At 43.6% G+C, this 60,948-nt stretch overlaps 2 protein-coding genes across 2 annotated transcripts; both read left to right on the top strand.

Moving 5' to 3' along the window:
- Positions 1–1,584: 1,584 nt before the first annotated feature.
- Positions 1,585–5,998, top strand: LOC136472150 (protein ENHANCED DISEASE RESISTANCE 2-like). Its single transcript, XM_066469876.1, has 3 exons — positions 1,585–1,840; positions 4,071–4,996; positions 5,488–5,998. Coding segments are annotated over exons 2-3 (927 nt in total). The 5' UTR covers positions 1,585–1,840; the 3' UTR covers positions 5,489–5,998.
- A 1,171-nt stretch (positions 5,999–7,169) lies between these two features.
- On the top strand, positions 7,170–9,677 carry LOC136472149 (uncharacterized). The gene is made up of 4 exons (XM_066469875.1): positions 7,170–7,450; positions 7,585–7,697; positions 8,407–8,576; positions 8,919–9,677. The coding sequence occupies exons 1-4, from the start codon at positions 7,372–7,374 to the stop codon at positions 9,364–9,366; spliced, it is 810 nt and encodes a 269-aa protein (XP_066325972.1). The 5' UTR covers positions 7,170–7,371; the 3' UTR covers positions 9,367–9,677.
- Positions 9,678–60,948: the final 51,271 nt, after the last annotated feature.

Raw genomic sequence — 60,948 nt, 5'->3', positions numbered from 1 at the left:
AGTACTGCCCCCTTTATTACTCTTTGCCGATATGCAGCTAGCAGATGCATCCGGTTGAACCGATGCTGGAGTTGGCGAATCTACTTTTCTTGATCAATCTTTTAATCGTTGTAAGTTTGAAAACCCGAAACCAAATTGTCCAACTGATTTGACATTTGTATTATTTAGAATTTAATCGACCTTTCAAGCCCAATATTGACCATGTTTTATTCAGCGCGCCTGTGCGGTCACGTACAACGAAAGAGAGAGAGAGAGAGTGACTGACTCTATAAGGCTAGATGATTTGACGCTACAGCTCTCGACCTATAGGGGCAAAAGTAGCATGCATCGAGCGCATGGTGACAGCACTGGTAGGCACCTGCCGTATGTGTCAGAGGGGAGGAGAGGAGAGCGGTGGTGGTGTGTGGGCTTGCTACCGTTTGCACGTCTCATTGTCTCCGTCGCGCACATCATCTGACGGCTCTGAGGTTGGCGCCAAGATTTGTGACGTCGAGCTCGGAGTCATGTATTCTGGCGCTGAGGTACCGGCCACGTCAACGCCACCTAGGATGTCCTGTTGTGCACGGTCAGACACATCGGAGCCAAGATTTGTAGCGCCAAGACGTGTTATCTCGATGTCATAAGTCCTGATGCCGACTCCTAGGGTCCAAAGATGAATTTACGTGTCCTAGGGAGCCAAACATAATTAAAAAAAAACAAATTATAAAAAATTGGGCCGACAGGCTAGGACACTCGAATCAAAAGGACAAGCACGCGCGAAAAAGATGATGATGCACAAGCGTCCTCTGTCCCAAAAATAACTGCACATTCGTTTTTTAGTAATCAATTTTTTTAATTCTCACCAAATATACTGTGCGGCCTAAAATATTATCCAATAGCTAGAAATGAATTTAGTATAAAACATGTGTAATATATATGGAAATTATTTTTTACTGCCAGGGAGTAGTTACTTCCATGTCTATATCTCTAGATTTATGGTGTTTATGGCCCGACAAAGTGTATGTAGACAGAGTATATGATCATACTAAACCATCTAGGGTAGTATGTATATCAAGTATGCAAGTATACATATAGTATATGGTTATATTTTTTTTATACTACTGCAGTGGTATTTTAGTAATATATTAAAAAGTATGGGTTCTTTTGAAAAAAAAATCGCGTACTACGATTTGAAATATCTTAAATTGAGTATCTAAGCATACTCAAACTGATAAATTAGTATGTACAAATACACAATGTGAGTAGAAAAAATGGACCATATATATATACACACACACATAAATATACTTATACATAATCAGTATTATTGATTAAAATAGTGAAACATATATTCATAGTAATAATATTAGGAGATACAAGGTTGATAATATTTCATACAAAACTAGTTAAATTTGAAAAGTTTAAAATTAACTCCTTTTATATTAGCATTTTGAGAATTGAGACTGTATTACTATCACGCCAATCATTCTGGACCGGGATGGCCGGGTCGACGTCGTCACGTCATCAGCGCCTGCCTGCCTGGCTGCCTGCCATACCTTTGTTTATCCCTCGCAGTCGCAGCTTACGGCTACGCAACGGCAAACTGCCCTTCCTTCCTTCTTTGATTCTTTCCTTCCCCGGACGGCAACGAAAACCTTCTCCTTCTCCAATCTCCAGCCAGGACGCCACACAGAATCCGACGCAATCCGGAACCCAAGGCCTCTTCAGATCCTCGCCTCCCTCTGCGAGGTGCCCAGACCGAGTCATCCATCGCGGCGCTGCGGCTCGGGGATCTTGTCCGCTCCTACCACTTCATTCCCCGGCGCGTCGTCGTCACTCGTCAGGACTCGGGATCCCCAAGGTGAGCTTGCCGCTCCCCTGCGCGATTCCCTTTGCTCGCCTCCCAAGCAGCAGCTGCTTGTTCGTCGGAGCCCGGACGAGCACGACCTGTAGCGTGTGGTTGGTGTGGCTCAAGCGCCATTCGATTCAAGACCCAAGAGCTTGATGGGCCGGCAGTCGGGTCGGGTGGTGTTCGACGAATTCGTCGGGTTCGAGGGGCTGATTCGGCTCAGCGGGAGCTTTTGGGGTCTCTCCTAGCTCATTCTTCCTGCTTTGATGCTGCCCCCGCGCGAGTTCTTGTTGGTTTGGTGGAGTAGCTGGATAAGGGACTTGGATTTTCTAGCACAGTGCAGAGCCCGAAAAGAAGAAGAAGAAGATTTTGCCCCTTTGCTCTGCAGTTGTTGAGCTGATTCCATTTCGGCCAGCGACACGCCACCTCGCTGCGGCTGCAGAACCTTAGCCCACAGGGGGACGTGATCCCAGTTCTGTCAGTCAGTTAAGGAATTGGAGGCGTGTGGAAATGGAATGGAAGAGTTAAAACTAAAGGGTGTTTCTACCTCCATAGTTTTTTTGATCCTTTCTACCTCCATAGTTAAGAAGGGAACGTCACATTAGCAGTAGCAAAGTTATGCCCTGTGCCCCTGTTGCTGAACCGAACTAGTAATATGGATTCAGGCGTGGAAGTCTCACGGTTGCATCATAGTTATAATGCTCCTTCATCTTACCCTGTTCTGACTGTATAATGCTCCTTCATGGTTGGATTGCGTCCTATTTGATGGTGTGAAAAATTGCTGCTCTGTGCTGTATGCTATTAGTGCTATACTCCTGATTGCAGGCATGCTACCGAAGGCTGGCGCTGTGTAGGTCCTTTCTACCACAGTAAATAAATCTTGACCTTTTGACCCTTTTTTTGTCATAGTTGATGATTTTTATTTTTTTGGCAAAAGAGTAGGGCAAACCCTTACTGTGGTAAGTGTCACCCTGTTCATGGTCCGGGTTTGCGGTTTTGTAACCCAAGCCGCATTCTCATTTACTTGTCTGGGTTGGTTTTCGGGTCGGTCTCTCGGTTTTCGCTGGGTAGGGTGCTCTGTTTCACAAATAGCAATTCAGCTCCAGCAACGCACAATAGAAAAAAGAAGTGTTGTTCTAGCTTGCTTGCATCAATGGATACACCCTGGCTTCTCGTCTCGGCCGATGGCTTCTCTTGGCGCCGGCATAGAAGAACGAGCGGTCGGCCGTTTGGCTGAGCTGCTGCTCTCAGTCTCAAGGCCGGCGGCGACGAGCAGGAAGTGCGCTCCTTCCGGTGATACCCCCTGCGGCCCTGCCCTGCGGGTTGGCCACACGTCCACACCAACGTCAGCGCCCCCAAGTGACAATGAGCAACAAGCACGACGGCACGGCATCAGTCGCCGCTCGTTGGCCCACTAAATGCAAATCTAACGAGGGGCTAATTGGTTTGGGAAAGGCAATGGAGGAGAGGAGAAGATGCTGGAGGGCACGGACGCCCAGCCAAGCATGGCAAGAGGTGACGCCCTGGCCACCAGTGTTCCTCCCATCTAGCGCGACATGTTTCGTCTTTGCCGCCGTCGCCGCCGACCTCGCCGAGGAGTATTTTTTGCTTTCTCTTTTTTAGTTGCTCCTTTCTGTCAGCGGTTTTTTCGGGTAAACCCGCAGACCACTCCAACCTGCGTAAGTGTGGTACGACGGTTTCCTCTGGGTATGGTGCGGGCTGGTCTCCGGTTTTTACGAACCAATGAACAGGGTTAGGTAAGTGTATTGTATTACAAAATATGAACAGATAAGTAAAAACTGTACATGGCCTCAAAAGAGCCAAAAACAAAATACCCAATTCCCAAGGAACAAGCACTAAATATGCTCCTTGCTATGAATATGCTTGACGATATGTTAATCACTAACTACCCTACAAAATTTGATCACTCATCTTTTTAGTTGCCACATAGATGTAAAAGTCATTTGGAAGAAGGATTTTTCGTCAAATATAAACATTGCATTAAGGTGGTAAATGTCTTCATTAAATGTTGTAGACCAATATCCTTTATTTGGGAGAAAATTGTAAATTTACACAAGTCGGTGCAATCTAAATTGTAAAGTAGTAAACATTATCATTGCTCTGCTAGTCTTGTGTAACCTATATATATCATATATCATAGTCTGTTTCTATTTGTGTGAGAACTCTCAGTTTAAAAATATGCATGTAACTCACTATACCTGGGGATTTTTTTTTTCTGTAGATGGCTTCTTCGAATGGTGAGGCTGAGCAACAATGGATAGAGAATGTTAAGTCAGGAGGAGCAGTTCCCTGTCTAACACCTGAAAACTGTCCTAATGGCTGGACTACTCCTTCTGGTGATTCATTTATGGTCAGAGGCCCAGGATATCTTACAAACAAGGTAAAAATACCAGGTGGAGAATATCTTCTGAAGCCTCTTGGATTTGATTGGATCAAAGGACCAGCAAAAATCTGTGAGATCCTGAAAGACAATAATCATCGAGTTAGAAAAGCTATTGATGAGGAGGTTTCACGTGGTAACCAGCCTTTTGTCTGGGCATTCAACTTGCAACTGCCCAAGGACAACTACAGTGCAATATTCTACTTCGTATCGCTAGAGGCTATACCTGAAGGCTCACTTATGGACCAATTCTTGAAAGGAGATGATGCTTTCCGAAACTCAAGGCTTAAGTTAATAGCAAACATTGTTAAGGGGCCCTGGATTGTTCGGACTGCTGTTGGTGAACAAGCCATCTGTATATTGGGGAGAGCCCTTTCGTGCAAGTATACTCAAGGATCAAACTTCATTGAAGTTGATGTGGATATCGGGTCTTCTATAGTTGCAAATGCAATTGTTCATTTGGCATTTGGCTATATCACAACGCTAACTGTAGATTTGGCCTTTCTCATTGAGAGTCAAACTGAATCAGAGCTCCCTGAGAGACTTCTTGGAGCCGGAAGGTTTTCTGAGTTAAATCCTGGATCAGCTGGTTTGTTTGAAAAGCGATCTGAAGAGCATCAGGAAAGCACTCAGTCTCGGCCTGTAGGATTTTGGCAGGGTTTCTCTCAGCTGTTAAACAACCAAGGCAATCCGAGGGAGCCATCCCCTACTTTGCAGAATACTAATGGAAGTTTGCACAAAGAAGAAGCAAATGAGAATTCTAAATGGTAAGTACTTAGCTAGTGCCTTGTAAATTGTTTATCATTGGAATTAGACCTTGACAGATAAACAAAATATCTCTAGTGCACATTTTTTTTTAAAAAAAGAAACAAACAAAGACTGTCGTGTGGGTATGAAAATGTTATCTATGGATAAGTTATGATGTCCCTCTTGAGTCATGAACAGTGAAGCACTTTCCTTTTCCTTGCAATTTTCTTTGTTATCTTGAGGAGGCTACTCAATCAAATGGCTGCACCACTGTGTGAGCACCATTCTATTATATTATTGAAACCCCAGTGCACGTAGCTCCCGCTTGCGCAGGGTCCGGGGAAGGGTCCGACCACTTAGGTCTTTTGTACGCAGCCTTTCCCTGCATTTCTGCAAGAGGCTGTTTCCAAGACTTGAACCCGTGAACCTGTAAAAAAAAATGTTTTCTATTGTTTGATGAAGCTTTATCATGTGAAATAATGATATATTTCCATGCACCTCTCTCTTGCAGATATTCTTCAGACCCCTACTAGAAGAGATCAAAACCATATCTTCATTGTTTGGGGGTCAATTTATCAGTTAATCACTGCGTCACAATTCTTCAGTAGGATGATAAGTACCAGATAGTACCAGGGCTTGTTTCTTTGCCCTCACATCTGCTGTAAAAATTATATACATTTGCCACAGACAAACTGCATAACTTTGTACATAAACGGAATGCCTCCTAATGTTTATATAGTCAATTATGTATGGAGTGCATGAAGCTCAAGGAAAGAATGATTCATTCGACAGAATATGGCAGTTGAAAGCATCTGCATTTCAAAAAAAAAGAAAAAAAAAGGTTCAGAGTATCTGATTCTGGTAAAGATGGAGAGGAATGCATCCGGTGAATCGATGAAGTGCGATGAAAGCTACAAATCAAACTGATTGGCACCATGAAAGGAAAGCATAGAATCATATACAATAAAACTTAGTATTGATCTGACTTGTATGCTCTAGACTTCTCTTGTGTTCTTGTTGTCTTTCCTATCATGACCTTTGCTTGGAGGACACCTAATGCCTATCATGTCGACGCCTTAATTTTCATTAAAGGGTGTATGTTAAACGTATGAGCTTTGAGAACATAAAATTTGATGTCCCCGTTGGAAACTCTAGGGTGTGTTTGGTTGCGGACAGGATAGATATCACACTTTGTCCTGGTGTCTAGTTTCAGGGATAGGGATGAAACCGCCCCAAGAAAGACTATTCTTCTAGGGTTGTTGTCCCCAAGGGCGGATCCAACCGGGGGGGGGGGGGGGGGGGGGGGGGGGGCTCGAGCCCCCTACCCATACCGGAGCAGTGGAACCTCCTGTGGAGCCCCCATGAATTTTTAGGCAAAGTTCTATAGTGTAGTAAAATTATTCCTGGATCCGCTGCTGGTTGTCCCTAAGCGTCTCTCCAAATCTGAGGTACGAGTTTTGTCCCCTCTTGATGCCGTTCTCTTCTATTGTTGTCGTGTGCCCTCCTCTTGTTGGCCATGCGCCCACGCCTGCTCGTCCTCGGCCCCTATGCGAGCTCGACCTCGAACCCTGGCGAGGGCAACGACAACCCTACCCCAGCCCTAACGTGGGCAGGCATGGCCTTGGCGTGAGCTTGGCCCCGGGCATGACATGCCCTGGCGTGCTGAAGAAGGAAGGAGAAGAAGGTCAGAGAGGATGGCATATGGGTCCCATATAACAGATGTCTAACTAACCAAACATATAGCAAAGCCCATCCCATACAAAACTACAATGAAGCCTCTTGTCCCAAAAACAACCACACCCTAAGGTCTTGTTTAGATGCGCATGTATTTATCTCAATCCACATGTGTTGAAGTGGATTGGAGTAGAATTAAACCAAGTTCAATTTCCATTCCACTCCAACACACGTGGACTGAAATTGATACACATGCATCCAAACAAGCCCTAAGTGATGTTTAAACTTTAAAGTTTGTTAATTCTTGAGCTTTATATTATCTACTAAGCTACAAAAAAAAAATCCAATTTGCTCTATTGCTGATTTTGACGACCGAGATTGCTCTAGGAAATCAAGAATTTTTGTGAGAGTTTATATTCAAAAGAAGAATCACAGGAGTTTGTTATAAAAAAGGAATTGCACAAGTAGGAAATTATGCTTGAAAATCCTAATTTCCCAGGAACATAATGGTGCGCGGGTAGTTGCAGCTGTCAGGAGCACAATAATTTGTGTGTTCTTCAACCTCTTTCTCCGCAGGAGAGAGAGAGAGAGCTCTAGACGGGGAGGTTCCCAAATCGATCTTTTCCGCAACTGTTTCCTCTCCGAGCGGCGGCGAATCTGAGAACTCCTCGCCGAGCGGAGGCGGCGAGCCCGTGATGGTCGGCCGCCGGCGGGCGCGGACATGCACCACCGCCCCTCCTCCTCCTCCTCCGCCGCCGCGTCGTCGTTGCCGCTCTCCCCCGCCGACGGCTTCCTCCGAGGTAACCGTGGCGACCAATCTCCCTCCGCTCCGTTCTCATTCTCGCTCCTCCTCTGGGGATTCCCGTCGAGCACCTCGCTTACCCGCGTGATTTTTTTTGCCTGGTTTTTGGGGGGTTGTGTGGTGGCTGTGCAGTGAAGGACGGCGTGGACGGGATGATCAAGTACGTCGCCAACGAGCCCTCCGTCGGGCTCTACTTCGTCCAGCAGCACGCCCGGGCCTCCATGCCCCTCCTCCTCGACGTCAAGGTCCACCGCCTGGCCTGCCTTCCTCTCTCCCTCTTTGCTTTGCTTCCTTCCCTTTGTGCGTGTTGAGCTGTGCTTTGGGGATTAGCATTCGTATTGGTTTATTGGGGGCGATTCGTCTGTAAGGAATATCATATCGACCTAAGTGATGGATGAAATAAAAGATTTGAGCTTTATTGGGAGGCAAGTTGATGTGTCTTTGCTTCATTACTGGCAAACTTGCTAGTAATTGATTAGGGTGTGCATATTTAGCAGCTTGTTAGTTAGTTGCATCGCGGATTTGAGTTATGTACATCCTTGCCAGATTACCAAGATACCACTCAAGTTCCTGGTATAATACAATTTCTTGCCGTTGGGTATCTACTTGGTTTAGTTTGGATACAGGTAAGCTTTAGTGTTGTGCTTCATTAGCAACTGGGTTTCTAGTGATGTAGGATTGCAGGATATAGTTTCATGAAAAGTATTCACTGCTTTTAATGGCTTCATGGAATGGAAGAGCACAAATTTGATGCCACTTGTTATAGTGTAAGATGTACTATCATCTGAATTAGTCAAATACAAGTTTCTGGATCAAACAAAGTAATATTTTCCTGCTGCTGGTAATATGCTGAACCATCATATGATGTGGTTTGCTCTTGGTAGTTGGTACAACAAATCAAGATGCTGATATTTATCTGTATGGATCTAACAAGAGTTTTGTTTCTGTCATCAGGGTAAGCTTGCAGAAAAGACTCATGAGGTGACACTGCACACAGAAGACATGGAGGATTCTATCTGTGCTGTGAGATCCATGGCTGATTTTGGACTTCCACTTGTTGATGACATGATCAAGGACATAAATAGATCACTGCAAATAATGTCAAAGATCCAGCCAAAGAGAGGGTACAGATATACTAATTCTTGGGAACTTTTTTTTTGTACAATTATAAATATGTTAAACTTTTTTGTTCACATTTTTATGGCTATAAAGTCTTCGCCTTTTGCCTTATTCATTTAAGAACTGTCCAGTTGACGTGTTATACATATACCCTGAAGTTAATTAAGATCACATGTCTTTCACTTGAGCTCTCCAGTTAGTTTCCAAACTAAGATCTTGCTTCTTGGCCAATAAAAAACTATAAAACTTTGCTTGTCAAACCCATAATCCCTTGTTGTACATATCTTGTCTGTGCTGAACATCATCTTGTAGTGTTGGTTTTAAGACAAAACTTTCATTGCTATCAGGTTGATCCAGAACCCCAGTTGGGGGTTCCAGTCAAGGAAAAGCTCAGGAACTTGGGATGAATTGGGCTCTACCAATGGAAGTAGCAGCAGGAACTACTTCTCTTCAATGTTCAACACTGCGAAGCAAAAGGCATCCAGTCTCAGGTGGCCACAGCCTGATTTTACAACGAAAGATGATGGTAGCGAGAATTCAGCATCTTCTGCTGCCCCAGAATCGTCACAAGCTGGTGGACAAGGTGCATCTACACCAGATACAGAAAAGGATGACCTCCCCATTTCAAGTCGGTTGTCAGATGGTACGACTGCAACGAACCATAGCTTGCCTGCTACCGGCGTCTCCGAAACAGTGGAGGCTTACAATAAGTTCAAAGAAGAACAGGAACTAAAACTTCAGGAGTGGCTTAGAGACTCTGAAGAAGCTGTCGGCGATAAAGACCGAGTGTGCTAAAGCTGCTTCAGCTCTGTGGCTCAGTTAGAGCATAACAGAACGTCACCTTTGTTAGACATTCTGCTAGTGAAACAGAGCTTGATTGGTATAGATGCGCCGGATGCTGAAAGACTGTAATTTGTGAGATCGTTTTTATCACTCTTTTTATCGAATTGACAAATCCGAGTCATCACTGTACTCTGAACAGCCTGAACAATTGGCGTTTTCACTTGCACGATTACACATGTCATATATAGCTGTGAAAGTGCCTGAATGTACTGCCTCAAGTAATTAAAATGGATGCCTAGCATATTATAGAGTAAAGTTCGTGGCCGGTCATTAAATTTGTAGGGGTATGTCATCCCGGTCCTGTCATTTCGGGTCTTAAACTCTATTTGGGTCTCATATTCATGAAAATGTGTCATTTCGGTCTTTAAACTCTATTTTGGTCTTATATTCATCCAAACAGGTTTGACCCCACGTGTCAGCTCTATCTCTCACCTCTCTCATGACCATGTTCAGCTCGCCGGCGCGCACCGTTCACCCCGTGCAGCTGCTGCACCGGCTGTTCGCCTGCGCGGCGCGCTGCTTTTCGTTGCCCTCCTTCCATTGCTGCGATACTGGCTAGGTTCTCATGACCATGGTCAGCTCGCGCGGGCGCCACTGTTCACCCCGTGCAGCTGCGGCACCGGCTGCTCGCCTGCGTGGCGCGCTGCTTTTCGTTGCCCTCCTTCCATTGCTGCGATACTGGCTAGGTTCTCGGCACGATCCACGTATGCACGGCACAGGCCGGTGACCGGTGTCGTCGTCGGCCTCGCTGTCGCGTCGAGCCTTGGCTGGCCGCCGGCCGAACGCCGTGCGTGGCGTCGCGGGCACTCGGCGCCATCGCATCGCTGCATTGAAGCCGAAAAGGGTTCCGTCAGCTGCAGTTGCCCGCGCACGCCAGCTCGCACCTGTCCACGGTCTGCCGTCGTGTTCGTCTGGAATGACAGCTCCTCCTTGTACGCCACGGACACCCGGTCCGCCACACCACGTCGAACTCAGCTGCCGCGACCCGTTGCTGCCGGCGCTGCAGAGGTCGGCGGTCTCCTCGGCGTGGCACGGCGGGGCGGTGCTCGTGCTGTTGTCCAGGCACTGGCAGTGGGCGTTCCCGGGGATGCACAGGCCGTACGCGCCGCACGACGTTGGCAGCTCGCACCGCTCCGCGATGGCCTTGTAGTCCGACGTCCACGCCTTGGCGTCGCCGGTCCAGTAGTACGCGCGGAGGTTGCCGAGCAGGCGAGCGCGCGGGCCGCTGCCGTCGCGTCGGGGGCAGGCGATCGCGCAGGCCGCGGGCCACGTCGCCGAGCCGAGGGCAGGCGAGCGCGTGCTGCCGGTCATACCGCCGCTGCCACGCCGGGCCGCGGGCCTCGCCACTGCCTGCTGCTGCTGCGTCGCGCCGCCAGCCGACCACGGGAGAGCGGCGGAGGCTCGGCCATGCGCCTGCGTGGCCACGTTGTCCAGCAGCGGCCGTGGCAGCGACGCGCTCTCGCGGCCAGGTAGCGGCGGCGGTATCACGACGTGATAAGAGGAGGAAGACGACTTTTTTTAAAAAACAACCCCTCATGAAGTTTATAAATATTTATGTTTTTTTCGTGTCTATGCGATTTTATTTATAACCCCCACTAATATTCCATTTCAAGCAAATAAATCTTATCTCGCGGGTACCATACCTGGACGAATATGAGACCAATTTAAGGACCGAAACAGCACACTTTCCAAGTTTTTAGATACTGGGATGACACACCCCTATAAGTTCGAGGACCGATCATGAATATATTTCTCATGAGGTCTCATTGCAAGCTGAAATAATGAACGAAGTGTGTGTGTCCACCCTGCACATTGTCTGTTTGTGTTCTTGTGATCTGCGTATACAGCTCCCAGCATTAAGCATTCGAAAGTTCAGCAGTCGTGACAGAGACAATAGAGTTTCTCCAACCTGACTCCTATCAGCACTTCCCAACTATACTTTCTCTGTTCCAAATTGTGTTAGTAGGTTTTGCTATTTATCTAAATATATACTATATCTAGATACATAGGAGTAGTAAAAAACATGAATCTCAAAAAAACCAAAATGATTTATAATTTGAAATGGAGCTAGTACATCTCAATTTCAGCACAGATACAGCATAGAACAAACAAGATCACGAGCTACTCCGCCTGTGCGGTCAGTTCATCCTGTGCTTGCCAGAGGCTCAGAGCACCGAATGCCATTGTCAGCCGGCACCATTTCCAGGAGATCTGATCTGCTTGGGCTGCCATTGTCTCCAGAGTCCAGTCCCTCCAGTATAGGTTTCTTTTCTCTTTCTCTTGAACATGCCTACCAAGGATTTCCAGAGCTGCTTCAAGCCTAGCGACTATCCATTCTGAAAAGGAAAGTTTCCAATGGCTCCAGAGTGGGAACCGTAAGGGTCAGCATGTTAAACGCTGCATGTTTCTTTTCACACAAACGATACTTAGCAAGAGATTCAAGTTAATTACTTCTGGTATGCAAGTCAATTGCTATACATGACCAGAGACGCCTAGCAACGATCAACAGCACAGTAAAAAGTAGGCGAGTAATAGTTTTGTTTTCAGCACGCATCAATCTCTTTCCTCTTTGCTGAGTTACCACGCGTTAAATGCTTGATTTTAGCGACAAAACCACATGCACTATATGTGGTATTTAAAGTTTCCAGACTGCAGAAGACAGCAGGAGTGTACACTAGTACTGCTTCTCTAAAGTTCAAAATTTTGTGAAGAGATTGAGATGAGAAATACGGAGTATATCCCAAAGGAGTTATATTGCCAAATAAATAATCCTGCCTTCCTCCCTAGTGAACACTATGGTAGAGGCTAGCTGAACCACCCCCTCCCATTTTCTCATGAGCTTCTCATTTACACGTCTCCTAAAGGTGCGTTTCAGGCTAGCTTGTTCCATCTATAGCTCTGCTATTGAAGAATTTTGCTGATTCACTAAAGCATAAACTTCCCAATTACAAGAAAATTTAGCTAATAGGAGACCAAATAGTATCTTCCCAGAATCTAATAGGTTGTCCAGTACCACATATTTGCTATTTGTGCTACGTACCCACAAGGACCAGAATCTAATAGTATCTTCCGAATGCAAGCTGAAATATTGAACAAAGAGTCGTCAGAGATATATATACTAAATTTGCAAGTAAGGATGTTGGAGTTTCTGGTATTGTACATTTGTACTTAAAGTCAACTATGTGCTTCCACAATTGAGGATCTTTCTGTATGTATCTCTGAATCCAACCCTAGGAGGGCGTGATGTTTAGAATCCTAAGATTAGGGATTCTTAATTCCTCATTCTTCTACCTGCTAGGACAGGCTTTAGACCAATTAATTAGCTAGATTGAAGGTTCTATAACTATCAAAGCTGTCCCAGAGAAAGTGAGCCATATGAGAGTTCAAAGGGTTGATAGACCACTTAGGAAACTTTGTGAAGGACAATAAATAGATATGTATAGAAGCCAGACATGTTTTTATCAACACAATCTGACACTGCCATTCTGCTCCTCATAGGACAAAAGGCACCACATGAGCAAGGTCAGCGATGATATATAGGAGAGCAGTGGTGACCAAATTGTGGGCGGGCTAAGGAAAGTGAAACAAAGGGCCAACAAATCATCTGCGGAATATACCTTCAGCACATCACACCGTCTTTATTTCGTTCATTTCACTATTACCGTGCTTGATTGTTTGATGAATCATTTTCTCATAAAGCATTGTTTGAGGCAGGAACCGGGGAACCACTTCTCTTGATACTACGTTTGCGAGCACCTCATGAATTACTCAATAAAAAAATCTATAAAACTACTCGAAGTACGTAAACAATATACATAATTTATTTATTACCATTGTGTTGATATATATACACACCAATCATATATTCATATATTTTTTCTTTCACTCGAAGCTTGAGTGGAAGAAAAGGTCGTACGACCGGAACCGCTCAAAGCAATTCAAAAGGTATTGACAATATTTATTTTTGAGCAGTTCTTAGATTCCTAAGGAGATTACTTCTTTGACAGAAAATTAAATCCCAAGCTACCAATGTAATCCCAAGGACAGTACAAGCTTTTGTTAGCTTATGTATAGTTCTATGTACAAGCTTTTGAAATATATGTATAGTTTCATTCATTTTGTGTGTATATATATGTATAATGATCGAGTGGAGACTTATACATATGGATATACATTAGTAGTGTAGAATATGTATACAAAAAAATAATTGAAACAAAAAAGAATTGAACTAAAAAGAAACCATAAAGAAAAGGAAATCCTAAAAGAAAAGGAAAGAAAAAGAAAAATAAAAAAAAGAAAAAAAGAGACATTTAGTCCGGATTGGTAACACCAACCGGAACTAAAGTGCCTGGCCCCGGGCGCGGGCTGGAAGCCCCGTTACCAACGAGATTAAAGCACTAGTAGAGAAACAACTTTCGGTTCACACCTTTAGTCTCGGTTGTGTTGAAATTCAGGATTTCTAATGTGAGCATTAGTATCGAGTCTAAATTTTACAGGTACCGAAGACCCTTTTATCCTGGTTGGTAACACCAACTAGGACTTAAAGCCACCCTTTACCGGGATTAAAGGTCATGTTACCAACCTGGACTAAAGGTCCTCCAACCTTTAGCCCCGGTTGGTAATACCAACTGGGACTAAAGGGTGACATTTTAGTCCCGGTTGATGTCTCCCACTCGGGACTAAAGGTCCTGTGGGGGTACGACCCTGGATACCCATGACAGATCACATGGGTTGCGCCCCCAGGGGCGGCCTAGCCCACAAGATGAAGCCTTACGGGGGCATGACTCTGCTCGGCGTCTCCCGCAAGACAACGGGAAGATATCCTGAAGATACTACAAGACCTGTTAGGATACGTATGATCCCATGATTCCTGTAATCTGTTATTACTTTTTGGTTATCTCTCAGATCTAACCGACTTGTAACCCTGCCCCCGGACTATATAAGGCGGGCAGGGAACCCCCTCCAAACTCACGCAATATCATACGATAGCCAATACAAACCAACAGACCACAGGAGTAGGGTATTACATCATACTGACGGCCTGAACCTGTCTAACTCGTGTGTCTCTGTTGCCTTCTTGTTCTTGATTACACGCCTCTCTGCCGATCAATCTACCTTCGTGGGATACCCCTCGGAGGACTGCCGACGATATTCTATCGACAGTTGGCGCATCAGGTAGGGGTGTGCGTGCTGATCCATGGCGAACCAGATGGGATCTCAAGATCAATGTTGTTTGTGACAACGTCCTTCGACAACAGCGACTATGACCTACAGCGGGACTTGCCGTGCTTCCCGCACGGGCCTTCTTGCCAGATCGGATTGGCAAGCATCCGTCGAAGAAGCAAAGCCGGTGACCCAAAGCGTCTCCACGCAACAGACTTGTCAAATTCGGCACGTAACGTGTGACAATCCGTCTCTGGACTATGCAAACCAAAAAGGATCGGCTTGCATCAGCTATGGCAAGAGTTCTGGAGCTCCACTCGGATATGACAACCAAGACCATATGCAACTAGCATATATGTATACATCATACATGCGTACGGAACAGATCCATGCTTTTAGCCACCTACGAGATGATTTTTCCTGTGGCTCGTCTACTCGCCAAGCCACGTCAGATCGGCTACTGCTCATCTACGTTTCCAACACGAAGACCAAGGCCATGTCCAAATCTGCATCACCACGCAAGCTAGCAACAAAAAAGGGGGCGTACTTGATCTACACATGGCAGGCTAACTAGATTGAAGCAATGCATGCATATACATGTTTGTCATCCATGGAGCGATTCTCTAGCAGTTGATCGGTCACCGCCTCCGCTTGACCTCACACAAGCTAAGTCACACTTTAATATTCTTCAATCTTCGTATATCGCCATAATATTTCTCTGAGTTGTTTTCTCCATGTTTGCTCTCCAAACGATTTTCTGAACCCCCGAACAGTCATATTGATGCTCGGATGTCCCCAGAGACAGCCCTTTCTCCGGCTCCTCCCTACACGTGCACGAGAGTCTACCCTCTGCGTTATGGGTGGTCGACAGTGGCTCCTTAGCGACGCTTTGTTCTTCCTACACGCACACGGGCTCCACGCTCCGCGTTATGGTTAACGGGCTAGCTAGGGCTAGAGACTTAGCTACACACTAACTAGTCGGACGGTTTATATTAAATATAAATACATCTTCACACTAACTGATCACCGAGCTACATACGCTATTTCATCATCATTGCTAATTTTTCTTCGGAGTTCATATATTTTTACACCATGTACTATCCGTTCTACATATTTATATTGTAGGATCATCGTTCAGGTGATCGGACCACCTGGTGCTCGGACTTCTCCACCGATCAACTGGTCGGATTGCTTGGTTCATGGAATCCGTCGCCGACTAGTTGATTGGACTGTTCGCCGGTCGCTTCTACTCAATGCTCACTTCGCCGCTGACCAGTTGACCAGACTGTTCGTCGCTCGTGCTTCATCGCTAGCTACGTCGGTTACTCCTCGGCGCTCGGATTCTTCGTGCTCAGGGACTAAGTGGGCACACTTCACCCCACTTCACCTTGCGGACATCGCTAGCTACGCCGGGGACTCCTCGGTGCTCGGACATCGCTAGCTACACTGGGGACTCCTCGGTGCTCGGACATCGCTAGCTACGCAGGGGACTCCTCGGTGCTCGGACATCGCCAGCTATGTCAGGGGCTCCTTGGTCCTCGGACATCGCCAGCTACGCCGGGGGCTCCTCGGTGCTCGGACATCGCCAGCTACATCGGTTACTCCTCGACGCTCGGATTCTTCATGCTCGAGGACTAAGTGGGCACACTTCACCCCACTTCACCTTGCGGACATTGCCAGCTACGCCGATGACTCCTCGGTGCTCGGACATCGCCAGCTATGTCGAAGACTACTTCGGTGCTCGGACGTCACCAGCTACGCTGGGGACTCCTCGGTGCTTGGACATCACCAGCTATGCCGGAGACTCCTCAGTGCTCGGACATCACCAGCTACGCCGGTGACTCCTCGGCACTCGGACATCGCCAGCTACGCCGGAGACTCCTCGGTGCTCGGACATCGCCAGCTACACCGGGGACTCCTCGGTGCTCGGACATCGCCAGCTACGCCGGGGACTCCTCAGTGCTCGGACATCGCCAGCTGGGACTCCTCGGCGCTCGGACATCGCCAGCTACGCTAGGGACTCTTAGGTGCTCGGACATCGCCAGCTACGTCGGGAACTCCTTAGTGCTCGGACATCGCCAGCTACGCTAGGAACTCCTCGGTGCTCGGACGTCGCCAGCTACACCGAGGACTCCCTTGATGGTCGGATCTTGCCATGCCTCATCGGTGTGCTATCAAGCTGCTCCATGCTACTCGGATCAGGGTGCTGATCTTGGACAGCACGTCTGGGGTCTTGATACATGCATGTCAGACGACGTCGGCAAGCTTTCAGACTTTTTTCTTTGACCCTACTACAAGATTCATTCTTCATCTTCCAGCAGGCTCGGGGACTAAGTGGGCACACTTCACCTTACGATGAATGTGCGCTTTTCAATTTAGGTCTCCGCCCATGGACTGGTTGCCTGCTCGGCCGGTCTTCTACCTTTCTTCTACTTTCTGACCCTGGCACCATGTGACTACGTCACCTACTGTCAGGCTCAGGGACTAGCTATGGGGGTGTGGCCCCCAATATCCCCAAGACAAGACATGGGCCACACCCTCAGAGGTGGCCCAGCCCACAAGATCAAGGCGTGCACGGCACTGGTCGACGTGCACCGCAAAACATTATATAGTACCAAATAGAATATTTTCCTTGTAACCCTACCCCTCCAGAGTATATAAGGAGAGGCAGGGGTCCCCTAGTTGACATCTACATACATCTCATATTCAATACAATACACTAAAGACACAAGACATAGGGTATTACGTCGATCAGATGACCCGAACCTGTTTAAATCGCTATCTCTGCGCCTTGTGTCACCATCCGTTTCCTGATTACGCGCACCTCCACCGATAAATCTACCATCATGGGATACCTGGGCCTTCGCGCAAACCGTGGCCCGTATCGCCGATTTATCTCCGCAATTTGTTACGGCTCACCGAATATTCGTCGACTTCTCCGCCAACCATTACGGCTCAGTAATTACTATTGTACAGCCATAACTTTTGTATTTTCTCCACGATTTTGTTTTCTCCAAGATTCCCTCTTGTGGCACGGGGACTGCGTTAGCATTATGTCTCGGTTCCTCACCGCATTTGGGATTTTTCTTCAGTTGACTGCTATTTCTGACCTTGGCACCACGTGACTACGTCACCTACTGTCAGGCTCGGGGACTAAGTGGGCACACTTCACCTTGCGGTGAATGTGTTTTTTTCTCATTTCAGGGCTACGCCAGGGGACGGGCTGCCTGCTTGGCTGGTCTTCTACTATTCTTCTATTTTAGACCCTGACACCACAAGACTACATCATCTATTGTCAGGCTCCGGGACTAAGTGGGCTCACTTCACCTCGCGGTGAATGTGTTTGCTTTATTCTGGAAGACTCCGCGCCTCTTGAAGCTGAAGAAGACTATCTTTTTTTCTTGTGGTCGGACTCTAAGTGGGCACACTTGGTCCACTGCGAAGAAATTTTCGATTCTAAACTTGAGCTCCTTACGCCCTTGTAATCTATTAGGATACGTATGATCCCAAGATTTTTGTAATCTGTTATTACTTTTCGGTTATCTCTCAGATCTAACCGACTTGTAACCCTGTCCCCGTACTATATAAGGCGGGCAGGGACCCCCTCAAAACTCACGCAATATCATACGATAGCCAATACAAACCAACAGACCACATGAGTAGGGTATTACGTCATACTGGCGGCCTGAACTTGTCTAACTCGTGTGTCTCTGTTGCCTTCTTGTTCTTGATTACACGCCTCTCTGCCGATCAATCTACCTTCATGGGATAACCCTCGGAGGACTGCCGACGATATTCTGTCGGCAGGTCCCCAACGGGTGAATTCAAAAAGAGAGCGTCCATGACTTTGTTAGATGTGGTGTGCAGTTGAGTTGGTAAGGAAGCTACGCGCGAGGCAAGAGGTCTTGAGTTTGAATCTCACGCATTACAAGACCAGTCTTTCAGGATTTAAACTATTTTTTTAGTTTCGGGGGGGGGGGGGGGGGGGGGCTTTAGTCCCGGCTACGTGACCCGGGACTAAAGGTCACGGATCCGTAGTCCCAATTAAGAAACCGGAACTAAAGCCAGTTTTCAACCAGAATTGAAGCCCACCTGTGTACTAATGAAGATTCTCTTCAGTCCCGGTTCCCTGGTACGGGACTAAAGGTCCCTCTAGTCGTGGTTGAAAAACCCCAACCGGGACTGAATGGATTTACCAACTGGGACTGTAGCCTCTTTCTTACTGCACTAATGAGTACTAGACTCCGTTGGTTTTTTAAGGTGCGTGGATGTTTATGTGAGATGCAAACTATATGTCTAGACGAAGTGCCCTGTACATGTTTCATGTAAAACAAATCATGAGAAGACCCTTAACTTATCAGTGTAGCTACTACTTAGCTGTAGGTGATGTGTATATATACCATGATGTCTAAGAGATGATCGCCACATTATTAGTCTAGATAGTTAGTCTGATCCGGCAGCGTCACTGCTGTAGCAGGAAGCAAACACTCTGGGTTAGTTTGGCAATAATCCAGTTCCTCCCAAAAGGACTTTGGCTCCGGCTCCTCTTATGGGGCAGATTTTTTTGTAGCTGAAAACATTTTAGATAAAGTTTAACAAAATTGGTTCCAGTGACAATTTTGTTATTGTTTGTGCTGAGTTTGTGAGAAGCAGTGAGAAGCCATATATTTTTATGGCTCTAGTCCTTATAAGTAGAAAAATGGTTTCAGCTTCTCCAGACTTTTTTTTTTCATGGAGTTGTTTCTTCTATACCTTTTGGTATGGCTTCAGCATGAGCCGAAGCTAAAGCCGCTCGAGAAGCCCAAACAAGGTTTCAGTAGCTATCATGGCTAGAAAGAGGAAAACATACACCGAAACTATCTAATTTCATGAAATTCGGACGAACTTTTATCAAAATTTTTTAGAGACTAGCACAGGAAGTATGCCTTTTCTAAAAAAATAGATCTAAACAAATATTAGTATGTTATATGACTACAAATCTATTAAATAAAAGAATATACAATATAAATAATAGAAAATATGAACCTAGAGTTATATAGCATGTGTATTAGTGTATTATAAAATTTCAGATTTTTCTTTCGACCACCATTGAAATTATCGAAATTCGTGAAATTTGGGCGAAATTTCGCCGAAATTTTAAACCTTGAACAGACCCAATACCATGTGTGTTTTCTACGCGTGTTCAATTTGATAGACTGTTTGAAGCAGGCAAACCGCAAACGTGTTCAATTTGCTTCCGCCATCTTGCGATGTGCAATCAGCCCATTTTAAAGTTCCGAAGAAATTATTATATACCAGCACGATGGCTGCGCAACGCTGCGCCAGCTTTTGGAGGAAAAAACCCACGAAAAGAAACAAAAAAAAAAAACCAGTATCGAACAGTGCCGACGCCCCAGAGGCCAGGGATTACTGGGCGCTCAAAGAGAGTAGTTGTATGCAGCTCACTTGCACTCATGCATATGCATGCATGGCACGTGCCACTATGCCAGTGATGTTTGGAGTGGGGGTGTTCGACGGGAAACCCCAAAAAAATTCTGTGGCACCGCCGCCGCACATGGTGCCCCATGTGACAATGCCTAGATGATTGCCATGTGGCACCACATGCAGATCGTGTCCGTTGAAACCTGCGTGGAGCCGAGGGGGAGCATGCAGCGACGTGAGTTGAGGGAGGGAGGGAGGGAGGAGATAGAAATGCATGAGTGAATAGTGAGGTATTGAGGTTGCTTTTTTTAAAGAAAATTTACGTTTAACCCTCTCGGCGGCGTAAACTGAAGTTTAGACCCTAGAGGTCGGCGCCGAGGTAACACGTCTCGGCGTCGTAGGTCGTGGCGCCGAGATGTCTGGCTAGGAAAAACGCGGCATCCAAGTGGCGCGACGTGGCAGGTAGGTCGACGCCACGAGCCATGGCGCCGAGGTCAGCGCCATAGATCTTGGTGCCGACCTTGGAGCTACAGATCTTGGCGCCGAGGTCTTATGCCTATACCATGCGCCGTCTTCCTTTTCCTCTCTACTCCGCTCGACCTCTCTCTCTCCCCGTTCTGGCCGCCGCCCACGCCAGCGCCGTCGGCCGCCCACGCCACCACAACAGCATCGCCGGCCGGCCATGCCACCCAGTGGCGAATCTAGGATTTTAACTTTAGGTATGCCGCCAAAAAAATTCATATACAATTTGATAAATCCATTTTAGCAATTTAGTAACAATTGTAAATTTTACAACGTGATTTGGTATACATGCACTAGGTAACATGGTAAGGCTTAAATTCAAGGATTAAGTTGAAACCATCTACTAAATACAATATAAATAGTTCAAAAGCCATACCGATAGTTTAAATATAGGCATAAAAGAGTACCAGAGGCTTACAATGCTATTTTTCATACTGTTTTATTCGATGCTTTCCAAGGAATATGAATATCTTACTGTATCTTCTTCATCAACCAGAGCAACCACCGGTCTTTCACCACTAGTTCAACCTGATCAGGTGGAGGATTAGAAGGTTCAACTGGCTATGAATGTTATCAAATAGCTATGAATGTAGAAAATCATTTTCTAAAAAACACGAAGAGCAAAGATTAACATTTACCTAACCGAAATAGCGAATCAAGACGATAAGTCCTGACTGGCGCAACCGTATATTCTGTAGACAGGATGTGGGAATTAGACGGCAATCCTTCGATCCAGCATTCAGAGCATGGCGGAGGGCGGCATGGCACCAGGGGCCGCGGCCGGCTAGGGCGTCACAGACTCACCTGTCAGGCGACGACACACGTGTTCCTCTGTGGCTCCCCGTCTGATCGAGATTAGATTAGGAAATTCGAAGGGTCGTATACGGAGCGCACATACCGGACGTTTAGACTTTGGAGAATTAGAGTTCCCTTGCCACATGGGCCGCATCAGTGCATCATATGGGCCTCCCGTCATCACGTGATGGTGTCCACGTATGTTTTTTTAACAAATACAACGTAATACAATATAATAGTATATATACTACTGCTGTCTAGGTTTGCAGGGTATGCCGGTGCATACCCGGCATACCCTGTGGCTACGCCACTGATGCCACCTTGTTCGACCGCCCTCGTTGCCCCCATCCTCTTCGTCCTCCGCGTGCACCGGCAGCGAGGGCGGTCCCCGCCTGTCCCCGGCCTCCACGCCGGCCGGCGGGCCACCGATGGCCACGGTTGGCGGCGCCGCTGCGCACCCCCCCGGCCGCCGCCACCCCTCTCCCTCGGCCGGCTGGCAGCCTCAAATAAAATTTTTCTTTAAAATTTCATTTTACAATTTAGTTAGTTTAGATAGTTTAGTTAGCTAATTTAGTTATATAGTGATGTAATTTAGTTAGTTAATTTAGGTATTTAGTGAGACAATTTAGTTATGTAGAGGTTATATATTTAAGTAATTTGGATAGATTCTTTGATTGTTAGTTATTTATGTACTTTTTGTAGGTAGTTAATTTAGTTATTTAGTTTATTTGTAAGTTAGATAGTTAGATAACTAAGTTATATATAGGTAGTACTTGTAGTAACTGTAGTTAGTAAAATTACTTATATAGTTAGATAGATAGCTAGGTAGTTTAGATACTTATTTATTTAGGTAGACAGTGGGATACTTAATTATATATGTAATTTTGTTATACCCTTATTAGTTAAACCCGTAGTAACTTTGATGTTGTGCATATCAACTAGATGGACAACGTAGTCACACTCTATCATGGAGGAAGTGTGGAGGAAGATGAGTTTGGGAATGTCAGTTTTGTTGGAATGCAAAGGGTGCCTCTCATGTTCGATGATCAGTCGTTGTTTTCTGATTTGTTTGCTAGTGCTCGTGATGAGCTTCATTGCAATTGAAATGAGGATGGCATCTCAGTTGAGGGGGTACTTCACTATGGTAAATCAAGCCATGTTTTTAGGCGGTTGATCCCAATTTCATCAGAGGCTCAATGGGACAAATATGTCAAAACTATCATGAAGAATGAGTTTCAATGTTTGGATTTGATTGTGCGAAAGTTGTCCAATGATCCCACCCCTTATGGGTATTCACCCCCATAATGGGCATTCACCCCCTCGTGGGTTCTCTCTAGAACCGGAGAATCCAGCACCTTCTGACCGTCCGTTACCCAACCACGGGGCGGATGTGGAAGATGTGGTTCTGGTGCCCGATGCTCAATCCGCCCTGAATGAGGTTGGAGTATGTCTTGATGTTCATGCAGAATGTCGGTCCGATGATGGAGTTGCTGCCCCTCAGGAGATCCCTTTGACCTAGAATCATCCAAGTAAGTAACGTAGTAACACTTTCGCTTTCGTTATTCTTCCTTCATTCTATTCCTTTGTCTCAATTCTATCCATATTTGTGTTTTATATGCAGGAGACAATCCTGATAATGATGGTTGTCCTCCTGTGCCTCCATCAACCAATGTGGACCCAGGGTTTATAACCTCTAACAGTGTGGATGTTAATATTGTGGATGATGAGGAGCCTTCTGGCACAGCAAGAGCCGTTGATTCTGATGATGACCGCCCAGTTGCACCTTTGAGCGGACAAGAAATGGAGCTCATCAGGTGTTTGTGTCCTGATTGTGATCCACTAGTTCATGAATTCAGGGACCTTAGTCATTCTCAACATACTTATGGAGAAGGAAGAGATGATGAGCTGCTAGAGGCTCCTGAGGCCGGTGACAATGTGGAAATTCAGAAGGGCATGGTCTTCAAGGACGTGCCCACCTTGAGAAGGTGGTTACATGAATATTCTATGAGACATAAAAGACCATTCAAGGTGAGGCACTCCTATGTGGAGCGCCGTTACATAGTGGTGTGCGAGAATGCAGATTGCAATTGGAGGGTCTATGCTTGAAAACAGAAGGCCACAGGGAAGTTCAAGATAACAAAAATTGTAGGTCCACACACTTGTGCCAAGAAAGATCTAAATCAGAAGCATCGATAGTTGACCTCTACCCTCATTGCTAGAAGGTTGTACACAACATTGAAGGGTTAGCCGAACTTGAAGGTCAGGACAATTATGGAGATGACTAAGGAGATATTTCAGTATGACATAAAGTATGGGAAAACATGGAGGGCAAAGCAACGGGCCTGGAAGATGATATATGGGGACTAGGAGGAGGGGTACGAGCAGTTGCCTGCAATGTTCAATGCAATGAAAGCAGCAAATCCAGGCATGCATTACGAGTACATCCCAAAGCCGAATGAATGGAAGGACGGGAGGCAGATATTCTTCCATGCATTCTGGTGCTTTCCCTAGTGCGTCGAGGCCTTCAGGCACTGTTGTCCAGTGTTATCCATTGATGGTACTTTTTTGCTTGGCAAGTACATGGGCACACTATTGGTAGCCATTTCCTGTGACGTAGACAACGCATTGGTTCCTTTGGCTTTTGCTTTGGTGGAGAGGGAGAACAATGATGGCTGGGGATGGTTCTTGTGTCTTGTCCAGATACATGTCATTGGCCCTGGTAGGGAAGTTGGTGTCATATCTGATAGACACCAGGGCATACTTAGTGCAGTACTGGAGCAAATTCTGAGGTATGCATCTTTGCACCACTGTTGGTGCACTTGGCACCTTGTCGGTACGAAGGACAACTTTCCTCTATTCAAGGAAGTTGCTTGCATGCTTGAGGTGCCGTTCTTTGAGGAGAAGTTGGAGCAACTTAAAATGGCAACAAATGGGGAAGGTAGGCAGTGGCTGAGAGGATTGATGAGAGAACCTAAAAAATAGACAAGAGCCTACGACGATGGTGGATGGAGGTATGAGTTTCAGACTAGCAACATGGCCGAGTCATTTAATAGTGTGCTTAAGGGTATACGTGCCATGCCCATCAATGCCATTGTATCATTCACCTTCTGTAGGTTGGTTGCATGGTTTAATGAGAGCCACACTCAAGCAATGGCACTATAGAGGAATAATCAGGCATGGGCACCTAAACTTCTGAAGCATCTAGAGAAGGCAAAGGAAAGGGCTCTCACACATGATGTTGAATGCTTTGATCACAACATCGGCAAGTACTAGGTCACGGAAAGGGGTGGTACAACATCCGATGGTGAGGTCCGGCCATCAAGGAGTTATATTGTGGTACTTAGTAATTTTTCATGCAGATGTGGGAGAACTAGAGAGTACCACTTTCCTTGTTCTCATTATGTTGCAGCATCTTAGCATCGCAACTTTGCCTATGAGACCAAGATACCATGGGAGTTCAGTGTTGACAGCCTTGTACTTACTTGGTCTCCCTGTTTCGAGCCTTACCTAGATGAGGGGTAGTGGCCACCGTACACTGGTCCGAGGTACATTGTAGACACAGGTACACGTTGGGACAAACGTGGAACCAGGAAGAGGACGAGACACAAGATGGTCATAGACCAGGTTACCGGTAGAATGAGGCAAGGCAGAGCAACCCCCTTTCTTACTGACCCCGAGCAGAACCAATGTGGCAAATACGGGAGACTTGGGCATAATTCACGTACATGCCATTGGCCGCTTAGTTAGGTGCAAATAACAAATGAACCTCATTTGCGAATTGCCGATGCTGTTCAACGTACTTCATTTTTTAACTGTCCAATTTGAGAAGCATGTTTACTAGTATGCAAGAGTTCATTATTTCTTTACATTTAACTAATCTAGACTTTCTCAATTTTTTTGTAGGATGGAGCCGTTCCACCTGCTGGAGCAGTACTACGAGGAGCACCACCGAGGATGACTTATCGCAGAGGGGGAGGTAACTTATTAAGTTCTAGTTCTTTATTTTTTTTGCACTGCATATGTATTTGTGTTCACGCATTAATCTAATAAATTCTATTGTTTATAGGAACTGCACCCTCTTCATCCTTGAACCCATGATAGGTTTGAGGACATGCGGTACAATGATAGGTACACTCCTCTCCTTGAGAGGGCTAGCCTAGATGTTGTATCGTTCTAGGTTCGCTGTGGGTTGCCCGCCATCAACCCCGCGGCGATCTCAGCTCTGGTCGATAGGTACAATAACTATGAATTAATCCACTTACATTTGTATTTTTGCTTGTCGATGAGCACATGACCCTAGTACTTGGTCTTTGTTTTGTAGGTGGAGGCCAGAGACTCACAGCTTCCACCTTCCTTATGGTGAGATGACCGTTACTCTTTAGGATGCACAGAAGTTCCTCGGTCTCCATATAAGAGTCCGGCCAGTTACCGGCCAGTGCGCTGCTAGTGGTTGGAGAGCTCGAGTGCAGCTCTTCCTCGAGAGAGAGCTTCCTCTAGAGACACTGAGTACCCACACCTCCAGAGTACTCATCAGCTGGCTGATGCAAAACTTTGGTTAGTGTCCTAACTTTGTAGACGAGCAGACTGTTACCTACTACTATAGGGCATAGATCATGCACCTATTTGGTTATGTTCTCTTCCCCGATGCGATGGGAGACACCACGTTGTGGATGTACCACCCCTGTCTCACTGACTAGGACATGGCGGGGGGCTACAGCTGGGCTTATGGAGTGTTGGGGTTCCTATACCGCCAGCTTTGCGAGGTGTGCCGCCAGAGTTTGCATAACTCCTCACTAGGAGGCTGTGTTTACCTGCTTTAGCTTTGGATGTGGTCACGTCTACCGATGGGATGACCCATAGTTCTGCCTCCTCGTCACTGGTTCTAGGTGCCTGGCACGTGACGTTGCCCGACGTATGCATACCTTTGGGACAAGGTGAAGGGTCCCTTCACCCAGAGTAAATGCGCCTACATCACGTTCGGCAACGAGCTTGACACACTTACGCCGGGGATGGTGAGTTAGTTGCGTTTAATATACTAATTTCTTTTTGCAATGTAAGCACTAATTCACTAATGAATCATTCACAGGTTACTTGGGAGCCATACAACGACCAACAGTTCTAGCACATTGGGTTGAGCACCATGTGCATGGAGGACTAAGACTTGTACCTGATGCGGTGCTCGCTGATCTGTTTCTATGTGGTTGAGTTCCACCTACCACATAGGGTTGCACGCCAGTTTGGGTTGAGGCTGGAGTGCCCCGTCGAGCCGTTCTCGACATCCATAGACCTGCACAAGTAAGCGTCTTGAAACTGTTCAAAAAATTATTTGCTTTTTAAGCCATGTGTAATGTTATCCTCTATAAGTTTATGGCCTGCAATTGATTTCATTTTGTTAAGATATCATGTTTGGGCCTAAAAATTTGCATATTCATTTATTTTACCTACAAGATCGATCGCCACAAGCAGAAAAAGGAGACGTACTTCAAGACCTTCCATTGTGACTACATCGACAATTGGGACCTCCTACATGAGAACTTGTACATCAACGACTAGCCGCACATGAACAATAACTTCAGAGGATACCTATCTTGGTACACACGTGCAACAAGGACCAAGTTGAAGGGGCAATGGACCCAAGCAGACTACATCGACATTGAGTCCTCGGATGATGAAGATACATCGTACGACCTTGCAACGAGGGCAGGGATGTAGGTGGAGGCTGCACCTATCTTGGACCGAGTGGTAATGTGAACTCTAATCCCATCATTTGAATACGAAGATAGCTATGTTTTTAGAGATTTAGAACTTATTGGTAACACATAAAGACCATGATATCTATAATTTTAGTGAATCAACACTTAATACCAAGATAGCTATGTTTTAAGAGATTTACAACTTACTGGTACCACATAAAGGCCATGATATATATAGTTTTAACGAATGGACACTTAATAGCAATGCATATAGACCATGGTTCCTCCAATTTTAGCAGTGTAATTGTTAATGCCGTTGTTTGCAGGGCAACACTTTGAAACAGTCAGTGCTTGACATCGAACACTTCTAAAAAATAGACATACATGATAGGGCAATGACACAAAACTTTCTTACAGTAAGTTTGAACAACAACATCCACTAGTGTGACATGCAAACCATATTGAATTGTGCGTAACTAATAAAATTTTGAAATCCAGAGGTTAGCACGTCGGCTGGGCCGTGTTGCTGCTTGTTGTGGTTGTGGGACTAGAGCTGCGATGGAGGCACACGCACCAGCCATAGGACTATCGGACACAACTATATGGCTCGGTACTTCTACTCATGGAGGTACTTCTTTGGGAGGCCAGAGCTCATCCCGTGCCACTATGGATACTTTTTAGGGCCACATCGGTGAGGACGCGGATGAGGACGAGGATGAGGATGAGGACGAGCATGGTTATGAGGAGCTTGGACCGTCTCAGCTACAGGAAGCTCCGTTTACTCAACCTACGCAACCTGCAGGCACTAGGCGATATCGTCCGCCTGACCCTTTCACTCCTGGCATCGACGCTCTTGGCCACAAGGGTAAGGGTAAGAATAGGGGGCATTGTGGGCTTTTGGTAGACTTTGTAGTTGGCTTTTGTGGTAGATGTTATTATGGACTATTATGGACTTCATGGACTTTTATTTTGAACTATTATGTGTTGTATGGACTTTTATTATGGACTATATGGAGTACTATGGACTTTATGGACTATAATTATGGACTGTGTGCACTATTAATATGCTCATGTATATGGTTTGAGATGAATGTGGTATATATTTGTATATCTAAACATGTTGTATTGAGGTTATATATTCATGTCATATTTGTGTATGGATTGCATCAAAATATAGGAGAAACTCTGCTGAAATTTTCTAGCTAAAGTACATGTGTCCAGTACACCTATAGCATTTAGCCTTTACAATGAGTTATCATATCACCGTCATTTCGTACATAGACTTTTACAGATGCATTGATTGCGCATAGGAATGTAGCCTTTTTAGTTGAGCTTTGAAATAGGCTTTTCAGTCTGCCTTGAAACAATGATTCAAGTGTGAATTCGAATAGGCTTTTCAGTAAAGGAATCTAGGCTTTCCAGTGTCCTTCAATGTAGACTTTTCATTGATTCTAAGTAGGCTTTCTAGGAACAGTGCATACACAATATAACGGATAGTAAACCTGCCTCCGCCTATATATATGCGTTGCGGGATGTATTGCTAACCAAAACCAAAACTAGTATTTTCTTTCATTGGAGTACGAATGTCTGGAGGGTCATCTAGAGGAAAGGGTTTCGATAGTGGGAGAGGAAAGGGGGGACGAAGGGAACTCCCATAGTGTGGGAGGAGTCTCTTGGTCCTGATTTCTTTGAGGAACTAGTTGATCAGTTTCCCCCCGAGAGCAAGAGTGATTTCACCAAAGAGTGCCCTCTCGGAGGATACGATAACCGAAAAAAGAAGATTGGCCCAAATGAATGCATGGTGAGGACTACTTAGTGTAGATGTTAACCGAGGGGATGGATGGAGGCCATCGCTTCTTCAAATGCCCATGAGCATGGGTAATTACTATTACTATTTGTTTGTTAAATATGTTTCTCGATTGAACTCCAACTTACATGACATACTTATTGTAGTCTTCCGAGTCTGAAGAAAACTGTGGGTTCACTAGGTGGGTCAATCCTCGTCCAATTTATCCACATCTTCAAGCTAGAAAGGGAAGTTAGCAGTGGTTACAAGGATGATGAAGACGATGGCAACAACAATGGTGCCGGTTCACAGGAGGTACTCTACAATGATCCAAACTGCACCTGCCCTAATCACAAGAACAAGGGGACTCCACCGCCACCCCCGCCGCCACTACCACCACCACTAGCAATGGGAGGATACTATAGAGAAGGTGCAACACAATTTGCTATGTGGCCACACTACTAGGAGGAACCTATGTTATTCACGTGCCACATCCATGTGTTTGTTGATTCCTTCAATTACCTAAGGCATGTTAGGTTTAGTTGAAGGACCTATGTACCATTGTTTGGTACATGTTCTCACATGCCATTTCATGTGCTTGTTGTTCGCTTCAATCACCTAAGACATGTTAGGTTTAGTCGAGGACGTCTATACTCTAGTGTGGCACATGTTCTCACATGCCATTTCATGTGTTGTGCGTATCTAATTATGTAATGCACTAGTTCGTTATGTTTTATTTGTAGTACGTGAACTCGTTTCACTACCTCCGCAATATAAAACTAAATATTATGACCACAAATAATGAAAACAACAACACAATAAAAAATCCAATACTAGGGCACATTACACAACACAATGATAATAGAAGTACATGCCGACAAACTAAATAACGCAGTAAATAGCCTAGTACGTCCATAATTAAAGTGCAGTATATGACAACACAATGAAAAGTCCAAGACTAGACAACATTGTTCATGAATAAACCATACAACTTGCAAGTCATGGAGACTACTGAGTGCAATGAGGCCACTTTCCCTTCCTCAGGGCATCGGGATTGTCCTTGCTTGGCCCGCACGCTCAAGCTTCTTCTCCCTATCCTCCCTATACACAGCAACACACCTCCTTTCCTCCCCTTCCTTGTGCTCCTTTTCTATAGCCACCTCTTTGCATCTCCTCTCCACCAACTCCTTGTCCTCTGCCTCCCACCACAATAGTTTTTGCATCCACTCCTTGTCTTCTAGCTTGATCTCAATGTTGATCCACTACTCAAAATCACAGAGTCGTGGAGGGGTCTGTAATACATTTAAATGTTACACAACAGATAAATAAACTATGCATGACTTCACATGACACAAAATAATTATTACACAACATCAAGTTCCCACCATCTTGTTAATGCGGCGCTGACGAAGTGTAGGTTCAAAGGCAAAATTGGCACACATTCAATACCTCTACCTATACATGTCCTCATCATCGAACTTCGCTACCTATGGCAGAACCGCTAATTTAATGCTCTTGCAAGAGTACTCATCTTCCTTTAGACACTAAGTACCCAAGCGAAAGCACCAAACTTGCAGTTCTGTTGAGCACACCACGAGGGAGAACTCAAAAATCCATAATTTTCCATCAGGATCATAAATGAGAGGATAAAGCTTACAACATCCCTACCCATTTCTTACATCTCTTTTAATGCAACATCAGAGTATTACACCAAATGGTTATAACAACAGATTATACAATGTTATCAGAGTTTCAGCGGGAATAAAGTCATTTAATGACAAGTTAAACATTAACATGATGATCAGTTATATACATAATAACATGTTATAAGTTTTTCCATTGTAAAACATTTTGGGTGGAAGTTTCAAATAAACTCTATGTTTGCAATGTAAAGGAAATCCTCGCTGAGCCCACCAGGAGGTTTTCACACACAAGTGTCAGCTCCACATGTTCCTGTCACCTGCAACAGGGTAGAACAAACCCTGAGTACTCAATTGTACTCTGCAAGACTTACCCATCAAGAGGAAACAAAAGACTCCAAGGATATGCAAGGCTATCTGGCTTGTGGGTTATTGCATCTGCAGAAAGCATTACTAAATGTGTGTCGTTATATTCAAACTTTTATTAGCAGTCAATATTGGTTCATTGACTAACCATTCTATGTAAGCACCTAAGCTACTTTCAAGCAGGTGGTAAGTGATCAGAACCATTTTATCACCTCCCATGTTTCAGTTCTTACTACGATGCTAGACTATAGCCAAGTCATACCATATGACATGGCGGTTCGTGAACCAATGTATCTTAGCTAGGTACCCTGAAGCACACGCCACACTTGTACCCTAGGCACAAACAAGACTAACTCGCTCCACTCCTGTCAAGGGGTCTAGGTCCCTATCCAAACTTGGACTCTAAGCCCCCATCACCTGAGACCCGGTCTCAGTATGGTGCTTAGACCTCCACCTAGTACCCACCCCTAAAAGTCAGTCCGGAAAGAGCCAGAACCCATGACATAAGAGTAACAAATCTTCCCGCTCCTATAAGCAAGTATGTGCTCAGGATAATATGTATGTGTCCTAACTACCATCCACAACAATGGACGGTCCTCAATTGACACATGCGGAACAAATGCAACTAGAGCCTCGCTCGGTTACCTAACCAAGTCCAAATCCAAATCCAAAGTATGGTCCCGCCCGGTCTTCAATTATTATCTATATATATTCCATGTGATAGTAACATGATAATAGTAACAATAATATATTTCCTATCTCTCGTGAGTGACAGGCAATCACTCGGCTTCTACCGGAGTCCTGTAGCATAGCAATCTACACGATCCTATCATACTGGTAAGACTCATAGGATAAGGATATATATATATATATATATAAAGTGGGTTTCATTCAACTACTTAAAACTTAATGCACAAGCATAAAAATTAAGTGCAGAATAATAGGGGTTATGCATCGGGGCTTGCCTGGGTAAAATATAACCAAGTTAGCTTTTCATCATGGTGGCATGATCATCAAGTCACCATCTACTTCCGCTACTTCAGGCGACTCCGCGATCCAACATTGCTCCTATCCTGAAATACGTGGATGCAATACAGGGACGTAAACTCTAAAATATGATTACGTCTCGCAAGCTAATGGGCTAGCTCTAATGACTAACATACTAAGTCATGTATCCACGTGGTCAAGTGAGGCTCGTTTTTGGAAAATGTTTTCGTTCTACAAACCCCCAATTATTTTGATATTTGATTGATTAAATATATATTTTTGTACTAGGGTTCATTTAGTTACCTTAACAAACTAATTTCTATGGAGCTACAAAAATTACAGTGAGCACCTAATAATGTTAGGAATCTACTGTAAAAATTTTAGGGCCAGTATTACTACCAATTCATCACAATAATTCCTACAAGTTCATGTTTTACCCATTTTAAGTGCTTCAAATTAATTAGTCTACTCTTGAAAATTCTATAAAACTAAGTGAACAAAATACATTAGCAGATAGGTCATGATTTTAGAAATCTAACAAAATTGGTTTCACATTTTTTGAACATCTACACAATTTTACATCGAATTTACAAGTTTACCTTAAGAGCTAAATTAGAAAAGACTTTAGAAATAAAAAAGGGCCAGTGGCAACCGATTCGGTCCAATAGCCTAGGCAGCTCACGTGGAAGTGGCCATGCGTGTAGCAGGCCGGCCCAACAAGCAGCCTGTGACGGGGAGCTCGCTCGCTCACTTTGGCAGAACCTCCTAAATTATAGGGCCCACATGCACCTGTCACTGTCCGACGACCTCTGACATTTATGCATATGTTTCTATTAACTTAAGAAGACAGTCGGGTGTCCTCGGAGAACCCCGAATCATCTACGATTTCCGAGCAGGATCATGTTACAGAGTCATTGCAGTATTACAACATTTATTCAAATATCGACATCAGAGTAAAAACAGCGAAAGTCTTACAATAACATAATTTACAAAACAGTAGTTTCAAACCTCATAACTAAGTTCGATGATTATTACAAAACGAAATAGTGGAGTGGCATTATAATATAATACAAAACACATAATAAAACTGCCCTGCCCAAGGGCCACACATTTACTTCTCATCGTCATCACAAGGAACAACCATCATGCAGCACGATCCAAAACAGATCTGCTCATGAGGCTCACCTACAACAAGGCTCAACGAACCCTGAGTACAAAAGTACTCAACAAGACTTAACCAAAATAAGAACTGATAAACTCAGGAATGCAGGCTGAGGGATTCAAGGTATGGCTTTAGCAATAATCAAAGTTATTTTGCGTAAAACCTCTTTAATAAAAATTCTTTAATTTGACATTTATAACTTCATAAAATCATATACAAAGCTCACATGATCCGTTGGGGATCATGAAACTTCATATCCAACAATTTCTCAACCAGCCTCAAGTTACAGTTATTAATACTACAATGATGAACAGTGAGTTGAGTCTCCATAACCGAGGAGCAATGACGATTCGAACCGATTAAGCCCAGCTGGGGATTCCAGACCACACGATATATGCAGGTCCCCGGCCTACATATACCAACCTACCCTTGGATCCTCTAAACAAGAACGGGTCCGCGTCACCTGAGAACACAGTACTCCACCAATCTAGCCCATGGCCACGTGGGTACACACTATTCCTGCCATCTCTCCACTCCTAGTGCGCGAGTAGCCATTCTTGTACTAGAATTACCAAGTTAAAGCTTACCAGAGTATGTGGTTAGTACTACAAATTCTCACCTCATGCAATTCAACAACGGTATGGACCTTAATCGACATGGACGAAAAGTACCCGCTCACAAGACCTCCATGTCTTGTGGCTCACACACACCGAATCCGCTCGGTCTAGATTTATTACTTCACATGCTCATATTTCATGATAACATAAGTAACCAAAGATCGATTTAAAATTCTTAGGTGACCGGTAATCAACCGGCTAAGCATGACTAAGCATAACTAGTCATTTATGAAATAAATCTGGTAACACGACAGGTAAGGAAAAACAATATTGGTAATGCACCAATTAGGCTTTTACTTAACTCCTAATCACTTAATGCAGTAAAGAAAAGCAAAAGCGAAATTAATTTGTAAAACACAAGGTAGGGTTGTATGCATCCGGGGCTTGCCTTCGTTGACGGAAAAGTCCTGTTCCTGCGACGTTTCACAAGTATTCGATCCGACCTCAACAGATGGATAAACCTCCTCCGCAACTTGATTAACTACCACATGTTCACCTTTGTTCACTACACGTAGTAACAATGCTATGTTTAACATGATGCGGAATATGAAACATGATGCTCGATAATGGATGCAAAAATTAACAACTTGAATACAACTTTCCTTCGCGGTACCGTTACAAATTAAACTAACTAAACATCCCAGAATACTAACACCAATTGCCAAAGATCATTACCAACTAATGACCCAAGGACATCACTCAATAAAAAATTCAAACAAAACCTAAATCACTAAAGGTTACTATTTGCTTTTAAGAATTAATGAATTAATTAAGAATTATGAAATAAATCAACTTGTTCCAATTGACCTAAAATTTTTTGTAAATGTTCATTACATGATAACTAAATGGCAAAACAAATTTCATAATTTTTGGACAATTAAATAAGCCTAGAAAAATCATGAAAATCCATTTATTAATAAATTGAGCAATTTTCATCACATTCAAAAAGTACTGAAAAACAATATTTCATATTTTTATTAAATATAATACATCATATAGAAGTCACACAAAAATTTTCATAATTTTTGGAGCTCTAAATAAATCTACACAAAAATAACAAAAATAGACACTATTCATTTAAATCTGAAAAATAGAAAAATCCATTTTGAACGCTGAGTCGCTGACAACCCGACCCACCCGTCATCTTCTACCTCTGGCTTTGACCACGACGGCGATGGCACTGACCGACGATTCCTCGCCGCCGGTGAGACTAACGGTGAAGGCAACTGCACCAACATACTCCCCACGACTAAGCGCACCTACTGACGTCCTTAGTTGCATCGATTGCGGCATGAAATGAGCACGGTACCGGCCATGGCGGATATGGCGGCTTGGTGGCATTACGCTGGTGAAACAAGGCTGGTAGCGACTAAACAAATGGCCCAGAAAGACTCAGGGGCTCGCCCCGATCACGCTGGAGTCGATGACCGAGCCGGAGGACCAACAGAGAGATGGGTTGACGTTCACAGCAACCACGACGGAGCAAGCCACGACGACGGCGATGTTTCGGCTACTATGGTGGACAAAACAATCAATCAACTAGGCATGAAGCACCACGGCATCATGAAGAAGCTAAAACAAGGCTTCCCAAGGTCAGAGGCTCACCGTAGAGCACTGGCCGTGATGGCGCTGCCACGACGGAGATGTTGCTGGCCGCGAGGAAGAAGAGCGTGGTCAGCGAGTTTCCAGCGAAATCAGTCGACCACAGTTGGCTAGGTGGATGCGCAAGATGGAGACGGAGCTGGAACTGGCTTTAGCTGTGACAATGGAGCACTACCACGACGGTGCGAGCTCGCCGAAGATGAGCAAGGCCAACGGAAAAACAGAGCAAGGAAAAAAAGAACAGCGACTGCTCCAGAGCTTTATAGGATGGCCAAGGAAGCAAGGAGAAGCCACGGCGGAGTCTTTCTCGCGCCAGTGCAAAGCCAAGGCTGCCACGCGCGCGCCTGGAACGCCAAAGACGGTCGCCGGCCATGTAGCAAGAGCGGTGAACACTGTTCATCAATATTATAGAATTGCCATCTAGTTTGAAACTCAAATTACTCCTAAATTTTTGTAACAACTCAAAAATCTCCAAAAATAAAAGTTGTTCAAAATAAAAAGTTCTACAACTTTGCTTTTATAACCACCCCCAAATTCGGTATAGATTTTGAAATGAACTTTTGAATTCGAATAGGGGAAATTTAACAAATTACTCCAAATTTTTCATAACAACTTTGAAAACTCCAAAAACAAACTTTGTATAACTTGTCAAGCTCTACACTTTTGCTTTTGGACTCAACCCCAAAATATGCTTAGATTTTGAAATGAGTTTTCAGGGTAGGATTTAAATGCTGGAAATTAGGGTTTTCTCGAAAATTCAAAATCCAGACAAACTTTGAACTTGAGTCAAACAATATAATTCAACACATACCACATAAATATAAACTTGTTTTAGTGTATGCATCTCAAAGTTTTCACCAAATACCAAATGCTTTGCAATGCGTATGATGACATGTCAGGTTTTCGTATTTAAACACCTGGGGTGTTACAATCCTTCCCCCTAAAAGAAATCTCACCCCGAGATTCAAAGCCATAGGGTAAGTAATGGAAAAGGAAATGTGTCACGAGAACACATACAAGATCTGTCCATAAAACAACTGAGGTCCTTTTACAAAACACAATTTGTAACAACCTAGCTCAACAAACATTACTCTATATTGACGCAAGAAACTCTAGAAAATTTTCTAATAAGTAATCTTCTGATTCCCAAATAGCTTCTTCTTCTGAATGTTGATTCCATTGTATCTTGTAGAACTTGATTGTCCGTCTTCGAGTAACACGATCTTTCTGATCCAAAACTCGGATAGGATATTCGGAATAAGTCAAATCTGGTTCAAGTTCCACTCCTTCAACCTCAACATTCTACTCAGGCACTCAGAGACACTTCTTCAATTGAGAAACATGGAATACATCATGCACAACTGTGAGATGTTTAGGTAATTTCAAGTGATATGCCACTTTTCCATACCTCTCCAAAATTTGATATGGTCCAATATATCGAGGTGCCAACTTGCCTTTAACACCAAAATGGGTAACTCCCTTCATTGGTGATACTTTTAGATATACAAAATCTCCTTTGTTAAACACCAATGGTCTATGTCGTCTATCCGCATAACTCTTTTGTCAGGATTGAGCTATCTTTAAATTACTTTGTATTTGCTTAACCTTGTCTTCTGTTTCTTTCACAAGGTCAACCCTAAAGAATCTTCTTTCTATAGGCTCAGACCAACTCAATGATGTTCTGCATCGATGACCATAGAGTGCTTCAAATGGAGCCATTCTAATGCTTTCCTGATAACTATTGTTGTATGAGAACTCAGCCAAAGGCAGACATTCATCCCACTTTTTGGAATAGTTAAGAACACAACATCTTAACATATCTTCAAGTACTTGATTGACTCTTTCAATTTGTCCATCAGTCTATGGATGATAAGCTGTACTATATAGAAGTTTGGTACCTAATGAAGCTTGTAAGTGTTTCCAAAAGCTGGAGACAAACTGTGTACCCCTATCTGACACTATGGTCTTTGGTACTCCATGTAAGCTCATGATTCTTGCTAAATACATCTTGGCATATTGGATCGTAGAATATATAGTCTTGACAGGAAGAAAACGTGCTGACTTAGTGAGTCGATCTACAATAACCCATACTGAGTCAAATCCCTTTGATGTCTTGGGTAGACCAACAATAAAGTCCATACTTATGTCCTCCCACTTCCAAGATGAAATAGGTAATGGTTGTAATTCACCTGCAGACCTCAAATGTATAGCTTTTACCTTTTGACAAGTATCACACTTTGCTATATATCTAGCAATCTCTATTTTCATTTTAGTCCACCAGAATCTTTGCTTCAAGTCAAGGTACATCTTGTTGCTTCCCGGATGGATAGATAACCTAGTAGCATGTGCCTCTTCTAGAATTGACTGCCGCAACTCAGGAACTTTTGGTACCACTAGACGATCCTTGAACCATAGCACACCTTCATCATCTATGCTAAAGCATTCCGCTTTTCCATTCTTGACTCTTTCCTTAACATGGGCTATACCCTTATTTTCCTTCTGAGCAGCGATAATTTGGTCTCGAATAGTGGCTTCAACAGTTATGTTGGTCAAACTTCCTTGTTGAATCATCCCTATACTCAATTTTTCCATCTCTTGGCATAAAGTCAAACCCATTGTTCTCACTGCCAGACAATTGCAATAACTTTTGCGACTAAGGGCATCTGCAACCACATTTGCTTTACCAGGGTGATAATGTACTTTCAAGTCATAATCTTTAATCAGTTCTAACCACCTTCTTTGTCGCATGTTCAATTCTGACTGAGTAAAGATATACTTTAAGCTCTTGTGGTCTGTATACATATGGCATGTATTAACAAGCAGGTAATGCCACCAAATCTTCATAGCATGAACCACAGCTGCTAACTCTAGATCATGAGTCGGATAGTGTTCTTCATGTTGCTTAAGTTACCTAGATGCATAAGCAATAACTCAGCCTTCTTGCATCAACACACATCCAATACCAATACCTAAAGCATCACAATAAACATCAAACGGCTTCTCGATATCAGGTTGGGCTAATACTGGTGCAGTAGTCAACAATCTCTTCAAAGTCTAGAAAGCCTTTTCACAATCAGATGACCAGACAAACTTGACTTAGTTCTTCAACAATTCAGTTATGGACTTTGATACTTTAGAGAAATCTAGAATAAACCAATGGTAATACCCTACCAATCCTAGAAAACTCCGAACTTGATGAATCGTGGTTGGCGGTTTCCAATCAAGCACATCCTTCACTTTGCTTGGATCAACTGCAACGCCTTCAGCTGACAAGACATGTCCAAGAAATTGCACTTCCTTAAGCCAAAAATCACACCTGCTGAACTTGGCATATAGTTGTTGTTCTCTCAAGCGGGTCAGAACAATTCTGAGATGTTTCGCATGTTCTTTCTTATTCTTGAAATATACAAGAATGTCATCAATAAACACCACTACAAACTTGTCTAGCTCAGGCATGAATACTGAATTCATCAGATACATAAAATGAGTTGGAGCATTTGTCAAACCAAAAGACATTACTAAGTATTTATATAATCCATATCTTGTGGTAAATGCCGTTTTGGGAATATATTCAGGCTTTATCTTGATTTGGTGATATCCTGACCTCAAATCTATCTTGGAGAAAACTTTGGCTCCGGCCAATTGATCAAAAAGCAAATCTATCCGAGGTAATGGATACTTATTCTTGATGGTCACTTCATTCAATGGACGATAGTTGGCACATAACCTCAGGGTCTCATCTTTCTTTTTTACAAAAATTGCCGGACATCCCTAAGGTGATGAACTAGGTTGGATAAACCCCTTCTCAATCAATTCTTGTAACTGAGTCTTCAACTTGGCCAATTCCTTAGGTGGCATCCTATAAGCTCTCTGAGAAATCAGAGCTGTTCCAGGTTGCAACTCTATGTTAAACTGTACATCCCTATCAGATGGTAGACCGGGTAAATCTTGAGGAAACACATCCAAAAATTCACACACTACCGGGATATCTCTAATTTCTTTGACAGCAGTTGCACAAATCTTGCCCACTGATCTTCTTAAGGTTGGAAGTTGGATGAGAAGTTGAGAAGTACTATCAGGCAAACTTACCCTTAAAGTTCTATTCAAAGCATCTATAACAGCCTTATGCTGATACATCCAATTCATTCCCAAGATTACATCTATATCCTAATCCTTAAGGATAATCATGGTAGTGGGAAAAATATGCCCACCTAGATTTACGGGTACCTGGTATACCATTTCCTTAGTACACAGACGTCCCCCGGGCGACTGTATAAAGAAATTTTCCTTTGTTGCCCCAATTGAAATTTCATATTTCACGACAAATGTTCTATTGATGAATGAATGCGATGCGCCAGAATCAAAAAGTATAACTGCAGGGTGATTGGCAACAGGAAACATATCCATCATCACTGGTTCCCCTTTTGGAATTTCTCTAGCTTGAATATAGAACACCCGTCCTGTCTTCCTCTCATCTTTGCCCTTCTAAGCATTCTGATTGAGGTTCTTGTTTGGTGCCTGACCCTGTTGTTGATTGGCAGGGGCCTTCGGATAATTTTGATTAGCCTGCCTAGGATATGGACTTTCCCTAGAGAAATGACTAGTCCTTCCACAATTGTAACACGGATAGTTGTGACCCTGGGACGTTGGAACATTGCCACTAGGAGCATTGGTCGACTGTGAATTCGGGTAGGTTATAGCAGGACAGACATTTGACTGTTGCCCGGCTTGGGACTGCGGCGAACGATAAGGAGGACGATTATGATGTACTAGATGATAAATCACCCTCTGCCTCTTCTGATTTCTCCCAAAGGATCCAGACGTCATGATCTTTTTCTTTTGAGCTCGTTATGTTGCCGATACTTTGACTCTGAAGCAATTGCAATATTTACTGCCTCATGATAAGTAACATTGGTACAAGTGGTCATCATAGTTTGCAATTTGGTATTCAGGCCTCTCATAAACCACCTCTTCTTCTTGTCATCCATATTGACATGTTTAGATGCATATTGTGACAGGTGATTGAATCTTCCCACATACTACATCACTGTTTGATCTCCTTGCTTTAAAGCAAGGAATTCATCTAGCTTCATAGCCATAACTCCTTCAGGGATATAATGGGCTATGAAGGCAGTACAGAACTCAGCCCAAGTTATTGGAATGCTAGCTGGTTGCATAGCCACTAAGTTTGCCCACCAAGCACTTGCTGCTCCTCTAAGTTGCTGAGCGGCAAACGCAGGTTTCTGATACTCCGTGCATGGAATAAGATCAAATTTCTGCTCCATGGTTCGAAGCCAGTCATCAGCCTCTAATGGTTCATCTACCTTGGTGAACACCGGTGGTCTTGTGTCTGTAAAATCAACATATGTAGCCTCCTGTTTGTTATGGTGGTGACCACGGTTTTCGTACATCTGATTCTAATTACTTTGAGCTATCTCATGAAGCAAACAAGAATTTTTTGCCGTCACATTGACAAGTGCGGTTATAGCATCAGCTAGATTTGTTGGAACTGGTCGCGGATCTGGAATACCATCCTCATCTTGTGAAGTTCCAGGAATATACGAACCCCGCATACAACGCATCTGCTCATAACAAACCAAACTTTATTCACAAGTCTTTATTGAATTGCACCAAAGCTTACTCCAGACACATTACATAGAGTTTACTAATATAAACACAAACCCGCGAGTACCAAAACAAGACTACATAACTTAACTAGAACTAACTATTATAAAACTCTACTCCTTTCCTTGATTACTTCAAACTTCAGGCTTGGTATCCATTCTGGAATTATTACCGCCTTCATCATCACTTTCATTGATCATTACTAATTCTTTAGGATCTTCTTCTTCTTCCTCTTCCGATTCGTCATCATCGGCAAGGATGACACCAGGGTCCATTGCATCAGCTTGGGGTTCATGATTTGGATTTAGTAGATTGCTAAGCCTATGAACTTCCTCATGTAGATAGGTATTATGTTCTTCTAAATCTTCTACATAGAATTCTAGCTCATGAGTTCTAGCTCTAGCTACATTTTCCCTATGCCATGCTTCATTCCTTCCCTCCACCATACGAACTAACATGCTTTCATAGTTCCTATGTGTGGTGGTGAGATGCCTCAATTGATCCTGTAATTCTCCTACCTGTATAGCATCCAAAGCCCTATCTCTAGTAGCTTGTGCTAACTCTGCAGAAATCCTCTATATCTCTGCTTGGGGATCAGGCCTAGAGCTGCTACTGCTAGCACTGTCATTCCTAGGGGCAAGTTGGTGATGAGGAACTCCTTTGGGTCCAGTGGACTTATAGGGCGTCATCTTGGTACGAGCCATACTGTAGGAAGCCAACTTAATCCAAGTAAGATCATTTGATCAAAGTCTAAAGAGCAGCTAAGATGGATTACATTACTCAAACCAAACTCACTACTCAACTCTAGACTCAGAGGTGAAGGAAGTAACTAGTGAATTAATCATAATGCATGAATCGTTCTTATGAACAAAAACATCAAAGTTTATAATGCACATAAACAACATTTGTTTTTATATAGGGCATAGTAAGATTACTACTCCACCACACAAAACCTTTTTAATCAAATAAGGAATGGTGAGAAAGAAATAAGATAAGTCAGAAGCAATTTGGACCAAATTATCAAGTTAAATTTAGTCATCCAAATCATTTTGAAGTTTTTGTAAAACAATACAACAAAAACCTTACAACGATCGCTCTGATACCATTTTGTGGCAAAACCTACTAAATTATAGGGCCCACATGCACCTGTCACTGTCTGATGACCTTTGACATTTATGCATATGTTTCTGTTAACTTAAGAAGACTGTCGGGTGTTGAAAGGATCTAGGATGTCGCCTAGAGGGGGGTGAATAGGCGTTTCTAAAAAATCAACACCTTTAAAAGCGGAAACGATTAGTAATAGGAGTTTCCACAATGGAAACTCCAAATCAAAGTAATACAACCCCTCACAAGTTAGCCACAAAGTATATAAAAGATACTAGATAAACCTAGGGAGCCAAACAACGGCAACCAAAGAGTTGAATCAAAATGCACTAGTCAGTTAATGTCGGAAGTCCCGACAGTTTGGGTCAGAACTTCCGACGTGTCAGAAGTCCCGACGTTTGGGTCAGCACTTCCGACCCCTACGGGAAATGAACTACAAGTGCTAAAATGAACTTTGTGATGCCGATAACTTACAAACCCACTTCCTAGTGGTAAGGTAAGGTGTTGGGTCACTCTCTTGATGTTGATAAGCCACCACTCCGTAGATCGAGTCCCAAACCCTAAGAAATAGCTAGAGAGAGGGAGACAACCAAATACAAGTAATTTCGAGCAAATCACAACAACAACAAGCACGCGGGAGACAAGAATTTATCCCGAGGTTCGGTAGCCCCACAAAGGAGCTCCTACGTCCTCGTTGTTGAGGTGACCACTTTGGTCGGAGTCTCTTCCACCTCCTTGCCTCACTCAAGGATACCACAAAGGTCACTTGAGTTTCTTCACTAGAAAACAAGGGTAATACAAACTTCCCAAGGCTCTTCCACAAGATGGAAGCTCTTGGGCGACGCCTCGTCAGCTAAGGGAAAATCCCCAAGAGTAACAAATGCAAATCAAACCGGCTTGACGAAGAAATCAAGTGCTCAAGCTTGCTCAAAGTGTTTTTCTCACTCAATCCACTCTCCAATCACTCAAACCCTTTGGGAATCAAAGTTGGAAGCAAAGGAGTGAAGAGAGGGGAGCCTAGAATGCTTGGGGGCTGTTTTGGCCGAGTGTTCGTTGCAATGAAATGAGTGGGCCACGGTTAGAAATGAGGAGAGGGGTATATATACTCCAAGGCAAAATCTAACCGTTCAGATCTACGTCGGGAGTTCCGACGCAGATCTCGGGACTTCCGACGTATGAAGAAAACACTGTTCATGCGAGGTCAAAGTCCACTTGAGACAGCCAACGTCGGGACTTCCGACGAACGTCGGGACTTCCGACGGTCGAAACTTCCGACAAACGTCGGGACTTCCGACGTGCACAGTCAGCAGGTCAGTAGAACCATCGATGCCGGGACTCCCGGCTTGGGTCAGGACTTCCGACTGTCGGGAGTTCCGACTCACGTCGGGACTTCCGACATCCACAGTCATCGCACAGGCAGTGACTGGGAGTCAGCACTTCCGGCAAGAGTCATGACTTCCGACTGTCGGGAGTTCCGGCTTACGTCGGGACTTCCGACACCGACAGTCATAGAAAATTATTCTATGTGCTCGTGAAGTGCTAGAGTGTCTCTCTTTTGATTTAATTATTATGCTTGAGCACTCTATCTTCCTCAGACCACCTAAACTTGCATCCCTCTTAATAGTACGGCATACCTATTAACTCAAGATCAAAAGAAAAACAAAATTAAACCTTTTGAGTTGATCTTCTTTAAATTGATGCCGTGTCTTTCAATCTTCATCAAGTGAGGGTGCCAACATGTCAATATTGAACTTTTCACTTGAGCATAGCCATCTTGAGCATGTGACTTGATTCCATTCATCAAATATGAATAACTCCAAATGCATCAAGTCACTTTAATCAACTTGTCCAATATAGATTTGATCCTTCACATCAATATGACCATCTTAGCTTGATTAGTACCTCAACTAAATGCAAGTACTTTCTTCTTCACCCTAGCTAGGTTCTTCGGCCGCCAAGCCGTCGCTTGCCCTTCACCCTTGCTTAGTACCTCGAAGCCTTTCCTTGCTATCTTCACCATCTCAAGCCATTAAGTCACATCTTGTGTTGAATCATTCATTCATATGTATTATTATCTTTTTCATTTCAATTTAGCAAGCTTCAAATATGAGACCAATCCATATGCAATCCCTTATGTCTCATTAATTAAATCTTACAAGCTTGCTTTCACATAGAACATGGAAATCCCACAATAAATAAGCCTTTGCATGAATTTTATTTGCATTGTTGTCTTGTGCTTGAACTAGATTGTTTACACAATAACACATCATTTTGGCTTTCATTAAGTACCTGTGAGATAACCTATTACCTGTCCATACTTAGCAAATAGGTTAGTTCTTTAATCACGTTGTCATTCAATCATCCAAAACTCACTAAAGGGCTATATGCACTTTCAATCTCCCCCTTTTTGGTGATTGATGACAACTTGATTAAAGCTTACAAAATGATATAAACATTTAAACTTTTGGGTTCAATGATTTATGAGAGGCTCCCCCTTAATATGTGCTTATGATTAGAATTCACAAAATGACCTCAAATGTCAATTGCACATACTAAAACATATAGGAGACTCCCCCTAAATCATTGCATCCGTGGGGTGCATGTGTGTGACAAAGTTAAACCGTGATGCATATGACAAGATATATCACACAAGAATAAATATAAAGGCATCACATCAAATATTTTCATTCTAGCATGCATAGTCCTTATGAAAATAAATATAACACATGTAATTCACACATAGCACTCATTACACATTTTCTCAAGTCTAGAAACCACCGATATATAAAAAAGATCATATCTCAAGAGATACATAGATAAAGCATAAGTGAGTCTCATCTCTCACATGATACAATCTATCTCAAATCCAAGATACATCAATGAAGCTCAAAAACAAGAACCGACAGCCTGCAGTACATATCTTCAGGTACAAAGATAAGCAAATGAAACTATCCTGAAGCTTTAATCAGTCTCTCTCTCCCCCTTTGTCATCTATCACCACAAAGGTCCAACAATGACATACTAAGGACAAAGGGGCTACAAGCTGTCACACAAAGCACAAAGAATGCTTAAGGTTCAAACTTTGTACTAATCTCTCCCTTTGTATTAAACTCTCCCCCTTTGTCATCTTAAAGAGGTTGTACTTGTCACTTGTTTGCAATTCAAAATAGATCAAGTACATGGGTTTACTAGCTCATGAACCAACTCATACACTAACCACTAGATTATATAATCATTCAAGCAATAGTGGTAGTCTATGAATCTAAAAATTTTCATTTGTAATGCATGATCCTATAAGCATGTACTATATGCACTAACCGCATACTAGTAAGGGATGAAAAATGATCATGCACAATACAATGATACCTTTGCTATATTGGAGAGGAAGATAGTCATATAGATTTCAATTCATTTCTCCAATAGCACCATGAAGTCCAATTATAAGCTTGGTGAAGACCAATAGATACCAATTCTTTGAATTCCTATTCTTCACCCATATGAATTGAGAATCACTAATGATCAAGTGCACTCTTCTTGTTGTGGTTAGCTTGCTTCTTCTTTGATCATTGCTTGCTTGAGAGAACTAAAAGATGCACCACTTGTAATACCACTTGAAATTTCATGATGCCACTTGCAATTTCATAACTTGTTCTCTTTTGGGTGTTGCTTGCTTTCTAGACCAATCTCTTGATTTTCTTCAACCAAGTACCTCAAATGTCCCTTTAGATTACCACTTCAATTTTAGCCATCCAAGCCTAGAGCGAAGTGACCTCTGTCCAAAGAATCATCCTTGATACTCACTTGAAATAACTTGAAAGGAAACCACTTGATCCACTTGAAAGATTTTGTTTGATTGATCCATATTGTTGGACTTAATTTGATGAATAACTTTGAATCCTTCTTTAAGTCCTTTTGTTTCTATCAAAAGATCTCCAATTATCACTAGAACTTAAACTTCATCTTCATCTTGATCTTGGTCTTGATCTCTAGCTTGAGTACCAAATGTGTACCAGATACACTCTTCAAACAAATTGTCTTGTACTCATCATTTGTCATGCTTCTATGGGGGGGGGGGGGGGGGGGGCTTTAGTCCCGGCTACGTGACCCGGGACTAAAGGTCACGGATCCGTAGTCCCAATTAAGAAACCGGAACTAAAGCCAGTTTTCAACCAGAATTGAAGCCCACCTGTGTACTAATGAAGATTCTCTTCAGTCCCGGTTCCCTGGTACGGGACTAAAGGTCCCTCTAGTCGTGGTTGAAAAACCCCAACCGGGACTGAATGGATTTACCAACTGGGACTGTAGCCTCTTTCTTACTGCACTAATGAGTACTAGACTCCGTTGGTTTTTTAAGGTGCGTGGATGTTTATGTGAGATGCAAACTATATGTCTAGACGAAGTGCCCTGTACATGTTTCATGTAAAACAAATCATGAGAAGACCCTTAACTTATCAGTGTAGCTACTACTTAGCTGTAGGTGATGTGTATATATACCATGATGTCTAAGAGATGATCGCCACATTATTAGTCTAGATAGTTAGTCTGATCCGGCAGCGTCACTGCTGTAGCAGGAAGCAAACACTCTGGGTTAGTTGGCAATAATCCAGTTCCTCCCAAAAGGACTTTGGCTCCGGCTCCTCTTATGGGGCAGATTTTTTTGTAGCTGAAAACATTTTAGATAAAGTTTAACAAAATTGGTTCCAGTGACAATTTTGTTATTGTTTGTGCTGAGTTTGTGAGAAGCAGTGAGAAGCCATATATTTTTATGGCTCTAGTCCTTATAAGTAGAAAAATGGTTTCAGCTTCTCCAGACTTTTTTTTTCATGGAGTTGTTTCTTCTATACCTTTTGGTATGGCTTCAGCATGAGCCGAAGCTAAAGCCGCTCGAGAAGCCCAAACAAGGTTTCAGTAGCTATCATGGCTAGAAAGAGGAAAACATACACCGAAACTATCTAATTTCATGAAATTCGGACGAACTTTTATCAAAATTTTTTAGAGACTAGCACAGGAAGTATGCCTTTTCTAAAAAAATAGATCTAAACAAATATTAGTATGTTATATGACTACAAATCTATTAAATAAAAGAATATACAATATAAATAATAGAAAATATGAACCTAGAGTTATATAGCATGTGTATTAGTGTATTATAAAATTTCAGATTTTTCTTTCGACCACCATTGAAATTATCGAAATTCGTGAAATTTGGGCGAAATTTCGCCGAAATTTTAAACCTTGAACAGACCCAATACCATGTGTGTTTTCTACGCGTGTTCAATTTGATAGACTGTTTGAAGCAGGCAAACCGCAAACGTGTTCAATTTGCTTCCGCCATCTTGCGATGTGCAATCAGCCCATTTTAAAGTTCCGAAGAAATTATTATATACCAGCACGATGGCTGCGCAACGCTGCGCCAGCTTTTGGAGGAAAAAACCCACGAAAAGAAACAAAAAAAAAAAACCAGTATCGAACAGTGCCGACGCCCCAGAGGCCAGGGATTACTGGGCGCTCAAAGAGAGTAGTTGTATGCAGCTCACTTGCACTCATGCATATGCATGCATGGCACGTGCCACTATGCCAGTGATGTTTGGAGTGGGGTGTTCGACGGGAAACCCCAAAAAAATTCTGTGGCACCGCCGCCGCACATGGTGCCCATGTGACAATGCCTAGATGATTGCCATGTGGCACCACATGCAGATCGTGTCCGTTGAAACCTGCGTGGAGCCGAGGGGGAGCATGCAGCGACGTGAGTTGAGGGAGGGAGGGAGGAGGAGATAGAAATGCATGAGTGAATAGTGAGGTATTGAGGTTGCTTTTTTTAAAGAAAATTTACGTTTAACCCTCTCGGCGGCGTAAACTGAAGTTTAGACCCTAGAGGTCGGCGCCGAGGTAACACGTCTCGGCGTCGTAGGTCGTGGCGCCGAGATGTCTGGCTAGGAAAAACGCGGCATCCAAGTGGCGCGACGTGGCAGGTAGGTCGACGCCACGAGCCATGGCGCCGAGGTCAGCGCCATAGATCTTGGTGCCGACCTTGGAGCTACAGATCTTGGCGCCGAGGTCTTATGCCTATACCATGCGCCGTCTTCCTTTTCCTCTCTACTCTCGACCTCTCTCTCTCCCCGTTCTGGCCGCCGCCCACGCCCGCCGTCGGCCGCCCACGCCACCACAACAGCATCGCCGGCCGGCCATGCCACCCAGTGGCGAATCTAGGATTTTAACTTTAGGTATGCCGCCAAAAAAATTCATATACAATTTGATAAATCCATTTTAGCAATTTAGTAACAATTGTAAATTTTACAACGTGATTTGGTATACATGCACTAGGTAACATGGTAAGGCTTAAATTCAAGGATTAAGTTGAAACCATCTACTAAATACAATATAAATAGTTCAAAAGCCATACCGATAGTTTAAATATAGGCATAAAAGAGTACCAGAGGCTTACAATGCTATTTTTCATACTGTTTTATTCGATGCTTTCCAAGGAATATGAATATCTTACTGTATCTTCTTCATCAACCAGAGCAACCACCGGTCTTTCACCACTAGTTCAACCTGATCAGGTGGAGGATTAGAAGGTTCAACTGGCTATGAATGTTATCAAATAGCTATGAATGTAGAAAATCATTTTCTAAAAAACACGAAGAGCAAAGATTAACATTTACCTAACCGAAATAGCGAATCAAGACGATAAGTCCTGACTGGCGCAACCGTATATTCTGTAGACAGGATGTGGGAATTAGACGGCAATCCTTCGATCCAGCATTCAGAGCATGGCGGAGGGCGGCATGGCACCAGGGGCCGCGGCCGGCTAGGGCGTCACAGACTCACCTGTCAGGCGACGACACACGTGTTCCTCTGTGGCTCCCCGTCTGATCGAGATTAGATTAGGAAATTCGAAGGGTCGTATACGGAGCGCACATACCGGACGTTTAGACTTTGGAGAATTAGAGTTCCCTTGCCACATGGGCCGCATCAGTGCATCATATGGGCCTCCCGTCATCACGTGATGGTGTCCACGTATGTTTTTTTAACAAATACAACGTAATACAATATAATAGTATATATACTACTGCTGTCTAGGTTTGCAGGGTATGCCGGTGCATACCCGGCATACCCTGTGGCTACGCCACTGATGCCACCTTGTTCGACCGCCCTCGTTGCCCCCATCCTCTTCGTCCTCCGCGTGCACCGGCAGCGAGGGCGGTCCCCGCCTGTCCCCGGCCTCCACGCCGGCCGGCGGGCCACCGATGGCCACGGTTGGCGGCGCCGCTGCGCACCCCCCCGGCCGCCGCCACCACCTCTCTCCCTCGGCCGGCTGGCAGCCTCAAATAAAATTTTTCTTTAAAATTTCATTTACAATTTAGTTAGTTTAGATAGTTTAGTTAGCTAATTTAGTTATATAGTGATGTAATTTAGTTAGTTTAATTATGGTATTTAGTGAGACAATTTAGTTATGTAGAGGTTATATATTTAAGTAATTTGGATAGATTCTTTGATGTTAGTTATTTATGTCACTTTTTTGTAGGTAGTTAATTTAGTTATTTAGTTTATTTGTAAGTTAGATAGTTAGATAACTAAGTTATATATAGGTAGTCCTTGTCGTAACTGTAGTTAGTAAAATTACTTATCTAGTTAGATAGATAGCTAGGTAGTTTAGATACTTATTTATTTAGGTAGACAGTGGGATACTTAATATATATGTAATTTTGTTATACCCTTATTAGTTAAACCCGTAGTAACTTTGATGTTGTGCATATCAACTAGATGGACAACGTAGTCACACTCTATCATGGAGGAAGTGTGGAGGAAGATGAGTTTGGGAATGTCAGTTTTGTTGGAATGCAAAGGGTGCCTCTCATGTTCGATGATCAGTCGTTGTTTTCTGATTTGTTTGCTAGTGCTCGTGATGAGCTTCATTGCAATTGAAATGAGGATGGCATCTCAGTTGAGGGGGTACTTCACTATGGTAAATCAAGCCATGTTTTTAGGCGGTTGATCCCAATTTCATCAGAGGCTCAATGGGACAAATATGTCAAAACTATCATGAAGAATGAGTTTCAATGTTTGGATTTGATTGTGCGAAAGTTGTCCAATGATCCCACCCCTTATGGGTATTCACCCCCATAATGGGCATTCACCCCTCGTGGGTTCTCTCTAGAACCGGAGAATCCAGCACCTTCTGACCCGCTCCGTTCCCCAACCACGAGGGGGGATGTGGAAGATGTGGGTTCTGGTAGCCCGATGCTCAATCCGCCCTGAATGAGGTTGGAGTATGTCTGATGTTCATGCAGAATGTCGGTCCGATGATGGAGTTGCTGCCCCTCAGGAGATCCCTTTGACCTAGAATCATCCAAGTAAGTAACGTAGTAAACACTTTCGCTTTCGTTATTCTTCCTTCATTCTATTCCTTTGTCTCAATTCTATCCATATTTGTGTTTATATGCAGGAGACAATCCTGATAATGATGGTTGTCCTCCTGTGCCTCCATCACCAATGTGGACCCAGGGTTTATAACCTCTAACAGTGTGGATGTTAATATTGTGGATGATGAGGAGCCTTCTGGCACAGCAAGAAGCCGTTGATTCTGATGATGACCGCCCAGTTGCACCTTTGAGCGAGACAAGAAATGGAGCTCATCAGGTGTTTGTGTCTGATTGTGATCCACTAGTTCATGAATTCAGGGACCTTAGTCATTCTCAACATACTTATGGAGAAGGAAGAGATGATGAGCTGCTAGAGGCTCCTGAGGCCGGTGACAATGTGGAAATTCAGAAGGGCATGGTCTTCAAGGACGTGCCCACCTTGAGAAGGTGGTTACATGAATATTCTATGAGACATAAAAGACCATTCAAGGTGAGGCACTCCTATGTGGAGCGCCGTTACATAGTGGTGTGCGAGAATGCAGATTGCAATTGGAGGGTCTATGCTTGAAAACAGAAGGCCATAGGGAAGTTCAAGATAACCAAAAATTGTAGGTCCACACACTTGTGCCAAGAAAGATCTAAAATCAGAAGCATCGATAGTTGACCTCTACCCTCATTGCTAGAAGGTTGTACACAACATTGAAGGGTTAGCCGAACTTGAAGGTCAGGACAATTATGGAGATGACTAAGGAGATATTTCAGTATGACATAAAGTATGGGAAAGCATGGAGGGCAAAGCAACGGGCCTGGAAGATGATATATGGGGACTAGGAGGAGGGGTACGAGCAGTTGCCTGCAATGTTCAATGCAATGAAAGCAGCAAATCCAGGCATGCATTACTGAGTACATCCGAAGCCGAATGAATGGAAGGACGGGAGGCAGATATTCTTCCATGCATTCTGGTGCTTTCCCTAGTGCGTCGAGGCCTTCAGGCACTGTCGTCCAGTGTTATCCATTGATGGTACTTTTTGCTTAGGCAAGTACATGGGCACACTATTGGTAGCCATTTCCTATGACGTAGACAACGCATTGGTTCCTTTGGCTTTTGCTTTGGTGGAGAGGGAGAACAAAGACAGCTGGGGATGGTTCTTGTGTCTTGTTCGGATACATGTCATTGGCCTTGGTAGGGAAGTTGGTGTCATATCTGATAGACACCAGGGCATACTCAGTGCAGTACAAGAGCAGATTCTGAGGGTATGCACCTTTGCACCACCGTTGGTGCACTCGGCACCTTGCTGAGAATTTACTTCGGAAGGATGGTACGAAGGACAACTTTCCTCTATTCGAGGAAGTTGCTTGCATGCTTGAGGTGCCGTTCTTGAGGAGAAGTTGGAGCAACTTAAAATGGCAACAAATGGAGAAGGTAGGCAGTGGCTGAGAGGATTGATGAGAGAACCTAAAAAATAGGACAAGAGCCTACGACGATGGTGGATGGAGGTATGAGTTTCAGACTAGCAACATGGCCGAGTCATTTAATAGTGTGCTTAAGGGTATACGTGCCATGCCCAGTCAATGCCATTGTATCATTCACCTTCTATAGGTTGGTTGCATGGTTTAATGAGAGCCACACTCAAGCAATGGCACTATAGAGGAATAATCAGGCATGGGCATCTAAACCTTCTGAAGCATCTAGAGAAGGCAAAGGAAAGGGCTCTCACACATGATGTCGAATGTTTTGACTCACAACATCCGGCAAGTACTAGGTCACGGAAAGGGGTGGTACAACAGTCCGATGGTGAGTCCGGCCATCAAGGAGTTATATTGTGGTACTTAGTAATTTTTCATGTAGATGTGGGAGAACTAGAGAGTACCACTTTCCTTGTTCTCATTATGTTGCAGCATCTTAGCATCGCAACTTTGCCTATGAGACCAAGATACCATGGGAGTTTCAGTGTTGACAGCCTTGTACTTACTTGGTCTCCCATGTTTCGAGCCTTACCTAGATGAGGGGTAGTGGCCACCGTACACTGGTCCGAGGTACATTGTAGACACAGTACACGTTGGGACAAACGTGGAACCAGGAAGAGGACGAGACACAAGATGGTCATAGACCAGGTTACCGGTAGAATGAGGCAAGGCAGAGCAACCCCCTTCTTACTGACCCGAGCAGAACCAATGTGGCAAATACGGGAGACTTGGGCATAATTCACGTACATGCCATTGGCCGCTTAGTAGGTGCAAATAACAAATGAACCTCATTTGCGAATTGCCGATGCTGTTCAACGTACTTCATTTTTTAACTGTCCAATTGAGAAGCATGTTTACTAGTATGCAAGAGTTCATTATTTCTTTACATTTAACTAATCTAGACTTTCCCAATTTTTTTGTAGGATGGAGCCATTCCACCTGCTGGATCTAGTACTACGAGGAGCACCACCGAGGATGACTTATCCGCGGAGGGGGAGGTAACTTATCAGTTCTAGCTTCTTTATTTTTTTGCACTGCCATATGTATTTGTGTTCACACATTAATCTAATAAATTCTATGTCTATAGGAACTGCACCCTCTTCAGTCCTTCGAACCCATGATAGGTTCGAGGACATGCGGTACGAATGATAGGTACACTCCTCTCCTTGAGAGGGCTGAGCCTAGACTGTTGTATCAGTTCTAGGCTTCGCCTGTGGGTTGCCCATCATCAACCCCGCTGGCGATCTCAGCTCTGGTCGACTAGTTACAATAACTATGATCTAATCCACTTACATTTATATTTTCGCTTGTCAGATGAGCACATGACCGTAGTACTTGGTCTTGTTTTGTAGGTGGAGGCCAGAGAGACTCACAGCTTCCACCTTCCTTGCGGTGAGATGACCGTTACTCTTTAGGATGCACAGAAGTTCCTCGGTCTCCATATAAGAGTCCGGCCAGTTACCGGCCAGTGCGCTGCTAGTGGTTGGAGAGCTCGAGTGCAGCTCTTCCTCGAGAGAGAGCTTCCTCTAGAGACACTGAGTACCCACACCTCCAGAGTACTCATCAGCTGGCTGATGCAAAACTTTGGTTAGTGTCCTAACTTTGTAGACGAGCAGACTGTTACCTACTACTATAGGGCATAGATCATGCACCTATTTGGTTATGTTCTCTTCCCCGATGCGATGGGAGACACCACGTTGTGGATGTACCACCCCTGTCTCACTGACTAGGACATGGCGGGGGGCTACAGCTGGCTTATGGAGTGTTGGGGTTCCTATACCGCCAGCTTTGCGAGGTGTGCCGCCAGAGTTTGCATAACTCCTCACTAGGAGGCTGTGTTTACCTGCTTTAGCTTTGGATGTGGTCACGTCTACCGATGGGATGACCCATAGTTCTGCCTCCTTGTGACTGGTTCCAGGTGCCTAGCACGTGATGTCACCCGATGTATGCCTACCTTTGGGACTAGGTGAAGGATCCTTTTGCCTAGAGTAAATGCGCCTACATCGAGTTCGGCCAACAAGCTTAACACACTTACACCGGGGGATGGTGAGTTAGTTGCGTTTGACATACTAATTTGTTTTTGCAATGTAAGCACTAATTCACTAATAAATCATTCGCATGTACTTGGGAGTCGTACAATGACCAACAATTCTAGCACATTGGGTTGAGCACCATGTGCAGCAAGGACGAAGACCTATACCTGATGCCGGTGCCTACTGATCTGTTCCTACGCAGTTGAGTTCCACTTGCCACATAGGGTACACGCTAGTTGGGTTGAGACAGGAGTGGCCCGTGGAGCCGTTCTCGACGTCCATAGACTTGCACAAGTAAGCATCTTCAAATTGTTCAAAAAATTGTTTTGCTTTTAAGACATGCAGTAATGTTATCCTCTATAAGTTATGTGCCTGCTATTGATTTCATTTTGTTAAGATATCGTGTTTGGGCCTAAAATTTGCATATTCATTTATGTTTACCTACAGGATCGATCGCCAGAAGCAGAAAAAAGGAGACGGACTTCAAGACCTTCCATCGTGACTACATCGACCAGTGGGACCTCCTACATGAGAACTTGTACGTCAACGACCAGCCGCACACGAACAACAACTTCAGAGGATACCTATCTTGGTACACACTGTGCAACAAGGACCAAGCTGAAGGGGCAATGGACCCAAGCAGACTACATCGACATTGAGTCCTCGGATGATGAAGATACAGTCGTATGACCTTGCAACGAGGGTAGGATGTAGGTGGAGGCTGACACCGATCTTGGACCGAGTGGTAATTGTCAACTCTAATCCGATCATTTGAAATACAGAGATAGCTATATTTTTAGAGATTTAGAACTTATTGGTAACACATAAAGACCATGATATCTATAATTTTAGCGAATCAACACTTAATACCAAGATAGCTATGTTTTAAGAGATTTACAACTTACTGGTACCACATAAAGGCCATGATATATATAGTTTTAACGAATGGACACTTAATAGCAATGCATATAGACCATGGTTCCTCCAATTTTAGCAGTGTAATTGTTAATGCCGTTGTTTGCAGGGCAACACTTTGAAACAGTCAGTGCTTGACATCGAACACTTCTAAAAAATAGACATACATGATAGGGCAATGACACAAAACTTTCTTACAGTAAGTTTGAACAACAACATCCACTAGTGTGACATGCAAACCATATTGAATTGTGCGTAACTAATAAAATTTTGAAATCCAGAGGTTAGCACGTCGGCTGGGCCGTGTTGCTGCTTGTTGTGGTTGTGGGACTAGAGCTGCGATGGAGGCACACGCACCAGCCATAGGACTATCGGACACAACTATATGGCTCGGTACTTCTACTCATGGAGGTACTTCTTTGGGAGGCCAGAGCTCATCCCGTGCCACTATGGATACTTTTTAGGGCCACATCGGTGAGGACGCGGATGAGGACGAGGATGAGGATGAGGACGAGCATGGTTATGAGGAGCTTGGACCGTCTCAGCTACAGGAAGCTCCGTTTACTCAACCTACGCAACCTGCAGGCACTAGGCGATATCGTCCGCCTGACCCTTTCACTCCTGGCATCGACGCTCTTGGCCACAAGGGTAAGGGTAAGAATAGGGGGCATTGTGGGCTTTTGGTAGACTTTGTAGTTGGCTTTTGTGGTAGATGTTATTATGGACTATTATGGACTTCATGGACTTTTATTTTGAACTATTATGTGTTGTATGGACTTTTTTATGGACTATATGGAGTACTATGGACTTTATGGACTATAATTATGGACTGTGTGCACTATTAATATGCTCATGTATATGGTTTGAGATGAATGTGGTATATATTTGTATATCTAAACATGTTGTATTGAGGTTATATATTCATGTCATATTTGTGTATGGATTGCATCAAAATATAGGAGGAAACTCTGCCAAATTTTCTAGCTAAAGTACATGTGTGCCAGTACACCTATAGCATTAGCCTTTACAAGTGATTTATCATGTCACCGTCGTATCGTACACAGACTTTTACAGATGCATTGATTGCGCATAGGAATGTAGCCTTTTCAGTTGAGCTTTGAAATAGGCTTTTCAGTCTGCCTTGAAACAGTGATTGAAGTATGAATTCGAATAGGCTTTTCAGTCAAGGAATCTAGGCTTTCTAGTGTCCTTCGATGTAGACTTTTCAGTGATTCTAAGTAGGCTTTCTAGGAACAGTTACATACACAATATAACGGCTAGTAAACCTGCCTCCGCCTATATATATGCGTTGCGGGATGCATTGCAACCAAACCAAAACTAGTATTTGCTTTCATTGGAGTACGAATGTCTGGAGGGTCATCTAGAGGAAAGGGTTTCGCTAGTGGGAGAGGAAAGGGGGGAGATGAAGGGAACTCCCATAGTGTGGGAGGGGTCTCTTGGTCCTGATTTCTTTGAGGAACTAGTTGATCAGTTTCCCCCCGAGAGCAAGAGTGATTTCACCAAAGAGTTGCCCTCTCGGCAGGATACGATAACCGAAAAAAGAAGATTGGCCCAAATGAATGCATGGTGAGGACTACTTAGTGTAGATGTGACCGAGGGGATGGATGGAGGCCATCGCTTCTTTCAAATGCCCATGAGCATGGGTAATTACTATTACTATTTGTTTGGTTAAATATGTTTCTCCGATTGAACTCCAACTTACATGACATACTTATTGTAGTCTCCGAGTCTGAAGAAAAACTGTGGGTTCACTAGGTGGGTCAATCCTCGTCCAATTTATCCACATCTTCAAGCTAGAAAGGGGAAGTTAGCAGTGTTACAAGGATGATGAAGACGATGGCAACAACAATGGTGCCGGTTCACCAGGAGGTACTCTACAAGGATCCAAACTGCACTGCCCTAATCACAAGAATCAGGGGACTCCACCGCCACCCCCCGCCGCCACTACCACCACCAACTAGCAATGGGAGGATACTATAGAGAAGGTGCAACACAATTTGCTATGTGGCCACACTACTAGGAGGAACCTAGTTTATTCACGTGCCACATCCATGTGTTTGTTGATTCCTTCAATTACCTAAGGCATGTTAGGTTTAGTTGAAGGACCTATGTACCATTGTTTGGTACATGTTCTCACATGCCATTTCATGTGCTTGTTGTTCGCTTCAATCACCTAAGGACATGTTAGGTTTAGTCGAGGACGTCTATACTCTAGTGTGGCACATGTTCTCACATGCCATTTCATGTGTTGTGCGTATCTAATTATGTAATGCACTAGTTCGTTATGTTTTATTTGTAGTACGTGAACTCGTTTCACTACCTTCCGCAATATAAAACTAAATATTATGACCACAAATAATGAAAAACAACAACACAATAAAAAATCCAATACTAGGGCACATTACACAACACAATGATAATAGAAGTACATGCCGACAAACTAAATAACGCAGTAAATAGCCTAGTACGTCCATAATTAAAGTGCAGTATATGACAACACAATGAAAAGTCCAAGACTAGACAACATTGTTCATGAATAAAACCATACAACTTGCAAGTCATGGAGACTACTGAGTGCAATGAGGCCACTTTCCCTTCCTCAGGGCATCGGGATTGTCCTTGCTTGGCCCGCACGCTCAAGCTTCTTCTCCCTATCCTCCCTATACACAGCAACACACCTCCTTTCCTCCCCTTCCTTGTGCTCCTTTTCTATAGCCACCTCTTTGCATCTCCTCTCCACCAACTCCTTGTCCTCTGCCTCCCACCACAATAGTTTTTGCATCCACTCCTTGTCTTCTAGCTTGATCTCAATGTTGATCCACTACTCAAAATCACAGAGTCGTGGAGGGGTCTGTAATACATTTAAATGTTACACAACAGATAAATAAACTATGCATGACTTCACATGACACAAAATAATTATTACACAACATCAAGTTCCCACCATCTTGTTAATGCGGCGCTGACGAAGTGTAGGTTCAAAGGCAAAATTGGCACACATTCAATACCTCTACCTATACATGTCCTCATCATCGAACTTCGCTACCTATGGCAGAACCGCTAATTTAATGCTCTTGCAAGAGTACTCATCTTCCTTTAGACACTAAGTACCCAAGCGAAAGCACCAAACTTGCAGTTCTGTTGAGCACACCACGAGGGAGAACTCAAAAATCCATAATTTTCCATCAGGATCATAAATGAGAGGATAAAGCTTACAACATCCCTACCCATTTCTTACATCTCTTTTAATGCAACATCAGAGTATTACACCAAATGGTTATAACAACAGATTATACAATGTTATCAGAGTTTCAGCGGGAATAAAGTCATTTAATGACAAGTTAAACATTAACATGATGATCAGTTATATACATAATAACATGTTATAAGTTTTTCCATTGTAAAACATTTTGGGTGGAAGTTTCAAATAAACTCTATGTTTGCAATGTAAAGGAAATCCTCGCTGAGCCCACCAGGAGGTTTTCACACACAAGTGTCAGCTCCACATGTTCCTGTCACCTGCAACAGGGTAGAACAAACCCTGAGTACTCAATTGTACTCTGCAAGACTTACCCATCAAGAGGAAACAAAAGACTCCAAGGATATGCAAGGCTATCTGGCTTGTGGGTTATTGCATCTGCAGAAAGCATTACTAAATGTGTGTCGTTATATTCAAACTTTTATTAGCAGTCAATATTGGTTCATTGACTAACCATTCTATGTAAGCACCTAAGCTACTTTCAAGCAGGTGGTAAGTGATCAGAACCATTTTATCACCTCCCATGTTTCAGTTCTTACTACGATGCTAGACTATAGCCAAGTCATACCATATGACATGGCGGTTCGTGAACCAATGTATCTTAGCTAGGTACCCTGAAGCACACGCCACACTTGTACCCTAGGCACAAACAAGACTACTCGCTCCACTCCTGTCAAGGGGTCTAGGTCCCTATCCAAACTTGGACTCTAAGCCCCCATCACCTGAGACCCGGTCTCAGTATGGTGCTTAGACCTCCACCTAGTACCCACCCCTAAAAGTCAGTCCGGAAAGAGCCAGAACCCATGACATAAGAGTAACAAATCTTCCCGCTCCTATAAGCAAGTATGTGCTCAGGATAATATGTATGTGTCCTAACTACCATCCACAACAATGGACGGTCCTCAATTGACACATGCGGAACAAATGCAACTAGAGCCTCGCTCGGTTACCTAACCAAGTCCAAATCCAAATCCAAAGTATGGTCCCCGCCCGGTCTTCAATTATTATCTATATATATTCCATGTGATAGTAACATGATAATAGTAACAATAATATATTTCCTATCTCTCGTGAGTGACAGGCAATCACTCGGCTTCTACCGGAGTCCTGTAGCATAGCAATCTACACGATCCTATCATACTGGTAAGACTCATAGGATAAGGATATATATATATATTATATAAAGTGGGTTTCATTCAACTACTTAAAACTTAATGCACAAGCATAAAAATTAAGTGCAGAATAATAGGGGTTATGCATCGGGGCTTGCCTGGGTAAAATATAACCAAGTTAGCTTTTCATCATGGTGGCATGATCATCAAGTCACCATCTACTTCCGCTACTTCAGGCGACTCCGCGATCCAACATTGCTCCTATCCTGAAATACGTGGATGCAATACAGGGACGTAAACTCTAAAATATGATTACGTCTCGCAAGCTAATGGGCTAGCTCTAATGACTAACATACTAAGTCATGTATCCACGTGGTCAAGTGAGGCTCGTTTTTGGAAAATGTTTTCGTTCTACAAACCCCCAATTATTTTGATATTTGATTGATTAAATATATATTTTTGTACTAGGGTTCATTTAGTTACCTTAACAAACTAATTTCTATGGAGCTACAAAAATTACAGTGAGCACCTAATAATGTTAGGAATCTACTGTAAAAATTTTAGGGCCAGTATTACTACCAATTCATCACAATAATTCCTACAAGTTCATGTTTTACCCATTTTAAGTGCTTCAAATTAATTAGTCTACTCTTGAAAATTCTATAAAACTAAGTGAACAAAATACATTAGCAGATAGGTCATGATTTTAGAAATCTAACAAAATTGGTTTCACATTTTTTGAACATCTACACAATTTTACATCGAATTTACAAGTTTACCTTAAGAGCTAAATTAGAAAAGACTTTAGAAATAAAAAAGGGCCAGTGGCAACCGATTCGGTCCAATAGCCTAGGCAGCTCACGTGGAAGTGGCCATGCGTGTAGCAGGCCGGCCCAACAAGCAGCCTGTGACGGGGAGCTCGCTCGCTCACTTTGGCAGAACCTCCTAAATTATAGGGCCCACATGCACCTGTCACTGTCCGACGACCTCTGACATTTATGCATATGTTTCTATTAACTTAAGAAGACAGTCGGGTGTCCTCGGAGAACCCCGAATCATCTACGATTTCCGAGCAGGATCATGTTACAGAGTCATTGCAGTATTACAACATTTATTCAATATCGACATCAGAGTAAAAACAGCGAAAGTCTTACAATAACATAATTTACAAAACAGTAGTTTCAAACCTCATAACTAAGTTCGATGATTATTACAAAACGAAATAGTGGAGTGGCATTATAATATAATACAAAACACATAATAAAACTGCCCTGCCCAAGGGCCACACATTTACTTCTCATCGTCATCACAAGGAACAACCATCATGCAGCACGATCCAAAACAGATCTGCTCATGAGGCTCACCTACAACAAGGCTCAACGAACCCTGAGTACAAAAGTACTCAACAAGACTTAACCAAAATAAGAACTGATAAACTCAGGAATGCAGGCTGAGGGATTCAAGGTATGGCTTTAGCAATAATCAAAGTTATTTTGCGTAAAACCTCTTTAATAAAAATTCTTTAATTTGACATTTATAACTTCATAAAATCATATACAAAGCTCACATGATCCGTTGGGGATCATGAAACTTCATATCCAACAATTTCTCACCAGCCTCAAGTTACAGTTATTAATACTACAATGATGAACAGTGAGTTGAGTCTCCATAACCGAGGAGCAATGACGATTCGAACCGATTAAGCCCAGCTGGGGATTCCAGACCACACGATATATGCAGGTCCCCGGCCTACATATACCAACCTACCCTTGGATCCTCTAAACAAGAACGGGTCCGCGTCACCTGAGAACACAGTACTCCACCAATCTAGCCCATGGCCACGTGGGTACACACTATTCCTGCCATCTCTCCACTCCT

Source organism: Miscanthus floridulus, chromosome 8, assembly GCF_019320115.1.
Source record: "Miscanthus floridulus cultivar M001 chromosome 8, ASM1932011v1, whole genome shotgun sequence".
NCBI classification, from domain to species: Eukaryota; Viridiplantae; Streptophyta; class Magnoliopsida; order Poales; family Poaceae; genus Miscanthus; species Miscanthus floridulus.
This window is presented reverse-complemented; position numbering and strand designations above follow the sequence as displayed.

Coding starts and splice junctions, on each gene's coding strand:
- LOC136472150 (XM_066469876.1), top strand. CDS start 4,071: ATGGCTTCTTCGAATGGTGAGGCTGAGCAACAATGGATAGAGAATGTT.
- LOC136472149 (XM_066469875.1), top strand. CDS start 7,372: ATGCACCACCGCCCCTCCTCCTCCTCCTCCGCCGCCGCGTCGTCGTTG. Junction 7,698..8,406: donor CCCTCCTCCTCGACGTCAAG/GTCCACCGCCTG, acceptor TTCTGTCATCAG/GGTAAGCTTGCAGAAAAGAC. Junction 8,577..8,918: donor AAGATCCAGCCAAAGAGAGG/GTACAGATATAC, acceptor CATTGCTATCAG/GTTGATCCAGAACCCCAGTT.